General features: G+C 36.7%; 3 protein-coding genes across 4 annotated transcripts in view; 1 reads left to right on the top strand and 2 right to left on the bottom strand.

The window, feature by feature from the left end:
* LOC140768702 (uncharacterized) overlaps nt 1-6,011 on the top strand; it is a 16,943-nt gene extending 10,932 nt beyond the window's left edge. The window contains exons 4-6 of the mRNA XM_073109078.1: nt 4,726-4,811; nt 4,939-5,047; nt 5,722-6,011. Coding sequence (XP_072965179.1) covers nt 4,726-4,811; nt 4,939-5,047; nt 5,722-5,889 — 363 coding nt within the window. The 3' untranslated portion in view covers nt 5,890-6,011. The remainder of the gene's footprint in view (nt 1-4,725; nt 4,812-4,938; nt 5,048-5,721) is intronic.
* A 23,087-nt stretch (nt 6,012-29,098) lies between these two features.
* On the bottom strand, nt 29,099-32,898 carry LOC140768246 (fructose-bisphosphate aldolase 1, cytoplasmic-like). The gene is made up of 2 exons (XM_073108452.1): nt 32,744-32,898; nt 29,099-30,342 (listed from the first exon to the last, which is right to left on the bottom strand). Exons 1-2 carry the CDS (start codon nt 32,769-32,771, stop codon nt 29,294-29,296), a joined length of 1,077 nt encoding a protein of 358 aa, XP_072964553.1. The 5' UTR covers nt 32,772-32,898; the 3' UTR covers nt 29,099-29,293.
* Nucleotides 32,899-58,855: 25,957 nt separating this feature from the next.
* On the bottom strand, nt 58,856-60,808 carry LOC140768543 (E3 ubiquitin-protein ligase AIRP2-like). Of its 2 annotated transcripts, none has more exons than XM_073108857.1 (5): nt 60,495-60,808; nt 60,096-60,253; nt 59,864-59,930; nt 59,549-59,777; nt 58,856-59,440 (listed from the first exon to the last, which is right to left on the bottom strand). In XM_073108857.1, exons 1-5 carry the CDS (start codon nt 60,505-60,507, stop codon nt 59,230-59,232), a joined length of 678 nt encoding a protein of 225 aa, XP_072964958.1. In that variant the 5' UTR covers nt 60,508-60,808; the 3' UTR covers nt 58,856-59,229. The 2 variants fall into 2 exon arrangements, with proteins under 2 accessions (XP_072964958.1, XP_072964957.1); XM_073108856.1 differs by having other exon boundaries at nt 58,882-59,440; nt 60,096-60,258; nt 60,495-60,804.
* Between the last annotated feature and the right edge of the window lie 11,281 nt (nt 60,809-72,089).

The raw sequence follows: 72,089 nt of genomic DNA on the forward strand, positions 1-72,089 counted from the left end.
TCTATTGAGACCTAACACCGTTCTTTTATCTCTAGTGTGGTTGAGTTGTCCACAAAACCTTATTGGGATTAGGGTGGAGAACCGCTTTCATGTTTAATTTAAAACTAATAGTAGAAGACACGACATTTATATAGCTCTCACTATCTATAATCACTTTGCAATTTTTGTGAATGTGTGGAAGATAGAGTTACGCCTTCAATCATTGTTGACTTTAGGTTTTGAGAGAGCACATTTGACAACATGTAATCTTATGGAGTTTGTGTCTCAGGCATCTAACGTGATTTTTTCCCTTTCCTCTTCAAAATCCTCTTCTTCCCTATCTATATAGTGAACATATCCATCAAAGTCTTGTTCAATGTCTTTTTTAAAGGGTTTCTCAATTAAGATAATTTATAGTATTTGACTTGGGAATTAACCTTAGAAAAGTCCTCGTCTATCCTACCCTTGTATTTAACCTTTGGTTGTGAAGGCTACCAATTATAGGATTGATTGGCAGATTTTGGTTGATATAACATGTGGACGATTTATGAATCGGAAACCTAGTTTCGTGACTTCTTGAGATGTGGCTAGATCTGGACTCTTCTAAGTTTTGAACTAAACTATAAACTTTTTCCAAAGTATCAATGCTACTGGCAAAGAGCTCACTTCTCAGATCTTCATGCAAAGGGGTTTCCGATTCAATCATACTGCACCGAACCATCAGCTCATCAAAAGCCGCAACGTAATTCTTAGCTGACTTACTTCCTTACGTAAGTTGATTCACTTGTCTAATAATTTAGGGGAATAAGAGGTGGCAGATATTTATGTTTTTGCTCGTTTTTTATATTAACCCAAATTTCAATTGGTAGTTCACTGTTAATCACATTAAGAGTTTTAACATTGGTCCAGTATTGATTTACTTGCCCAGTTAATTTTATGGCAACAAACCTAACTTTTTAGATTTTGGAAATATCATACTATTTAAAATAATGATCTATGTCCTTAATCCAATCTAGGAAGTGTTGAGGGTCTAACCAACCATCAAAATTGGAGCATCAACTTTAATGCTTTGAAGTTACCATTCATCAGGATCTCACTCATTCCCTTTAAAGTATTGATGAGATAAAGGAGTGGGAGACTCATCGCATTCTAGATCGAAGCGATAAGCATTTTGAGGAGCGATTTGCTCATGGAATCTTTTGATCCTATGTAATCATTCATTAGTCACTCGTTGATACCCAAGTAGAGTGTCATGAGTATCTCTGACTTGTTGTTAAGGTACCTAGCTGACCTATAATATTGTCGAGTTTCTTAATGCGTTCAGGATCTATACTGCTATTCTTGGATTGACTAGATTCATTGAGGAGATACGCCTTACATCTACGTGTTGGCATACACTAATATGCAATGAATAAGTTAAGTTTTTATTTTTATTTTATTTTTTGTTTTCTTTTTATGCTTGCTAACTTAAATAAGTAAATAGAAATAAATAATTTTCTAACCTAAAGGAATGCAAATGTCCACTAAATTTGATATAAATGCAAGTGTCTTGATCTAATTGATATGATATGCTATGCAGATAAATAAAAAAAAAAAATCTTAGAATTGAATAATTAATAAAATTTAAAATTCTAATAAGAAGATTCGAAGACTAATGCCAAGATTTAAGGTTTTTAAATAAAGGTTGCATTTAGTCAATGGCAAACCTTTTAAACTTCTTTCCAAAAATTAACGTAATGCTAATATTGTATTTGATATAGTTTAGCTCTTAATATCAGACTAAAGCCTATAAAGTATTTATGTAATCTCTCCCTCATTATATATAGGTAGCAAGAACTAATAATAGTTTAGAGATGATACTACAAAAGAATGACCCAAAAGAATACCTATTATTGTGGAAAAGCGTACCTAACTATTTGAAAACAAAATTTTGATTCTCACTTTTCTTTTCTCTTCTCTGTCTTCTGATTATTTGTTATGTAGTTTTCTTCCTTCAAAACCGACGAGTGGCAGCAGCATACGTGTCGTGTCAACGGCGATGTTTGGGATAGTTGACGACAGTGGGGAGGCCGAAAGGGTTGACGACAGTGAGGAGGCTGAAAGGGTTGACAATAGTGATGGAGGTGTTTGTGTTTGTCGTCGAGGTAGGGAACGCGATGCGGCGGCGGTGTCGCCAGCGGTGAGTGCAGGTGTGGATGGTGGTAGCGTCGACGACAGTGAGGTTGAGCGGCTTGAAGAAGGAGGGTGGAGATTGAGGATTGGGTGGCTGTGTTGGTGGTGGAGCAATGACGTCGATGCATGGTCGAGGCAGCGTCGGTGGCACGTTGGCGTTGAGGCGGCATTGAGTAGAGCACTAGTGTGGAGGCAATTGTGTCGAGGCAGCGGTGTTGTCGGGGTAGCAACAACATGGAGGCAGCCGTAGTGGGGAGGTGGGCTAGGGCTCGTTGTGGAAAGGATTGAAGGTTAGGGAAGAAGATGGCAATGGGTCTGAGGGATTTGATTAATGAGTTTAGTCTAATGGGTTGGTGAGGTGGCTAATGGGTTTGAGTGAGTTTGGGTTGGGTTTGAGATATTTGGTTAATGTGTTTTGGGTTTAGGTCTAGTGGGTAAGGGTCTGGTTGGAATGAGAGGGCTTGGGTCTAGTGGGTAAGGGTTTGGTTGGATTTAGAGTGTTTGGGTGAGGGTTTGGTTCTGGTGGGTAAGGGTTTGGTTGGATTGAAAGTGTTTGCGTCTAGGTTTGGTTAAGTAAGAGGGTTTAGGTTTAGCTAGGGAAGAGGAAATTTTGAAAAATTGGGATGTGGAGAAAAAAGGGAAGTTTAGGAAAGTTTAGGAAATAGGGGATTTATTAGGATGTTGAGAAGAAAAAGGAAGTTTGATAGAAAGTTTAAAAAAGAGAGAATTTGTTAGGATTCTAACAGAAAGGTAAGAACCAAAAATTTGAAAATTTGAAATTCTAAATATTTTTTTCTTTTTTTGCAGCAAAAGAGACGTGCTCTTTGTTTTCTTAATCTATGACAAAAAATTAGAGGGATCTAAATAATAGATTATTGAATGATACATGAGCAATTAACTTTTGAAGATCGATGAATCTTACGTGGTGATCTCTTAACGGTGACAGATTCCTCTTGTTCCTCATTGATGGTTATCTCTTTATACATTTCAGAACTCAATGTGCTTGTTGTGTGTTGAGCTTTTTAGCATTCCGGTGTTTGTGGAGCAATCAATCGCGTGAAGAACAAATGTGGAGCGGTGTAGAATTCAAGAGGAGAGGCGTTCATAAACTGGGATCTTTTGCTCTGATATTAGAATGATGCAAAACGTCGTGGAGAGAAGGAGATGGAGGAGAAAACAAAGAGAGAAAAGGAATGAGGTTTTATACTTTCACCTTTAAAATGGTTTCATACCAATTTTTTCAAAGAAGAGTAAAATTAAATAATCTTTATTAACCTTTAAAGAAAATATAACGGGTCTATATATAGACCTTTTAATGGAAATAAGTAAAAGACATCCTAAATAGAAAATAAGCAAAAGATACTATAAATAAATAAAAATATAAAATTGATCATAACCAAATCCTTATAGGGGGATCATTAAATGTCAGCTCCTCCTATGCTGGTACACACGCTATTGTGTCCTATTAGAGATGTCCGCATCATATATCGTGTGTCTTCTCATAACTAATTCGTGGGATATCAAAGTTTCTTCCCCACGAACAACCTCCTGATCTTGATTTGTTTTTTCTTTTGCTACATGCAATTTAGTCATTGCTCTCAATTAATTTAGTTACTGGTTGTTCTGTGTTTTTTATGTTCCTACGTAGATCTAGCATTCTCTCCTCAACCACTTTTATCTCCATGCTTAAATTTTCTTTCTTTCCTGATATTCTGCTTTGATTAACATCACAGCTTTCTTAAGTCCTGTCAGTTGCCTGTGAAAAAATTACACATCATATCTTATCTTCATTGGGAACAGCAGTGCTTGTTTGCCCTAGATTGTTTAATGTCACGTTTTACCTTCACACCTATTCGTTATAGCACTGTAAGGACCTACCATCAAGTTTGGAGCACAAAAATAAAATACTTAGAATTCCCATATATATTACATAAGGTTCCTGTGATGAATAACAAACAAAACATTGGAGAATAGATTTCCTTTAATTGTATTTCTCAGGAAGCAGAAGTAAATGAGATAAAATCATGGATCACTGGTTTTACCCAGTTTACCTGGGAACTAACATCATTTTCTCAGGACAGTAAAGGATACACTTGAGAAATTGCAAGAAGCTTCTTATTTATGGATAGATAGCTCCACTGGGATGGTGGAATAAATTTATTTGTCCGTAAAGTAGCATGCATAAGTCTAATGATTATTGTTAGCTCTGTAGTCATTACACTATCCATATATTCTGCCACAAAGAAAAATTGAAATCTACCTCTAGCTATCCCAGGATGAGAAAATTTTGGGACAAAAGAAATTATCCTACCAAACTTTTTTTCCTTCTGTTTTGGCAATAGTCTGATATTTCATTGGTGACAACCACTGCTTTGTTTATTATTAATCTCGTCGTAAAAATTTATTATTTATGTTCATAAAGTATCTGATGGTTCTCCTAAGTAAATGCCATAATTGTGTTTCTTTACTGTTGAATGTGCCTAATAACTTTATTTACTTTCATTAGAGTCATACATCTCTTCTCTCTGGGCAGACAATTCTACAACACCCATATTGTGTTTTCCACATTTAAAGGTTACAGGTAATTTAGAAGACATTGCTTGGATGAAGATGGACGGACTGGGGATACAGAAGTACTTCACCATTCCATATTTTGGAGGGTGAGACAAATTGAACCATTTGTACCTGTATCTTATCCTTCTAAAATTCCGAATGTGCAGTCACATTTCATGCTATAATTTACATTCTTCTAATGTGGTAGTTTTTCCCACTTCTGCATTCATGCAGGTTTGGAAGTGATCATATTGATCGAGGGCATCTGGTGAAGATTGCTGCCACAAGAGCTGAACAGCTATTTCCTGGAGGATTTGACATGCGAGTGCATGTTGGTGATACAGTATGTGATATTATTTTTGATAATTTAGGGCAGATGTTGTAAAATTCATGTCTGCTATTTTTAGTTTTCTATTTTATTTAGACAAGAAAGGAACCCACGTGGTAAACATTTTTGACTTGTTTTTATTCTTTGTTTATGAGTTATCACTGTTCTATTTGCAAACTTTTGGTTGGGAAAGATAGAAGTTTCCTTCCCTTTATCAAACATTTATCTGATACTATAGATACAGTTCAATTATCACGTTACTCCTATTTGTGAGGAAAAAGCCGATAGTGATAGCAATCCATGTATAATGGAGAGTTGGGGGAAAACAATAATGAACAATAGATATGTAATGCAAAATGCCCCTAAGAAAAATTTCCTCTTGGAAGAGATTTTACTGCAGTACTGGGTCAGTTACCTCTTATTTCTCTTTCATTTTTACGTGAAATTTGATGCACCTGTCTAATATTTCTTTCAATCACTTAGAAACTCATTGGAAATGTCAAATATCAACATCTTTCTCTTTCATTTCATTATCTATTTGATTACTGGAAAATTATGTGACAATGATTTAATTTTGCTCCCTGCTACACTTATAAGTTAAAACGATAAAAGCAGTCTAAAAAGAAACTCATGACTTTCTAATTTGATTTTATCTGATCATAGTTTCTGTTATTTCCTTTAATTTGCAGCCAAATGATATTAGAGCTGCGGAGTTTGGAGGAGCTCTTGCAGTAGGGGTGTGTACTGGAATATTTAGGGAGGAAGAACTCAAGCAGGCAAGCTGTGGCAATGCAGTTATACTTCCAGATCTTACTGATTGCACAAGTTTCATGAAGTTGCTAGGCTTTGGAGACTAATGTATGTACTACTAATCTGTAGAGCAATGCTCATTTGTTATACCTGCATAAGAGAGGTTATGTCAGTATAAGTTATCTTTTAGTGGATGAAAAGAAGTACTAATACATAAATAATTTTTAAATTAATCTTCTTTGTATATATTTATGAGAAAAAATAACATAGATGGATCATAATCCTTACGTGGATATATACTTTGGAACTTATTATGGCCTTTGATATTTTTAAGCTTATTTTTGCTTAGGGCAGACTTAGGGGTGAAAACGGATTGGATAATACTCAATCCATATCCGGATCTATATTTTAAAAGATATATCTGGTAGAATCGTAACCATAGAATACGACCCTAATCGAAATGCATACGAGAAATGCGAAAGAACTCAACTACGGAACGAGGGCGACCCGTGGAAAGATCATGATGAGTTCACTTTTTCGTTTTTTTTTTAGAATGAGCTAGTCCGAATACAGATTCGGATACAGATATTGGACGGATAGTAAAATTTAAAACCATATCCTAACTAAACGGATACGGGTAATTTTTGGATAGAGGATCAGATTTTAAACGGATATTGATTGAATTTAAAAAAATTATAATATTTTATTTATATATAATTAACACAAACATATTAAGAGTTTTACAACAAATAAATTTTTTGTATGTCAAATATGTAAAATTAGAGAAATTAATCTCTATAAATAATATATAATGTATTATTAGTAACAATATTAATATTTATTATTTAAATAAGTAAATTAAAAACTGTAAATTATTTAAAAAAATATGCGGGTAAACGAATATCCGATATCTGTATCCGAATTCAAAAATATATCCAACCTATATTTGAATCTGTATCTGAATTTTTTTCAAAAACTTTATGTGTATCCGAATCGGATAGAAATTTTCTATCCTATTTCGATCCAAATTAGGTCGGATAACGAGTCGGATTAGAATTAATCGGACTCATTTTCACCCCTAGGCAGACTACATAAATAATATACTCGCACTACAAATTTTTCTCCACACTTGAAGAACCTGCATATCCTCACTAACACCTGCATTCATATCAACAAAAGAAGATCCCTACGCCACAAGATTCCTACATATTCTTATTAAGTAACATAATGCGGATTTAATAGACAGTGCAGACTTATTATCATGCAGTTCGAGCATATTTTCCTGCACTACATTCATATTCCTCTACATATTTATGCAGACATATTTTTCTATATGCTTTTGCGAACATATTTTCCTGCATATTTATGACGACATATTTCCTCCGTATAAGTGCTGGTATATTTCGTTTCATTCTTTTTCTACATGCTTATAACTGCACCCCATTATTCACAAAAAGATCTCCGCACCACAGGATCTGACAACTGTTTTGGTTCGATTTTATATTAAAAATTGTTTTACTCAGTTTCTGTAAATAGTCAATATACTGTGGACTTATATAGTTAGTGCATGTTTATTATGGTATTAGATGTCAACCATATTTCCCAGTCTATCAACCATATTTCCCAGTTTGTCAACTACAACATCGTTACTGCATATTTTTAACAAAATCAACACAGATCCTTTCACGCACCAACAAAAAAAAAAAAAAAAAAAAAAAAAAAAAAAAAAAAATATATATATATATATATATATATATATATATATATATATGCTTGCCTTTATAACAAAGATTCAAAGATTCAGTAGAATTTATTACGAACCAGCTTGATCTGATTCGAAATGGTTCTGAACTAGATTGAGGACGTGACTTTCGAAAGAAGTTGCGATGGATCTTTTTGAATTTTTGATATATTGTCGCCCTTGAAAAGAGCTTTCTAGTAGATGGTTGGATCTTAGGATATCGACCGAATAGTGATCGAAGGTCAGATAAACCCTAGCTTGATGGCTCTTTAATGACTAGATAGGTGCTAGGTTAATTTCTTTGTGTGAAAGAGGGAAAAGTTGTAGAAGAAGAAGATTAGGAGTCAGAGGAAGCCGATCAAGGACTTAGGCGAAGGAAGGAAGAAGGTGGGAGAGGGCACTAATGGCTAGAGCAAAAGAGAAGGAGATAAAGACACAGTGTCGTTTCAATTATCAGATCAACCCAATTAGGATTTTCTCTACATTTTTAGAGGCTCATCCTAGGGATCCATCACTAAGTTAAAAACCCTAACAAACAAACAATTTTTACCGCGGTGCGTTCGAATGTACCCGATCGCGTTCAAACATAGAATTACAGTTCTCTATCATTGCGAACGTGTGCAAGCGTTTGGACGATCGTGTTCGAACGGCCCGAGCATGTTTGAACACGCAAATTGCATTCTTTGTTTTTGTGAATGCGTGCAAGCGTTCGCATGGCCCGTTCGAACGCGGTCCTTGTGTTCAAATGCCCCCTCAGCAAGAATCTTTTTATTTCTTCAAACAAAAATCAATTAGACAAATAGACTCATTCCAAAGAACCCAATGTCTCGAGTGGAGCCAATACGGACTAAGTCGTATTACTCCACTACACTTCCGTTCATCTTGTCCTCAAGGTGTTGGCTCGGATAGCGATCCATTAAGTTAGATTTGGTCATCTAAGTCGCCTCGTCCACTGTGCGTCCTCGCCACTCCAAAATCTCAGTCACCCACTTATTCTAGACTCGAGTGCATTGTTTGGCTAGGATCCGAACTGGAATAGGAGTACTCGGTTCAGCTTCTAACTCGTCGGGATCAACCCTTATTGTATCGGATGGAACAGCTCCAATCGACTCGGTAAGGGGAACTCGAGTCTTAAGGCTTGAGACATGAAAAACTGAATGTATCCGCGCCTTCTTAGGTAAGTCTAGATGGTAAGCCACGGGTCCAATCCTCTCGGTCACCTAGTAAGGTCCATAAAATTTTGGAGCCAACTTTTGATTAGTAATGAGTCTAACCTAGCTTTGTCAATATGGTTAGAGCTTGATGTAGACCTAGTCCCCAATCGAGAAGCACCTCTCTTGGTGCCGTTGGTCATAGACTTGCTTCATTCGATTTTGGGCAGCTGATAGGTGCATCTTGAGTCTCCTCAACACCTCATCACGATCTCACAAAATCACATCCACCTTAATTTGGTCTGCTCGAGTTGATGGCAAGTATGTATGCAAGGTCGGAGGCGGCTGAGCAAAGACGGCCTTGAACGGGGTCATGTCAATGGCTGAGTGAAAGGCCGTGTTGTATGACCATTCTACCCATAGCAAATAAGATAGCTGTGGTCGCTCGCCGACAAAGCACCGCAAGTATTGCTCTAAGCATCGATTTAGTACCTCGGATTGGCTGTCCGTTTGAGGGTGATAGGCTAAACTCATACAAAAGATAGTCCCTTAGAAAGCAAAAAATTCATGCCAAAATTGACTTGCAAATATAGGAACATGATCTAAAATAATCGACTTTGGTATACCATGCATCTTGGCCACGTCGTGCATATAAACTTTCACGACCTTCCTTGTCATGTGGGGAAGCACTAAGGCTGAAAAATATGCATATTTGCTGAGGCGGTCTACCACCACCATGATCACGGAATGACCTCTGACATTGGGTAGACCGTCGATAAAATCCATGGCGGCATCCTCCTAAACCTTCATTGGAATCGAAAGCGGTTGTAGCAAGCTGGCAAGTTTTGCCGATTCCATCTTCGTTTTTTGACACACCTCGCAAGCCTTGACGTAGGCTTGTACATTCTTTTTCATTTCAACCCATGTGCAACTCTGGCTCAGCCGTTTATAGGTGTGCAACACCCCCTCATGTCCAGCCATAGGAGTGTCATGGAAGTGGCACAGTAACTCCAAGCACAAGTGACGGTCAGCTAGAACAATTAACTTGCCTTTGTCCACTAATAGTCCGTCCTTCACCACAACTCCTTGCATACAGCTGTGATTTGCAGCAAGGTCGTCCAACATCCTCATGGTGTCCAAATCCTTCTTGTAGGTCTCCTATAGCTCCTAGAAATCGTTGCCAATTCGACTGGATTTGAGCGTCTTGATAAGGCATCGGTGGTGCTATTTTCGGTCCCCTTCTTGTACACCAACTCATAGTCGTATCTAAGTAGCTTGGACACCCACTTTTGCTGGGCTAGTGTGTGTATGCGCTGCCCAAGGAAGTATGGCAAGATCCTTTGATCGGTGCGAATCGTGAAGCGTCGCCCGATGAGAGAAGACTTCTACTTGGTAATAGCATGGATGATGGCGAGCATCTCCCTCTCATAAGTGGATAGCAGCTGTTAACGCTTAGAAAGAGACTTGTTCATATAAGCCACGGGTTTGCCTTATTGCATCAAAATAGCCCCAACTTCGACTCTGAACGTGTCGCACTCAATGATGAACAATTTGGCGAAATATACTAAAGCAAGGATTAGAGTTGAGATCATTGCCTTCTTCAAGGCTTCAAATGTTTCCTTTGCTTTGTCTCCATGTGAATGCACCCTTCCACAGCAAGGTCGTAAGGGGAGTCGCAACCTTGCCATAGTTTACCACAAACTAACGATAGTAGCCAGTTAAGTCAAGGAAGCTGTGTAGCTCCTTAGTAGTCTTGGACAGCGACCATTCTACTATGCTTTGGATCTTCTTAGGGTCAACTTCTACGCTATCTTTAAATATAATGTGGCCCAGGTAGTCGACCCTTTGTTGCCCCCATGAACACTTGGAGTCCTTGGCCTTCAATTTGTGTTGCCGCAATAGGCCAAGTACCATCCAAAGATGTCGCAAGCGCTTCTCCCATATGCAGTTGTATACCAATATATCATCAAAAAATATCAGCACATATTGCCTCAAATGAGGCCTAAAGATATCATTCATTAAGCTCTAAAAGGTGGCGAGAGCATTGGTAAGACCAAAGGGCATAACAAGGAACTCGTAGTGCCTATCATAAGTTCTAAACGTCGTCTTGTGTACATCGGATGTTCTACTCTACTTTGATGGTACCCTGACCTCAAATCCAACTTTGAGAAGTAGCATGCACCTGCCAATTCATCTAGCAACTCTTCGATCACCAATATGAGATATCGGTCTTTGACGATGATGGAATTGAGAGCTCGATAATCCACACAAAACTGCCACAATCTATCCTTTCGCACGAGCAAGACCATTGAAGAGAGGCGCTTTGACTTGGTCTTATCACCCCGCTGGACAACATCTCTTAGATTATCTTTGTTATAGCCTCATTTTGGATAAAGGGATAACGGTATGGTCTCACATTTGCTAGACCTGCCCCAGGCATGATCTCGATGCGATGGTCTTGCGTACTAGGTGGAGGCAATCCATGTGGCTGCTAGAATATATTTTCAAATTCCTATAAAATAGCTTGTAAGTCAGCGGATAAGTGCGTTGGATCGTCCACATCCTTGGCCCCTTCGATGAGTTGCATGAGGAACCCATGACACTTGGATTTTAGCAACCCTTCTAGGGACTACAGTGCTCCCTTGGCTTCCTTGCTTGATGTGGCTAGTAGCTGGATCGGTTGGCCTTCATGACTGAGCTCCATCGCCATGGTGGTAAAGTTGAAGGTGATCGGTCCAAGATCTCGAAGCAATTGCACCCCAAGCATCAAGTCGGCTCCTAGTAGAGCCAATGGATATAGGTCAATTTGGAAGACATGACCCCTCCGTTCTCAATATGGTGCCATCACCGATAACCATAGCGAAGCCATTGGAAGGCTCCGATTCCAATCCTGAATATCTCACCATTCGAGAATCCATAAGATTGTGGGTACTTCCTGAATCAATAAGAATTAGGACTTTATTCTTCTTGATTGTACCTTCGACCCGAAAAGTTTTCAAAGTCGACTCACCGGCGAAAGAATGAAAGGAGAGCTCGGCTTAGACCTCAAGCGGGTTGTCCTCTTCGGTTTGGCCACGTTCCTCCTCTTGCCGCACCTTAAGATCTTCAATGAGATCATCCTCGATCATGTCCTCTATGAGCATGATGGTAGCAAGCTATTTGGGGCATTTATGGCCCGGTACAAAGTGCTCGTCACAATTTCTATCTCCGCTGGTGTGAGGCGTCAACCCTCATTTGTGGCTGTCCTCTAGGGTCAGGGGCTGTTCGTGGTGAAGGTGACCGATTGGGATTTCGCCGAACCCACCTCGAACGTGCCACACTCGAGACCGATGGTCTAGGGTTGGATCGTGAGTCGCTACTATTAATATGCTCAGGGATACGCCTTAGAAGATTTTGGTTCATGTCTCCCCAAAGACGGGGTGCGCTGGTGTGAGGCGTCAACCCTCATTTGTGGCTGTCCTCTAGGGTCAGGGGCTGTTCGTGGTGAAGGTGACCGATTGGGATTTCGCCGAACCCACCTCGAACGTGCCACACTCGAGACCGACCGTGAGTCGCTACTATTAATATGCTCAGGGATAGCCTTAGAAGATTTTGGTTCATGTCCACCAGAGTTTCCTTTATCTCTATCATTGCTTGTGCCATGAATGCCAGGGTTCGTGAGAGATCATAAAGGCCTTCCGTTCTTCCTCACAAACTCTGTGGGGATGGCGACCTTGATAGAGCCATGTGGTCCATCTCCAAGCCTTGGTTGCTTTTATTTTTTGCTGCCTTCGATCTTGTGGTAGCCATGACGGTCCGAGGAACGTTGGCTTCAATACCAGTTATTACGACCGGCTTGATCCGATCTAAAGCAGTTCTGGACTAGATTGGGGACGTGACTTTCGAAGGAAGCTGTGGATAATCTAATCAATGGATCTTCTTAAATTTTGGATATGTCGTCGCCCTTAAAAGAGTTTTCCAATGAATCCAAGATCACAAGGTTTGGATGGTTAGATCTTGAGATATCGACAATAGTAGCCGAAGGTCAGGTAAACCCTAGCTTGGTAGCCCTTCAATAGTTAGATAGATGCTAGGTTAATTTCGTGGTGTGAAGAGGGAGAAGTTGTAGAAGAAGGGGATTAGGAGTCAGAGGAAGCCGACCAAAGATTTGGGTGGAGGAAGAAAGGAGGTGGGAGAGGGCGCCAATGGCTAGAGCAAGAGAGAAGGAGATAAAGTTACAATGTTGTTTCAATTATCAGATCCACTCCAATTAAAGTTTCCTCTACATATTTATAGAGGCTCACCCTAGGGACACATCACTAAATTAAAAACCCTAACAAACCAATAATTTTTGCCATAGTGCATCCGAACGTGCCCGATCGCGTTTGAATGTGGAATTATAGTTCTCTATCGTTGTGAACATATGCAGGCATTCGAACGCACAAATCACGTTCTCTATTTTTGTGAACTCATGTAGACGTTCGAATGCCTCCGGCTAGAATCCTTTTATTTCTTCAAACAAAAATCAACTAGATAAATAGACTCATCCTAATATCGTGAGTGGAGCTAATATGGACTGAATTGTATCAGAATTTCACATCATTTCAAATTTTAGCAAATTTTGTTACCAGTAACCATAGTTATAATAATAGGATTGGACAAGACTGGACATTGACTCAGTTTGGAGTTGGATCATTGGATTATTGGTTCAACCGGTGATTCATCTAGTCAGATCACTAGTTTTTAAAAAATATTTAAATAATATATAAATAGATTTAAATAATTTTAAAAATAAGAAAATATCTATAATAGTAATATAATTGTATGCATACCCCTCGAAACATATATTTTATATAAATACATTCATAGTTATTTTCAAATTAAGTCATTTAATATGAAAAGATAAAAATACTATTAAGTATTAACAAAGAGAAATACTTGAAAATAAAACTATGGATATTTATATTACGAACTGGCTTGATCCGATCTGAAATAGTTTTGGACTCGATTAGGCTTATAACTTTCAAAGGAATCTGCGAACAATCTAACAATCGATCTTTTTGAATTTTGGATATGTTGTCGCTCTTGGAAAGAGCTTTCCAATGAATCTAAAATCGCAAGGTTTGGACTGTTAGATCTTAAGATATTGATCAAATAGTAGTTGAAGGTCAAATAAACCCTAGCTTGTTAGCCCTCCAATGCCTATATAAGTGCTAGGTTAATTCATTGGTGTGAAGGGGGAGAAGTTGTTGTAGAAGAGGAGATTAGAAGTTAGAGGAGGCCGATCAAAGACTTGAGCGGTGGAAGAAAAAAGGTGGGAGAGGGTGCCAATGGCTAGAGATAGTTAAGAAGAAGATAAAGGCATAATGTCGATTTCAATTATCAGATTAACTACAATTAGGGTTTTCTCTACATATTTTTAGAGGCTTAGCCTAAGAACCCATCAACTAAGTTAAAAAAATCCTAACAAACCAACAACTTTTTTCATGGTGTGCTTGATCGCGTTCGAACACGAAATTACAGTTCTTTGTCATCACGAACGTGTACAGGCGTTCGAATGATCGCATTCGAATGGCCCGATTATGTTCGAACGCACAATTTGCATTCTCTATTTTTGTAAACGCATGTAGGTGTTCGCATACCCATTTGAATGTGGTTCTTGCGTTCAAACGCCCCTCGGCAAAAATCTTTTTATTTCTTCTAACAAAAATACCTACATAAATAGGCTCATCCCAATGAACCGGCCGGATTACTACAGCCTCTACAGATATCGGGCCGTGTTTGGGAAGATATTTCTATAGATTTCATAGAGGGTCTTTCACTAGTACGTGGTTATTTTATTATTTTTATGGTGGTTGATAGGTTGAGCAAGTATGCGCACTTTTCTACATTGTCACATCCATTTTCAGCTAAGTCAGTGGCTAAAATTTTTGTTTGAGATGTTGCTCGATTGCATGGCATGCCACGCACGATTGTCTCAGATCGTGATCGTGTATTTATTAGTGACTTTTGGATGGAGTTTTTCAGATTTTAGAGGACTCGATTTACTTCAGTTTAGCCTACCATCCATAGACGAACGGCCAAACCGAGATGATTAGTCGAGGCATTGAGTAGTACTTGAGGTGTTTTGTTGGAGAGATATTGAGATGATGGTTGGAGTTCTTACCATGGGCGAAGTGGTCTTTTGCCTACCATAGCAGTATTGACATGACTCCATTCGAAGTAGTGTATGGGCGCACGACATTGACATTACACGCTTATGATCCAATAGCATCTATAGATATGATGGAGGTGGACTTAGCTTTGATGGATAGAGACGCCACATTGAGGAGGTTACGTGCCCATCTTAAACTTGCTCAAAACTTCATGAAGCAAGTTTATGATTGCAGTCATCAGGAGCAGGAGTTCGACATCGGCAGTTGGGTGTTCATGAGGGTGCAACCATATTGATAGGTGACCTTGCGTCCAATACGAAATCAGAAGTTAGCATATCGCTACTTCGGTCCGTTTCAGGTGTTAGAGCGTATCGATCCGATTGCGTGTCGTTTGGAGCTGCCTGAGGGGTCGAGAGTGTATCCTGTCTTCCATATTTTATTTTTGAGGGAGCGGATTAGAAATCATGAGATCGTTGGAATAGTTCTACCGGAGCCATTGGAGGAGATAGAGATTGTAAAGCTAATTCGTGTACTTGCTAGAAGTCGACAACATCATGGTACTATATTAGAGATGGAGATTCTAGTTGAGTGATTTGGCAAGCCATCTAATGAGGCGACATGGGAGTTGGAGACGAACATCTTAGAGCGTTTCCCCGACTTTGCACCTTAAGGACAAGGCGGGGGAAGCGTGGTGAGCTGATACACCTACTTAGAGTCTTTTCTTATTGCATTAGTTATTTGTTTTCATTAAAATAAATTTTTTGTAGGTCGAGTTCGAACGCGGTTAGGAGCGCGTTCGAATGCCTTTGCAAACGCCTACATCAAGTTTGTATAAATATCGAACGCGAAATGTGCATTCGAACGCAGTCGAGCGCGTTCGAACGTCTGTATCAGGTTCGCATTGACATAGAATGTCTTTTGTGCGTTCAAACACGATCGGCGGGAGTCCACTAAAATTAGGGTTGATAATTATTATTTTGGCTTGTTGGCTAGCCTTTATAAAGGAGTGGATGGTAGCCAAAATTATTATACTTATGAAATATTAGTTTCTTGCCTCTCTATCTTCTCTCTAGTCTCTCTACCATAATCTTCTTCCTCCCTCTTCACCAACCTACCACCTCTACCGTTGGCAAGGTTTCTCCTAACTTCTAATCTTCCTTGTCTGTCGAGTCCTCGCTCTTCCTTGGGATCTCGACCACTTCTTCCCATTCGTCTTTATCCCTTAAACAACATCAACCATCCACCCTCATCTCCATTATCATCCATAATCCTATCATCCACTCCACCTGTCACCACGACCATCATTCGCATTATATGATGTTTTTGTCTCAGTTTTAGTTCAAATTTGTGACGGGCGTAAATATGAAAAATGTAGATCATGGAGTTACGAATCGATCCCACTTAGTTGCGTAATTTTTTTATTACGAAAAAATATTTGATGAATATTTTTCCTCGGTTGCACGAACTACTTCCTACAATCAATCTAGATCTTGAAGGAATCGTTCCGTAGCCTATTAACCACTCTGCCCACGATAAAAACTCCAACCATCATCTAATCATCTCTCCCACAAAGCACTGCAAATAATGCTCAATGCCTTGATTGACCACCTCGGTTTAGCCGTCCGTCTGCAGATGGTAGGCCGAACTGAAGCTCAATTGAGTCCCCTACAATCTGAAAAACTTTATCTAAAAGTCGCTCACAAATACACGATCACGATCGGAGACAATCATGTGTGGCATGCCATGCAACCCAGCAATATCTCTCATAAAAATTTTAGCCACTGACTTGGTTGAGAATGGACGTGACAATGCTAAAAAGTACATATACTTGCTTAATCTGTCAACCACCACAAAAATAACAAAGTAGCCACATACCAGCGAAGACCTTCTATAAAATCCATAGAAATGTCTCCCCAAATACGATCTGGTATCGATAGAGATTGAAGTAATCCGGCTGATTTCAATGTGGTTGCCTTCACCCTTTGACAGACTTCGCAAGCATGGACAAAACTCCTCACATCTCGCCTCAGTCCTGACCATGTGCAGCTCTGTGATATCCTCCTATAAGTCTTTAAGATACCCTCATGACCAGCCTTCAAAGTTTGGTGGAAGTGATCCAACAATTTCTGTCGCAATCCGTCATTTGCGGGCGCCCAGATACACCCGCGGTCCAGCAGTAAACCGCCTCATCCAATACCTCCTATAATAACCTTATAACATCTGGGTCAGATGTCCATGCATACCTCAACTCATCAAGAAAAGAAAAAGTGGGAGAAGAAAACGCTACAAGCTTGACAGTATCAGGTTGGCGCGATAGTGTATCCGCCGATCTATTTTTCGTCCCCTTCTAATACTGAATTTCATAATCATACCCTAGTAATTTTATGACCCATCTTTGCTGTGTCGAAGTGTGAATTCGCTGTCTCATAAAGTATGGAAGACTCCTTTGATTGATTCAAATGATAAATCGCCTACCGATCAAATAAGGTCTCCACTTTGACACCGCATACAGGATTGCCAACTTCTCCCTCTCGTAGATTGATAATTCCTAGGATTTTTGTGATAAAGTCTTGCTGAGAATGGCTATGGGACGTCCTCCTTGCATTAGGTACAGCTCCTATGCCAACTCTCGACGCATTGCATTCCATAACGAACTCTATGGTGAAGTCCGGTAGAGCTAGAACGAGCGTCATTGTTATTGTTGTTTTTAATTTTTCAAAGGCTGTGGTGGCTTCCTCCATCTGTCTAAAAGAGTCATTCCTCAGTAAAGAAGTGAGAGGAGCAACGATCTTGCCATACCTGGCAATAAAGCGGCGATAATACCTAGTTAGCCCCAAGAGGCTGCGCAATCCTTGTGATGGAAGTAGGGATCAGCCAAGCTGTCATGCCTTCCACCTTTTGGTGATCCGCTGCCACTCCTTCCGTTGTTATGATGTGGCCTAAATACTCCACTTATGATATTCCCCATAGGCACTTGTACTTCTTAATATTCAGCTGGTTTTGCTTCAATAAATTCAACACATCCTCTAAATACCGCCAATGCTCCATTTTAGTCTTATTGTACACCAAAATGTCGTCAAAAAATACCAAAACATACCGTCGTAGTAGAGGCCCAAAAATATCATTCATGAGGCCTTGAAAAGTAGCTGGAGCATTGGTGAGACCAAAGGGAATCAACCGGAACTCGTAGTGCCCGTTCAGAATCCGAAATGCAGTTTTGTGCACATCCACCGGGTGAACTATAATTTGATGATACTCAGCCCTCAAGTCAAGTTTGCTGAATATGTTTGCCCCTGCAAGCTCCTCCAACAGCTTCTCTATGATCGGAATAGGATACCGGTCCTTGACAGTGATAGCGTTTAGTGCCCAGTAGTTGACACAAAAGCGCCACGACCCATCCTTCTTCTGCACCAATAATACGGGCGATGAGTAAGAACTATGACTTGGTTGTATGAGGCCTTGCTCCAACATCTCGGCCACTATTTTGGAGATAACTTTCTTCTGCACATGTGGATATCGATACAATCTCACGTTTGCCGGTGCAGCCCCGGGCACAATCTTTATATGATGGTCCGTTGTTCACCTCGACGGCAACTTCTTTGGCTTCTCAAATAGTCCAGCAAATTTATCCAATAAATTAGACAAATTAATTGTAGTACCTAGACTCATTTGAGGCTCATCTCCTACTGGTCCTAATTGAAAAAAATAGGCCCAATCACTCGCACAAGGCAGCCCCACCATCGGATGCATCGCTAGAATCAGCAGGGATCAAACGCCATTAAGTCACACCTCTTTGTTACCTTGCTTAAATTTCATCCACATACTCTGGAAATCAAACGTGATGGATCTCAAGCTCTGCAACCACTGAGTGTCAAGGACAATGTTCGCTTTTCGTAGCGCCAACGGATACAAGTCCATAATGATGTTGTGTCCTTGCACCATATACTGACTCGACGACACAAGCTCTCCGCCTAAAGCTTCACGCTGTCTCCAATAGCAACCTCAAACCCTGCGGTCGGTTCAGCGTCCAAGCCCATCTTCCTCACTAACCTCTCGTCTAGAAAGTTGTTTGTACTCCCAGAATCGATAAGGATGTACACACAATGCTTTCTAATGAGTTCGTCCACCCGCAATATCCTTAGCGCGGAAGTACCTGAATATGCATGTATCGATATCTCCGCTTGGATATCTTTCTCCACGCCCTCCTCCACATCCTCCTCATGGACCTCCTCTGTATACTGTCTCACTAACAACCTCATCGTCCCCCTTGAGACCGTCGATGAGCATCACACTCCCAATCGGCTTGGAACACTGATGATAAGGGGTGAAACGTTCATTGCATCGAAAGCAAAGCCCTTTCGCTCTTCGCTCCTCCACTGAGCAGGTGTGGGAGTTCAAACGGGGGATCTTGTGCCTCCTCTAACATCGAAAGAGGGTCTCAAGGGTGGTCATTCCCCAGTACTAGCAGCCGCTACCTTAGGACCTGCAGAATTTTCAACTAGCGTTCTCGGCGCAAACTACCCATCTCGGTTGCCCCAACTTGCCTTCGCTGCCATTTTAAGAGCCTCGCATTTTTGTTCCATCTTCACGGCTTTCTCAAAAGCCTCCTGAAGAGTGGTAAGACAAAGAGCATGAACATCCACCTGAATCTCCTCCTACAGCCCTGAAATAAATGTGCTCATCAATGTCGGTTCGAGCCAAGGTGGCTCGCAACGACTACTAATTATTTCAAATTCTGCTTGGTACTCTAACACGGTTGTCCTCTAAATCATCTTGCTTAATGTGGCAGCAAAATCTTCATACGTCGCTATCGCAACTCTGCGTGTAATCCTCCTACAAAATTCTACCCAACATGTAAATTCTCCGCCTCGAATGGCCGATCGATACTAATGCAATGCTGTTCCTTGGAGGTGAAAGCTTGCCATTATTACCTTTGCGTCCTCCACTGTCCCTTAACAATCAAAATACTACTCTACTTAAAACACCCAATCTGTCATATCATTGCCTTGAAATTTTGGAAAGTCCAAGCATATGATTCTCCCCCTTGGGTTAGGTCTGAACCGTTGTGCTTGTTGCTCTCCTTCTATGGATCCTTAAGCACGCCCATCACCATCTCCAAAGGGATCGACATCATTATCAAGGTGCCAATCTTCTTCATCGATGAAGCACACCGGTGCCGCACGCCTCCGGGTTCCACCACTGCCAACCTCGGGTTGTGTATCGGAGGTGGGGGATGATATATAAGAATAGGTAAAAGATGCTCATTGACATTAATGTGTCGTACCTAGATCTGTGGGGCATCAGTTCGGTGTAGTTCCACCGCTGGTCCTTCTTGAGGCACCGATCTTCGTCGAGGAGATGATAAAGTTGATCGGTTCATGACATATTCCTTCAAGGCATTATGATCATTCTGCATTGCGTCCACCCTATGCAGCAATATTTGAAACATGCCCCTAAGTTTATCCACCAAGCCCATGTTTACACACATGGACGTTGGTTGACTCGGTCCTATCGTAGCCGCCCCAAGGGAATCAACCTCTCGGTTAGGGTTTTCGTGGGTTCAGTCTTCCCTTGTCGGTGTGCTCTCCATTAATCTCCTTGATGATGACATCTTTCTTGTCTCCACCATTAATGGAGGTCCGAGGTTCGTCGGGCTCTAATACCAATGATAAGGACGGAACGTCCTCTTCAATAATTGGATCAGTTGTAGGCAGCAGTCCGCACAATCGAGGGAAAATATTCACTAAATATTCTTCCGTAGTCAGAAAATTATGAAACTAAGGGTGGTCGATTCGTAACATCCTGATCAATATTTTTGGTATTTATGCCCTTCGCATATTTAGACTACAACTGGGACAAAAATACACTAGAGTGGGGGGGATGGTGGTGGTGATGGGTGGAGAGGATCATAGGGTTATGGATGATAATGGATATGAGAGTGGATGGTTAATGTAGTTTAAGGAATAGAGATGAAGTGGGAGAAGTGGACGAGATCCCAAGGAGGAGGGAGGACTCGATAAACAAGGGAGATTAGAAGATAGATAAGACTTTGCCAATGGTAGAGGTATCTGGTTGGTGAAAAAAGCGGAGAGAGATTAGGGTAGAGAGACTAGAGAGATGATAGCGGAAGATAGAAACCAATATTCATTCATCATAATGATTTTGGCTGCCATCCACACCTTTATAGAGGCTAACCAATAAGCTAAAATAATAATTATTAACCCTAATTCTAGTGGACTCTCGCCGATCGCATTCGAACGGGGTCGACTGTGTTCGAACGCACAAAAGACGTTCTTTGTGGATGCAAACTAATGCAGGCATTTGCGTTATCTATTTTATGAACTGTTGTAGGCGTTCGCAAAGGCATTCAAACGCACCCCCTTCCGCGTTCGAACGTGACCTACAGAAATATACAATTAATGTAATAAGAAAAGACTTTAACAAGGTGTATCAATGTGAGACCATAGGTGCCCTCGAGTGCAAGGGTGGTAAGTCGGTGCGGCACCCATGCGGTTCGTCACGCTGTTGCCATGGTGCCTCCAAGATTGGTTCTCGTCGGTTCCCATCTCTTGGTAAGGGACAATCTTCTTGTCTGCGTTAATGCTCAGGGGTATGCCTCGGAGGATAATGGTTCCTATCAGCAAGAGTTGCCTTGATCTCCAACAACGTTTGCACCATGAGTGTCATGGTTTGCACGAGATCGGGAGGGCTCTCTATTCGTCCTCGTGAGCTCTATGGGGATGGAGATCTTGATAAAGCCATGTGGTCCATCTCCAAGCCTTGATCGCCAATTTGTTTTGCCGCCTTCAATCTAGTGGTGGCCATTACAATCCAAGGAACGTTGGCTCTAATACTAGTTGTTACGAACCGACTTGATTCGATTCGAAATAGTTTTAAACTCGATTATGCTCATAACTTAACTTTCAAAAGAATCTGCGAACAATCTAATCGATCGATCTTCCTAAATTTTGGATATGTTGTTTCTGTTGAAAAGACATTTTTAACAAATTAAAAACTGCTGGGTTTGGATAGGTAGATCTTGAGATATCAATCAATCAGTGGTCGAAGGTTAAATAAACCCTAGCTTGTTAGCCCTCCAATGGCTAGATAAGTGCTAGGTTAATTCCTTGGTGTGAAGGGGGAGAAGTTATTGTAAAAGAGGGGGATTAGAAATTAGAAGAAGCCAACCAAAGATTTGGGCGATGGAAAGAAGGAGGTGGGAGAGGGCACCAATAGCTAGAGACAAGTGAGAAGAAGATAAAGGCACAATGCTGGTTTCAATTGTCATATTAACTCCAATTAGAGTTTCCTCCACATATTTATAGAGGCTCACCCTAGGGACCCATCAACTAAGTTAAAAAATCGTAACAAACCAACAACTTTTGCCATGGTGCGTTCGAATACGCTTGATCGCATTCGAACGTAGAATTACAATTCTTTGTCATTGCGAGCATATGCAGGCATTCGAACATCGCATTCAAATGGCTCGATTTTGTTTGAATGCATAATTTGCGTTCTCTATTTTTGTGAATGTGTGCAAGTGTTCGCATTCTCGTTTGAACACGATCCCTGCATTCGAATGCCTCTCGGCAAAAATCATTTTTTTTCTAACAAAAATCAATTAAATAAATAGGCTTATCCCAATGAACCCAATGTCACGAGTGGAGCCAATATGGACCGAGTCGTATCAATTTATCTTATACATTTAAAGTATTCAAATTTTAATGATAATTTGTTCCAAGTGGTATTCATGCAAAAAATAAGGATTTTAAAATATATACGTGCAAATTTTTTATATTTTGAGAGAAATACATGTAAATATGAACTTTAGATAAACATACAAGCAAAATAAGGGATTTTTAAGGGTATATCTGTAAAAAAAACCTAATTTCAAAACAACAAATATGTTAGTCTAAACAATTTTAAAATTTTAGGACTAAAATATAATTACGATATAAAATTGAATAATTAAATATTAAGAATAATTATATAATTTTGTAAAAGTAGTTGACCGACTAGTTTGCCAAAAACTAATTAGGTTGCACAAATCACTGGTTTGACAGTTGAGTTAGTCAATTTTTATGAATCGATTATTTATCGAGTGTGATAACAAGTTTGATGGTCTGATTCACTGATTCACTGATTTGACTATTCGGTTCGGTCCGATTAATATGCCAATAACAACTTTCACCGAATTAGTTTATTACAGCTAACTTTGCCATTATTCGAAGTGTCACAAATTTTTCTTTGAAACAAGTACCATATTGAGAGAAGTAGGGGTGTCAAAATAAACAAGGGGCTCCACGTTGGCTTAAGTTGAGTGGTGCCTAAAACTTATTTTGAGGCTAGATTTGAATTTCAGACTGAGCTTTGAGCCAAAGATCTCGCTTACACACTAGATTTGGTGATGTAAACCGCGTTCAGTTCCACTAAATTCTATATCCATCGTCCATTTAAATATTTAAAGTAAATCGAACAGTAGATCTCAGTCGCATAGAACTAATTATTGGAATTATAATTACGGAGAGTAGCAGTAATAGAGTAGGTATGGATTGAGTGGCGGTAGTAGATTAGCTATGGCCTAGTGAGCTAGGGAGCTCTCTCTACAAAAGAGATCTCTCTCTTACTGAGTAGTGGGTCGCAGAGGACATTTGTGACATAATATCCATTGAGCTCATCGGCCGAAGGAGATATGTGCATGCATAGAAAATCGTGCAGATATTTATGGTGGAAGAGGAGATTTGTACATGCAATAGAAAATCGTGCAGATATTTATGGTGATCTACCCTTGGAATAAAATCTAGCTGCTCCAGATCTCAAATTTATCACGAGACTTGAAAACAGACTAAGGGTGTTCTCTGTCGTCTTCTCCGCCTCCTTTTCTTTTGCATCTTTCTCCAATTAGGCTCGACCTCAGGCTCCGGTTCAAGCTCTACTCGATTTGAAATGAGTTAAACCTAAGTATTAAATTAGATTTGAAATTAATTTTAAGCTGAGCCTGAGCTGACTAGCTCAAGCGCGGCTCATTTACACCCCCTTAAGAGAACCAATAAGAACACAAATGAGCAACTGAAAGCAGAAATGGCAGATGGGTCGAGGAAAAGTGATTGGGTGTTCACAGCTAGTTTGTTGCTCCGAATTATTACTTATCAACTCTTTCAAATCAAGTAAAGTACCTTTGGATTTCAAGGCTATCGATATTGCTTGCGCCTTGAGGTTCCATGATATATGTCATTTTAGTTGGATACGAGGCATAATGCTGTTTAAACTCATCTAAGTTGTAATAATGCCTCAATTCCGAAGATTGACAATGGAGACCATACAATTATTATTGAGATTGTTGCGGTACAACTTAATTTAGTTCTTCCAGTTGAGATTGCCCTCTGGAGTTTAATTCTCTCTCCATTGCTCAGGCTTGTGCTTATCAAGTCCATCCTAACCTCTATCCCCAACTTGTGGCTTAGAGTGGATTCTATGTTGGCGGTAACAATATGATTCCAAAGAGTTACAAAAAATCCGATCAAAATAAATTAAATAAACTTACAAATTACAGAATATAAAATTCTAAATAATCGAGTCTAGTGTTGGACACTATCTCCTTAAGACCAATTCATCCTCCAACGATTGCTTCTGGAACAGTGGACGTCGGTCTCCCAGAATACGACTACCTTATACTGGAAAGGAAGCAGCTTTCTAATGCCTTGATTGAACCTGAACCGTGTTGTACTCTCTCTTAAATGCAGACTCAAACTTAGAGACTCGACTCTAGAAGGAAAGTAATGAACCAAATTTCTATATAAATTATGACTGGCAACCTATTTATAGAATTAAACAGGCTCGACGAAAAGATGCAAAAGGTCACCGAATAGTTACACTATGAAGGGACTGACTGATTAACTGTTTATCGAAGGGACACACCACTTCGACCCCGAATCAAACTAGATTTGAACTCGTATCAGGCAAAAAATTAAAAAAATTAAAATTGGATTTGACCCGTGCGTGCGAACCGAGCCGAACGGCGCGCGCGTGTGTGAATTAAGTTGCATAATAACCTATACCCACAAAATAGGTACCCCTTTTGGGGCCCGAAGCCCATAAGAAATTTATTACTTATATATCATACTAACATTTCTCAAATATCCAATATAGTACTAAACTTAATTTTCTTTATTTTTCATTATCATAATACCCATTTTAGAGCCAATTTTCATTCATTTCTTTTCATAGATTTGACTAAGTGAATATTTGACAATAAAATACACTTTGAGCTAAATTAATTCTACCATTAAACCATCATTAATAATGTGTGGGCCTCACTTAAAACTTAGCTCAAAGCTAATAAAATATTCATGTCAAATACATGAAATTACCAACATTCTAGACTATACCCTCTTGATGTTGTTACCAAAATTGTTCCCAAAGTACCTCTAGAATAAGGGCACAATAGGAAAGGGATGCATCACCTCAACTGGGAAGTGTGTTTGACAAGCAGATAATGCTCCCGTTGAAATTGGAGATTCTTTGGGTAGTCCAAAGTCTCCTGGGTTTGCAAGGAGGGCTCTGCAAAGGTTGCTACTCTAGTTTAATTTATTCAAAGAAGAAAACTTTGCCTCTAATGTTTAGCTAATGTAATTTTGACATCAATTTTGAGCAACCAGTGAGGCAATAAACAGTACAATTCCAAGCCGTAGGAGCATAAATCCATAGTAATTTTTCTACTCGCTGCTTCAGCCCTAGCTTTGCTACGATTCCATTGACAACCTCATCCCCTCTTCAAGAGTGTTTTTCTTGTCGTTTTCCAATGTATTCCTCCCATCCCCTTTCCTAGCAAGAAGGCAGAGACCCTTTCCCTTTTCCTTCTCTTTTTGCACTCCCCTTTTCTTCTTTTCCCGTTTAAGAGCAACTCTAATCGGACTCTAAAATTTAAATTTGGAGCTCGGTACTCCCTCCAATCCAGCTCCATTATTATTTGGAGCTGGCAATAGTGGGGCTCCAAATTTGGAGCCCCACCAAAAAAAATAGAGCCCGGCTCCATTTTACTTTAATGTTTTTAAAATTCTAAATTTGCCCAGTAAGTACTGTAATCAACAATTTTAATTTTCTCTGTATTCTTTATTAAATAATATAGTTAATTAAACTGAGTATATAATTAGTTTTACTAATCAGTTTTTAATAAAAATAGTACCGTTGGAAATGTCTCATCGAGAACTTTAAAATGAGTCTAATATTTTATTTATTTAACAAATAGATATTTTTATTATTATTTAAAATTAATGTGTCCTAAATATAATTATTCAAAAAAAATATTTTAATGTAAATATTAAATATTAAAATACATCAGATATGAAATACATCAAACATAAAATACATCAAACATGAAATACATCAAATAAAAATTACATTAAAAATTATATTCTTTCATTCTCGTGCCTCTGTCATAAATATTCAATTAATGTATTTCGAAGCTCAAAATGAGCCTCTCTATCTTGGATCTTCCTATGTCGAGTAAGGGATCGTTGTTCAATCAGTACCATAAGTATTCATTTGCGAGATGCCATTACCTTCTTTAATATTTATTTATTATGTGTAGAATGAACTCATAACTAATATTTTATTCTCCGACTTCGGTTGAAAGCATATAAGTTGGCAATGAATACTAAGGTGTATGATATTATTTACAATTACAAAGGATAGAACAAGAATTGGAGAGCTTTTTTTTATGATTTTTGTTTATATGCAAACTACCTTCATTTTAATTTCTATATAGCCTACAAATATACTATGATTTCAACGTAAGGATGATTCATGGACAATTATAAGTTCAGTTAAATACATTTTACCCGCCTATATTTTAAAAAGTCTCAAAATAGTCTTCCAATACTTACGACTAAGTGAGACCATTAACTTTTTCATCCAAATTAACGGAGCTCGCCCTGAATTCTCTCCATTTTTAATTTTTATAGACAAAAATATCTCTCCTTATATATAAGTATTTCTTTCTATTCCAAAAATATCATATATTTTTTTCTCTTACTTTATAGATTGTGGCAAATATATAGTAAATTTAAATATTTAAAAATTTAAACATAGTCTTTTATGAAGTTTAATAGTTATATCATATCCAGGAAGAAAATAAATATTTAAAAAAAACTCATCTATTTTGACTAATAAACACGAGGGGGCATTTCAGTCATTTGGGAGCGCTCTATTAACTTTGACAAAAAAACTAGAGTTTTTGACCAAAATATTAATATAATATAAAATATTTACCGAGCTAGATCACTATTTAAACTATTTTCCAAACGAGTACTAAAGTAAAATCTCCGCCTCAAACAATGATTTTTAGTTGCTTCCAATACACTAGAAAAGTATTAGACAAATGTTATCTTAGATAACGATTTTTTTTCACGATTATTTCTATATAAACACTTTATATATAGTAAATAGGACAGCGATTTCACTACAGTACTAATTTAGGAAAGAGTTTCAACAATATTATATTTTGAAGAATATTATTACTATAGTAATATTTTGGTTAAAAACTTGAAACACTATCGATTTCACTTTCATTGTAAGTGCAAGACTGGTTTGAGATTTATTGAAATACAAAGTAAATTAATTTTGGACATAAGTACAGGAGGTAAAATATATTTAACGCTTATAACTTATATGCTCAAACTTTTGTGATTAATCATGCAATAAATTTCTGTTTCTATCATTATTGATTAATTATATTAGTAACTATAATTATTTGTATATATATATATATCGAAGTGTTTATTCCGCAACATTTAGAAGTACTAGAAACTTTGTGGGTGATCATAACAGAATTTTTTTCTATAGTCCAATTTGTATATAATAACTTTATTAATAAGTATATAGGTATGAGTTATTTGAAGTTATCCATAGTTTTAAAGTTCATAAACCTTTAAATCTTCTCCCTATCTCACGTTATTTCCTATCTCACGTTATTTTATAGTCACAATCTGTAGAAACAAGTGCATATCATATTTATTAGATCAACAAATTAGCAATGAATTAAAACTAGTAATCTTCAGAATAAACTACAGATGTATTTGCAAATAAGTGATAAGAAATTTCATGCTAGGAAATATGTCATGGTTCACGTCAAACCCGAGTGGTTTCCATCTAGAGTTTTCAAATATTGAAATGTATAGGATGTTATGTTATCGATATCTCTTCTTATTATGATATTAGTTCTTCTTTTAATATTATTAATTTAGTTGATTATAAACCTTCTATAACTGTCTCAGATGATTCTAATGATGTATCTGTTTACTAACCTTCTAGATATGTCTACTTTAAACCTCAGGACTTTTCCTTTATCATCTACACAAAAAGAAAATATAAATACTGATTATGACATTAGTTCCACTTTTAATATTATTGATTTAGTTTATTATAAACCTCGTAGGACCATCTTAAATGATTTTAATGATATATCTGTTTTCCAACCTTCTAGATATGTCTACTTTTAACCTCAAAACTTTTCCCTTATCATCTACACAAAAAGAAAATATAGGGTTTAATGTTATAGGTAATTTAATTTTTTCTGTTATGGATATTTTAATATATTTGTTATTTAGGGTTTGCCCATATCCGGATCCGTATTTTTAGTTCAGATACGGATATTTGATGGATAGCAAAATTTAAAACCATATCCTAACTAAACGGATACGAATAATTTTCAGATAAAGGATCGGATCTTAAACGGATATTGATTAAATTTAAAATAATTATAATATTTTATTTAAATATAATTAACACAAAATTATTAAGAGTTTTACAACAAATAATTTTTTTATGTCAAATATATAAAATTAGAGAAATTAATCTCTATAAATAATATATAATATATTATTAGTAATAATATTAATACTTACTATTTAAATAAGCAAACTAAAAATTGAAAATTATTTAAAAAAATGCAGGTAAATGCCTATTTGCACTTAATAAATATATCATCTATTGGTGAATTTCAATCTCTTTTTATATTACGTCCCCCACCATCGCACCAATGCATCTGTGCATTAACCATCTGGTAGAAACCCTTTCCCCCTCTCTGGCTTCCCGTTTAGTATAATGTATACTAGTCCTTTAAGTAGGTATAATGCACATAAAACCTCTAGTTAAACATGGCAAAAATGATTGGCTATTCCAAGTGCCTAAGACCAAAAAGAGCAAGCCATAAGCTTCACCCATCGCACAAATTTTACTGTGAACTTTGCTGCAGAAGAGAAGAAACTACTCTAAGCAACAAAACCACAAATAATACGAAGAAAAACTCATTGATAAGGATAAAGCATAAAAAAAACAGGATTCTGGAGGCACTACATGCACTCCAACTTATTAAAAACATCTTCCAGATGAGCAAAGAAGAAAACTTTCAAAAACTCGTACGTCCTCATCCTCCTAAAGGTCATGGAAACAAGAAGCTAATCAGAGTAGTAGCAAACCGGGGAAATCAATACTTGTAATCCTTAACGTGGAGGCTCTCAGAGACACCTTCACCGCCTGCAGCATCTCCCTTGTATGTTCCAAGGGTTGCCTCTGAGTTCGCCTTGCACCTTACAAGGAAAGCCGTTCTCGCCTTCTCAACATTCTCCACCTTACCAGCCCATGCCTTGAGTGTGCTCTGCTGCAGGGCACGGCCGAAGGAGAAGGACAATGACCATGGCTTCTTACCTGTGAGCTTGTTCATGGCATTCAGGTTCAACGTCGCTTGCTCCTCACTTTGGCCACCAGATAGGAAGACGATTGCAGGCACTGCAGCAGGGACAGTCCTCTGAAGAGCCCGCACAGTGTACTCAGCTATCACCTCAGGTGTCACCTTTGCAGAGTCTGACCCTGGAGTGACCATGTTTGGCTTAAGCAGAGTACCCTCCAGAAGAACATGGTGGTCATTGAGTGCCTTGTAGCACGCAGCAAGAACACGCTCCGTCACATCAGCACAACGGGCAATGTCGTGTGGTCCATCAACTAGGATTTCTGGTTCTACAATAGGAACCAGGCCATTCTCCTGGCAGATAATAGCATAGCGAGCCAATCCATCAGCATTTACATCAATTGCAAGCTGGGATGGCTCGGTTGGGCCTATCTTAAGGACGGCACGCCACTTAGCAAATCGGGCACCCGCTTCGTAGTACTTCTTGCAGCGTTTCCCAAGATCATCATGGCCCTGAGTTGTGGTCTCTCCGTTGGTGCCTGCAAGTTCAACGGTGCCCTTGTCCACTTTAATGCCAGGAAGGACTCCGCCCTCATTAAGAACTTCGACAAAAGGCTTTCCATCAGCAGTCTTCTGGTAAAGAGTCTCCTCGAAGAGGATTACACCGCTGAGGTATTGGAGAGCACCAGGAGTGCAAAAGAGGAGCTCACGGAGTGCACGGCGGTTCTCCTCAACATTCTCAACATTGATACTGGAAAGGCGCTTGCCAATAGTGCCAGTGGACTCATCAGCAGCAAGAATTCCCTTCCCAGGGGTACCAATGTAAGCAGCATTTTTTATGAGCTCATCTGAAAAGAGGAGCTAAATCAGAATTTTATCCCTATAGCAGAAAGGAATCCAAATTGCAGATACAACAGTATTATTGCTGGATTCAAGGTTTAAAGTTAATGTTTGCTTCGAGTAAAAATTTATTCTTTACTTATTACAGTTGAATCCAGCTCACACAACGCACTAGAAAATCTAATTAAATTCAACAATGGATGAAATATAAGAATGTAGATCTTCAAAAGAAAACAAAAACTTTTAAGTTATTAAAGAATTCATATGCTAAGAAATAAATCAAACAAAGTATGCAGATTCAACACAGTTAACAGTGGCTACACAAATCTCACATAAAAGACCATTTCTTTTCCATCAGGCAATATGCACGGTATATTCCAATTGCAGAAAAGAAACATCAAGATATCATGATTTAATTATCAGATCAAAAGAAGACATCTGAAAACAAAAGATCACAACAATCTGCCAAAAAAAAATTATAACTTAAGCTCAAGGATATACTAATATTTCATCCAACTGGACAAAAGATGAATAGCTTTCCGAACAAAAAAAAACTAATATAAATTAATCGAAATAAATAGAATCTAAGTGGGCAGAGAGAGAGAGAGAGAGATTGAATCAACTAGAACAATTACTACTCAATGATATAGATTGTTTACGAAATAACACAATACAGGTGAATATAGAAAAGCGACTACATAAAATCATCAGATAAAAGAAGAAATTAAGAAAATAGAAACCTCAGAAATCCTAGTTTGAGCAGAAAAAGAATTAGAAACAGAACAGGGATGAGATAGATAAAAAAACAAAAACATGAGAAATTAAGAGAACAAGAGATTGGAATGACCTAACAATATATACTTTTACAGAGGAAGCAAACAAATGGAATGAACATACAAGATGGAAACATTTTGTCAAACATGAATTCTGAAGGTAAATGGGAGATAACTCACAAATGCCTGACAATAACCAGGATATTTGGAATCAAGGACAGAAAAAATGAAAACAAGGGACAAAGATAATATGCATATGGTATCCAGACTCAAGTATACAAAATATACGATATCATAAGAGGTACATGTTAGAACAAGTTATGTTGCAATAGCAACCAATAAATATGGGAACATGCAACTGCAATTTCTAAAAGAAATTGGAAATAAAATCTCTACTCCCACTTTTATCCTCATAGTGGAAATGCAAGGCACAGTGACAAGAAGGTTGGCTGATTACTACTTCAAATTATGCAACTATATAGGCTAATTTAAGTTAGATATACAAATATAGAATAATACTGAACTATTCACAAAGGAAAGACTTCTTTTTGCCACATTTACGAAAACACTTAACCATTCTTGTTGCAGAAAAGATGGAACCGAAGAAACACAGGTATAATTATGTGTGAGAACTAGACTAGTAAGATGTGTAATCAAACTGTAATAGGCTAAGAAAGGGATGAACAAATTATCTTCATATTTCATATCAGTTTCATGCATTGCAGAGATGCAATATAAACATACACAGATGTATGCAAAGTTCATCTAAACCACACATAATTGAGAGAAAAGATAATAGAAATTTTCAATCTTTTAGACCCAGAGAAAGTCCATAATTATGGTACAGAGAAAACAACCGACTGAGACATGAGAAAAGAACAGTTGAAGTCAATAGATCCCCAATCGATAATTCAAGGAAAACTATTATACCTTAAACCCTATCTAAAATATAAAGAGATGAATGGCCATATAGATCCCATAGCAAATAACTAAATTTTTAACGGATCTCTATTAAAAGCAAAGGCAGTAAGAGTATTGCATCTATAGATGACCACTTGATCATATCCAAGAAAAACACGAAGATCAACAAATAAAAGATGACTCCTTTACGGGTAATCACAGATCCAAAACTCGAGAATTAAAACCCCAAAGGGAGAGATGAGAAAGAAGAAACCCAGATCTAGTCTTAGAACCAGTCTTAAAATGCAAGATACAAAAATAGACGCACAAATTTTAACAAATCCATCCGTAAAGATAGATCAGTTAATCTCTTGCGCATAATCTCACTGGAGATCAAATCTCAATAAACAGAAGGCAATCAAAAGGACCAGATAAGCAAGAAAAAAACCCAGATCTACACTTTCAGAGTCAAAACTTCATAATCCAAAACGCAGAAAAAGAAAATTCCTCATCAAATCCAACAACATTACAGCCATAAATGCACCACTTAATCTTACACAAACAAATAACAACAGGTAGAGGAGAATCCTTTATGCACAAACTCATCACAGATCCATAAACCAACAAGCAAAACTCCCGGAGAACAGACCCAGATCTACTCTCTGAACCAACCTTCGAAATCCAAAAGCCAAAACTCTTCAAATACACAAGAAATGCAAGGATCTACAGGTTATACCATGGTACTTTCCGCAGTAGGCAGACATCTTTGGCTAGAAAAGTTGTAGAAAAAAGGCGAGAGGAAGCGAGAAGAAGCGAGAAGAAGCGAGAGAAACGAGAGAAGGCTTCGGCGAATCGGAGAGGGTATGGTTAGGGTCATCTTATAGCTGGGAAGAGTAGGCCAACAGGGAGGAGGATCCGATCCTCTGCAAAAGCAGATGTACGAAATAATAAAAACAATACGTGGCAAGACCCAAATTGCTGCTTGCGATATGAAATCAATTCAAATACTGCCAAGTGTGTGAATGTCAAATTTCTACATCCGGGATATAGCGAATCGGATCTATTAAAAGGAGCGTAGTTTATTAAAAAATAAAAAGGAGCGTAGTCGTGCTTGGCTTCTCAGGATGGAGGGACCGAAATGGAAGTCGAAGGTGGACGGTCTCGCGGTTTTCTTCCCCAAGAAATAGTGGTTTTGAAGGCTTTCGGCCGGAAGAAGGATGGATTTGGTAGGTCAAACGCAGTATTTGAAACTTGCGGGTGGTTTTGTTTTTTAAGAAGTGCGGGATGAGGCCCAATTAAGATTTCTTTTCTTTTTTTTTTAAATGTCTATAGATAGAAGATTTATTAAGCTTCAAATAGTTATAGATAGAAAATTGTTTAAGCTTTAAATAGTGATCACAAATAAAGAAGGAGAGATAGGATAAAATGCTCTAACAAGCCCCACTTTAACTTGAAAAATAGACCGACCAACAATTAATTCACGATATCAATGTGTTACGATCCGGCTTAATGAAGTTGCGAATGAAACTCGAGATCAGTCCCAGTTCCAATCTAGGACGGGATTTTCGAGAAGAAATGCTGATGATCTAGCCGTTCAATAAATCTGAGACTTTGATAGATTGTTTCTCTTAAAGTAAGGGATCAAACGCAACTAAAATCACGTCGATCGGAGTTATATATTAGAAATTATAGAGGAAATACTGACCGTTAGTTAAATGGTGGCGAAATGGATGTGATTAATAGAAGATAGAATAATGGTTAGGTATTAGGGGTGACAATGGTAGCAATAGTAGGACAGAGCATTAAGCTAGATGAAGAGGGGTAGACGGTGAACCGATCCTTAAGAAGCAAGTGGTACAGTCAGATTGAATAAGGAAGGAGATGACATCCAATGATGTATGCCATTGGAAGAAAGAGATAGAGGTATAAGAGGGTAAAACTTCAATAATTTATCAATAGTTCAATCAGGTTGCCTTTCACATATTTAGAGGCTAACTTAATAAGCAAAACAATTAAAAGATAACCTTAGAACAATACAGTTTGCCAATCGCATTCAAACGTGCTAAATACATTCGAACAATGCATTCGAATGCGGGTTGAACATGCTAAATACGTTCACTATATTTGTGAATGTATGCAAGCGGTCGAAGTCACATTCGAATGCAACTTCTTGGTGTTCAAACGCAACTACTAAAAATCTTTATTCTTCCAAAGCAAAAGTTATTTCCTTCGAGGCAGGTTGGTTAAGTCCAAGCCTTATCTAGCTGAATCATAACAATATGTAATAAATAAGTACTAATATAGAAAAATATAATGGAGGGAATAGAGCATCAATCTTAGAACAAGCCGCCTTTTTAGCCTACCAAGATTGCGATGCAAAGAAAAATAGCTACATGAGAGTTGGCCTTAGAATGCTTCTCAATAAAAGAGCCGATAGCCAAAATATACCCAACACGTATAGAGATCGGCTAACCTAATGAAACTATCCAAACATAACACCAAAATAGATTTGGCCTAGCCACCAAGAAAAAAACATAATAGTACACCTACTCGACAACAACTAGCAAAGCAGTAGGATCACAATAAGACAAGAGACAGCCACCTAGCAATGGTCGTGGCAAATCCACCACTAGACAGTAGTTGCAATAGAGGAGGCCTAGCAAAGGAGCAGGGTAAGGGGATAGCGACAACAATAGAGGGAGACCGACTAGATCATAGCCTAGAGCTTTGACAAGCTAGAGGAGGCAACAACCACCATGGCATGGGATCAACAGTAGAGATGGAGCAAGAGCTAGAGAAACAACAATAGGAAAGGACAAAACTAGCATTAACGGTGACCAAAAGGGGCACGGCTAGGTTGGAGGCTGTGCCACTAAGAAAAAATGGGATTCTAATAAAAAGAGATGCAATAAGAAGGTGGAGCAAGATCCTAATAAAGATAGAGCGAGGAGAGGCAGAGTAAGAAACCAACAGAGTCAAAGGCAAAGGAGGTCCGAAGTTAGAGAAGGAGGAGGTGACAGGCCTAGCTTAGGCAGCTCAGCACCACCACCCACTCACCCAGCTAACTCCAAACCTAATGAGAAGGAAGAGAAAGAGGGAGAGAAGGTAAACAAACCCCAGGGGAGAAAGCCTCTCCCCTCTCCTAGCTCGTCAACTAGAGAAAGGGAGACAGGGAAAGGTCAATGAGAAAAGCCCCTCACAAGAGGGTAGAAGATGGCGACTGAGCCCTAGTAGAGTGCTTGGGTCAATGCCAAGAGAATGCTAGAGATCACTCCAATTAAAATTTATTAATTAGTAATTAATTATTACAAAAGACGACAATTAAAGTTTAAAGCAGATTTTTGCTTCGCAATTGAATAAACAATGTGAAAGAACACCTAGACACAGTATGTATCTAAACTCTAGGTAATGATATTACTCATTTGCTTAAGTAAAAAATTGAAAGAAATATTAAAAAGCAAAAGTAGAGATGAACACCAAGATTTTAACGTGAAAAAATCCAAACGGAAAAAAACCATTGATCCAAATTCGAATCAAAACCAATCACTAGAATAATGGTAGTTACAAGACTGACTCAAAACAACTCGTCAATCCTCACGGCTTTGTTCTTCTAAGTCTTGCTCGCTAAAACTCAAGATTCACTACTTCTCATGATTGATATCCAACCTCAGTAGCCCTCAAGAATGATCTTTCGTCTAGATAGCCCTTAAGACAAAAGTTTTAAACCTTGTAGAAAAGTCGAACCTTGTTCGTTGAAGAAGCAATATAGCCTTAAGAATTTTCCTTCAAATTGGTTCACTAACACTACCCTAGAGTTAGGGCATCACAATACTTATATAAGATCTCCAAGATAGAGTCAAATCCAAGTCTTATCCAAACTCACGAAAGTCTAAAAATTGCAAACTTCGTAGGTGTGTTTGAACGCGGCCCGGGTGCGTTCGAACAACCTAACTTGATCTCAGGCGTTCGAACGTGGTGGCTTAATTTTCATAGGTTACGTTCGAACGGGCAAGTACAGTCCTCTGGATGTGTGAATACACTGTGAACGTAGTAGGGTGCGTTTGAACGGCCCATGACTGTGTTCGAACGCACGTAGAAACAACACTCTTTGTCTGTGCGAATGCCTGCGCTTGCATTCGAATGCGCTTGTGAATGCTAGTTACTCTCTGTGCGAACGTGTGCGCTCGCGTTCGAACGCGCTTGTGAACGTTATTCTGTCTGTGTGAACGCCTACGCTCGCATTTGAACGCGGTGTGAACGCAATGTGCACTTGTAAACTTTTCTCCTTTGATCTTGCAATTTTTCAAAACAAATACTTTTTAGACTTATATAAATGCTCATATACATGTACAAAAATACTTAGAATATTTTGTACACAATTGCCAACACCAAAACCCTAACACAATGGATTTTATTTTTGAAAAGAGATCGGCTAATTGTTTTGCTTCCCAATATTCATGCACAAACAATTGCTAAAAGGAAATCCACCTTTTTTCAATTAGTGGATTTTATACATTTCCTCCATGAGATCCAGTAGAGGTGGATAGATTGGGGACCTGTTGAAGAGAGAATTGGCTAAGAAAATAATTGGTCACTTAGAATTTGGGCAAGTTGAAAGAATGTGGTTCACCAATTCCAAAACCTCATCACAAAGTGGAGAAAAAAGGAATTAGATTAATCCCAAACAGTTAAGAGAATCTACGGTGCGAAGCTTCCTATTGTAAGCTAGCCATAAGAAGAATTTTGACTTTTGAAGGAAGAGAGATCTCCCAAATGATGAGAGTGGAATCAAATTGAAGACAGACACAATTTAGGCATGCAAGGTAATGATATTTAGTAGTATAAGATCCATGCGAGGTAAATCTCTAGATGGCTCCATCTTGAACATCTATTAGTGAGATAAAGTTAGTAGCATCCATAATTTTAGAGATCTCTTGACTTGGGGGCTAAAGATCACGTCTTCTCTAAGCTGGGCAATGGATATTTGAAACGGTGATATCTTTGCTCATACAAGAATTTGAAGGTAGATAGAAACACCCTATATAGAGAGAAATTGGAGAACCATCTACCAAAACCTGAAATATATTCATTTGTCATTATTGGGGACATGTTACGATCCGATCACATGGGTTAAGTCGATAGTCAAGTCGAATCTAATTTAGTCATGTGAGTCATTATGGCAAGTCAAAATAAGTCATAACAATCCTTAAAACAAGTCTAGTTAAGGCAAGTCCAAATAAGTCATGACAGCCCTTAAGGCAAGTCTAATTAAGTCAAGTAAGCCTTTAAGACAAGTCCAATTTAGTAATGTAAGCTTTTAAGATAAGTCCTAATTCAAGTTGTATCAGCTTCTATGGCTAAGTCCAAGTAGGACTCATTATACCCTATCTCTATATATAGAGAAGCAAAGCTTCTTTGTTATTCATGTAAGAATTCAAGAATCTAAGCATTGAGAATTAATTGAGTTTAGTTATTTTCTTATTACTGTATTTATCATTTTATCATGGCCATTAGATCGTCTTTACTTTTTTAGGGGTAGATCATAGATGTAGATCCTCTAAAGCTTTCAAACCCTAGCCACCTCCTACCTCCAGCAGCCACGCTACTATATAGCCATCCACCACCGCCCTTGGCCGTCTGTCATTCTCTGACGATCGCCGCAACGTCGTATAATTACCATTTTACCCTCTCTGACCTATCTCCACCTTTTTATTTTATTTATTGTTATTTGCTTATTGCATTTTAGTCCCTATATTAGTAAGATTTGGCTTTAAGTACTTGTGATTCCAATTTGGATGAGCTAGCCAAACCGGTTCGACGATAACCACCTATATAACATTGTGGTGAGCATCGAATTAGATTATCAAATGAATTGTCTTGCCCTATCTCTCTTCCTCTCCTTCTCCTCTCTCATTCTCTCTATCAGTAGCAGCAATTAACCACTCTAATCCCGTAGGGGTCGCCCACTCCTCCATGTTCTTCTATTCTCTCTATCAATGCCCTAACCACCTCCACCCTTCCTATCATTCCACTATCACCATATCTACTGATGCGATCCCATCATCGTCGGCCCTCCACCTCCATCCAACACCTAGGGGTCTATGCCTCTACCCATGGACCCACAAAAGTAGTTCAAACCTTAACTTGCAAGTCTATCATTCCTGACCTTTGGCCAGTGATCTAATAATATCTCCATAGCTCGGCATCCAAATCTCTAGATATTAGATTCATTGAAAGGCTTGTTTGGTTCATTCATAAACCTCCATTATTTATAAATTTATCCATTTCTTTATAAATAACACTTAAATTGGGCAATTTGCAACTTAATTATAATCTTTTATGAATTTGCAATTTTGAGTCTAAAGTTATTAGATCGGCAAAATCAATCATTAAAATTTTACAATGCCAAAATTGCCCCTTAAACTGGACACCCAAAGCCTCTACAGTACTCTTCTCCTTCTCGTCCCCTCCTCTCTTCTTCTCATCTTCTCTCTAGATGTCCTCTCCACAAAGTTGTTGCGTTCGGCCACCGGAGTAGATAACCCACACGAGAAGACAATCGAAGCTCTAACATGCAATCAACTCGCACATCTTAAAGCTTAAACCTCACGGATACACCAATTGAACATGTAATGCCAATTAGTGTTAAAAACTTTAATAGGAGAATGACTTCTTTTAAATTATCTTTGATTTAGGAAAAAAAAAAAGTCTCCTCATCCTAATGGATTTGCAATGCTTTTTTACTAGCAATTTTGGTCTATTGTCAAACCCGATATTATAAGAATTTTTAATGATCTCCACCATTGTTGGGATCATCTTCATGATATTAATAAAGGTTTATTTACCTTTATCCGAAAGAAAAAAGATGTCAAGACAATAAAAGACTATCATCTAATCAGTATGATTAATTGCTCTTTCAAAATCATCTCTAAAGTCTTGGCCTCCAGACTCAATACTATCATGAATGATATTATTGTGGAGTATCAGTCTGCCTATACTAAAGGAAGAAGGATATCTGATCTTACTCAAAATTGGGATAATAAAAGGTTTTTGACTCAGTAAATTGGGATATCCTATTCAAAATTCTCCATCACCGAGGCTTCCATAAGCCTTGGATATAGTGAATCTCTTCTATTCTTCATTCACCCTTGTCTGCCATTTTGGTTACTGGTGATCCTAGTAACCATTTCAACATTCATAAAGACTTTCGGCAAGGAGATCCTCTTTCTCAGCTCCTTTTCATAATGGTAACTGATCTCCTCTCCCGGCTTATCAAGGTTGCTCTATCTAATGATTATATTAAAGACATTGGCCCTCCACCAACCAAAGTTACAATCCTTCAATTAGCGGATGATACAGTGCTTTTTCGTGATGCTTCAAGACTCTTCTGTCTTTCAGTTGAAGTGCATTATATACTTGTTTGAGCTTATCTCAAGCCTCATGAAGATAAATTTCTCTAAAACCAGCTTAATTGGTTTAAGAAGTCTGTCAAATGTTGATCGTTGTGCTTCTCTTCTAGGATGTAATGTTGAGTCCTTTCCAATCATATTCTTTGATCTTATTGTTTTTGGCGGTCGCCTAACTTGGATTAATGCAATCCTTTCTTCTACTCCTCTATTAATATGTCTCTTTTATGTTAATTTACATAATTGTGACAACCATGTTTGCTTTAGATCGGGTCAACTATAAGCCAAGATGAACATGATAGTAGAAATATTAATGTAAACATGATTCGTCTATTTGAATCATAGGCAAATTAGATTAAATTTCTTGGATCCCGAAATAGATTGTTTGAGTTATTAACAGATTATTAGATCATAAAATAGTTGACATAACCAAACATGTTTAATACAAGTAGATTACTTCTGCCATTTTAATAATTTAATAATTGAGCCAGACAGTTCAACTTGTTTACGACAAGAACCATTTATAATAAATCTAAACTCGTATAGAATTCATTTATTATTTAAGTAAATTATTCCAAAATTTAAAACTGACTTTTATATTGTTATATTCTCCATTCTAATTTGACTCCGAAGGATTAAAGTAAAGAAAAAAAAAAGATAAATATTTATCTCGATCTCTACATAATAATTTGATGGATTCCATTTTAGTTATTTTCTAACGAGTAGAATTCATTTCTAAACGAAATGAGTTGAACTCCATCTAGAATCAATTCCCAAACAGACAAACCAACAAATTAACTTGCAGTCCAAGTGATTAACTATTGTCCTTCTACCCTCAACCCATTAAATCTCGGCTTCTCTTTCCTTTGGAAAACGCAAGGAGTCAAAACCTTAACACGGATCGATTACTTCAAGGTGGAGAACTGGAAATGTGCCAAATAATAATAATAATAACAATAAATGAGCTGATCCCAAGGCCCAACTTGGCAAACGGAAGAAATATCTTTTCTTGCAAATGATGCGATTTTAAGATTTTATTAAAGGCTTAATATAATTTAATTTTTATTAGGAATTGGGTAGTTTAGATTGTCTCTAAGTTATCTTAGAGGCTTAATTTAGGTCTATAGTTAAATTAATTTAATAGTCAGATTAAATTATATTTATCTATTAAACGGGGTTAGGTGGGACTTGTTATTTTTTAGCAAATATATGGCTCTATTTAATAGGAATATGAAATAAAAACACACACCTTTGATGATGAGGGTTACTTTGGCATTTCTTCTTATTTATTCTTTATCTATTTGACTAAACAAACATTAAAAACAACGGTTTAAACTTTTTCCTAGCTATTTTTTTTATAAAAAAAAATAGATTATGAACTCCTAACTTAATTCAGAGGAAAAGGACAATTAGCCGACATCAAATCTAATTAATTACACCCAAGAAGATGGCTTTTTCCCTTTCCAAATTGGTGTGCCTTTCTTGGCCTAACTCCTTGTTCCTTTTTGTCCATCAATGTTGACCGTTAGTTCCTAGGTGACACTCATGTGACAAACGAGTTACCACTATAGAAGGCCAGGACTTTGAACTATATTTCATTTTGATGATGCCTAAAGAATATTAGAAATAGGACAACTAAAGCACCAGAGTAGGTGAGGGATGGAGATTTCTTTCTTTTTCTTTGTTTTCACGAAAAAAATTTAATTTTTTCTTTTAGTTTTGTAAGAATTCATATATATAAGTGTATATAATATAGCTAGGTTTGATTAAACAAGGAAGGTGAAATACAAATGGATGATGATTTGATTGAACTGAGAAGTAATGAAATTTTCACTGCTAATTTGGTTCAAGGGACTGATGTTGTTATATGAGTATTTTTGAGTTCATATTCGACATCAATTTAATTGAGACACGGTTTACTTCTTCTAATCTCTTTGAAACGGAAGAATGTTTAAGGAAATAATTACTCCACATTGAGATATAAAAAGCAAAAGAATTCATTATTATTTTTTGCATCCAGTGGAAGTCTATCATGCTTCATCATGCCCCAATTAGGCCATCTCTATATTATTGGTGCTGGAACTTAAATAATTTTAGTAGAATAATAGGAGCACTATAAAATATATAGGTAGATGAATGAGTTTATTATATATATATATATATATATATATCGATGATGATGGTGAGCCACATCAGGGAGGTTCCTCCTTTTGCAATCATTTGACGCAAAAAGTAGGTGGGAGGTCATAAGAAAGTATTAAGTAAAGAAAAAGCTTTTAGCTAAAAGATGTCTAATTTCATTGAATGCATAGAAGATCACAGCATAAACTAAAATGTTTTTTTAAGTCAAAAGTCTTTGCAAGTACAATTCAAAGTCTAATTCCTTTTTGGGTCTTTGATTTCCAAATATGCAAATAAAAACTAGTAGGAAAATATTTGATCCTTCTCTTATTGTTTAATATTATGATCATTATGATGTCTCGATTCCATTGATTGCTATTTAAAATTTCTGCAAGTAAAAGAGATTTTAATCAAATGCTCATTTTGAATTCGAGACAGTCTTTAGACACTTGTAGTTCTTTATTTCAATTTTCTCATTTAAATATATTGATAGGGAGTTTTTGTGTTTTTGTTTCTCAGAAAGGAGAAGGATGACTAGTTTTTCAGTTTTTTCAAACTCCGTAGACAAAATTTATTCACAATGAATTACAAATGGGTTCCAATGGTGGGCTAGTTCAAACTTTACAAATTCGATTATGTAAAACAAGTTTGGCTCAGAAGTGTGCATCAAAATTGTTGCATCTCCTTACATAGCAAACTCAAATATTGTTATGACCATTGTTGACCTTCAAGGATGAAGAAGTTGAAATTACAAAAAAGTCTTATATCGATCTATGAGGGATTGTTCTTTTGCAGTTGGGTCCTATATCAGTGGGTTCTTTCATCATTTGGGTCCTTTAGTTAGCATATGTAGATCGTGTGCTGACTGTTGAGTTATAGTATCGTTAGGAATCGGTTACTTAAGGGTTTTTAAGTTAGCATGCTTTCCTCACATGTTGACAATTGGGTCTGAAATCTAGTCCGATTTTAATTCATTGGAAGGAAATTAGGGATTGGGAGGAGATAAATCAGCTCTAATCCATAACTTAGGGAACAAGTTTCGTAAGTGCATCAATAGAATGGCCCTATCCTGAGATTGGGAAGGAAAATTTATGCAAATTAATGAGAGATTTAGTATTTTTCTGCTATTTTTAGGTTCAGATTGCGAGTTTGTAGTGACTCAGCTATAGTGGTGATTGGAGACTGTCACACTTGGTATTAGACCAGATTTTGGTTCGTGAATTGACTCGGGAAGAAGGGTTCGACATTAGTCATGGCTAAGTTTATAAGATTTGCGACTCTAGCAGAGATCTCACACAACAATGAGCAATAAATTCAGGAGCTGGCAGCTAAATTTTAGGTTCACTCAGAAACAATAAAGGACTTAATGAAGCAGTTTTAGTCCCAAATGTGTTGCCAGATTGAAGCACTATTTCGAGGGTAGCTTCATGTGAAGGAGAAGCAAGCTGAAACAGAAGACACTCCTAGGTGCCATATTTTAGTAATGCCGACGGGCCAAGGAGGACAATCAATGATAAGGGAGAAATTTTTAGATATGAAAATGAGGTTCTGTCTAGAAGGACTGTATGGTGGTACGGGTGCAGCTCTATAAATTCTTGGATTAAAATTACCCCATTTTGATAGAAATAACCCTCATGCGTTGTGTAGAAGATACCGACGGTTTTTTCCATTCACCACCATTTTGGAGGATTGAAAGGTAATTACTTCACTTCATTTAGAAGGCAAGGTTGAAGCATGGTTTCAGGATAACCAAGAGACCAAGCATAGGCTAAACTAGGCAGATTTCAAGGAAGATTTATGTTTTAGGTTTGATGATTTGGCATATGACAATGTAATTGGGGAGTTTAACAAACTTAAGCAAGAAGGCACTATCACAGCTTATCAGGAGAAATTTTAGAAATTAAAGGCATTGATGTTGATTAAAAATAAAATTTTCATTGAGGATTTCTTCATTTAGAGCTTCATTAGTAGGTTGGGGGATGACATTTGACCCATGGTGCACATGATCCACAAACCTCCACGAACTATATTGCTAGTAGACAACTAGTACACGTGCAACCCAAACAAATCATTCTCCCTTGCCCATCCACACGCTTTCTCCTACTGAAATGACATCTAGAATAGATAAAGGACTTTGCTACGAATGCAATGAGGTTAACAGGATAGGGCACTGCTGTGTTAGATAATATATACATGATTAATGTAGAAGATGAGGAGTTTGACGATGAAATTCAGGATAAAAGAATAAATTTTGGAATTAATGGATATACAATTTGATCTAGAAATGAAAATTTCCCTCAATGCACTTGGTCACTTATCCCCTAGCACCATTAGAATACGAGGTTACCTCAACACGAGAAGATAGTGGACAATGGCAATACTCGTAGATTTATTGATCCTCACGTTGTCCACATAGGGCATTGCATCTTGGAATATACAACTTCTCTCATTGTGACAAAAGCTAATAGGCAAAGGTTAGTAAGTTCATCGAAGTGTACAAACCTAACGTGGTTCATGCAAGGACACTCATTCTCAGTTGACATCAGAGTCATATAGCTAGGGGGATGGAATATGGTTTTGGAAGTTGATTGGATGAAGAAGTATAATCCTATTCTTTTTTATCTTGATAAACTTAAGCTCACATTCCATAAGGATGAGTAAAAATTTACCCTTGAGTGAAGTGTTACTAAACAATCTTGCAATCTCATTTCAGATTCCTCGATGCTAAAAACGATTAAGAAGAGATACTATGCTTACATAGTACAATTATTGTCCTTGGAACCTACAAGTGAAGCAGTGTATCCCAAACCTCCTCAACCCTTCAAGAGGCTACTAGCTCATTACTCAGATATATTCGGTGAGCCAAAACAGTTACCACTACAGAGGATCCAAGATCACCACATCCACCTAAAGGCGAAAGCAAATCCTCCAAATTTGAGGTCTTATCGAATTCTATTTGTATAAAATTCTGTGGTTGAAAGCATTGTATAGGAGATGTTGCAGAATGGTATAATTCAACCTAGTCATAATTTCTTTTTCTTCACCAATTTTACTTGTCAAAAAGAAGGATGAAAGTTGGCAAATGTCTGTGGACTATAGAAGGCTAAATAACATTACCATCAAGAATAATTGCCCAATATTAATAATCAACAAGCTATTGGAAGAGTTACATAGAGCCACATTCTTCTCTAAGTTTAACTTAAGGTTCAGATACCATCAAATTAGAATCCACCCGCTGATATTAAAAATATGGCATTCTGGACACATTTTCCACTTTGAATTCAAGTTCATGTCATTCGGATTATGCAATGCTTCGGCTATATTTTAATCATTGATAAATTTGTTATTTCAACCTCATCTACGAAGACTTGTCCTAGTAATTTTTTTATGACATCCTAATCTATAGCTCTTCTCTTGAGTCTCATCTACATCACTTAGAACAACTTCTAAAAATCTTAAAAGATAACTCTCTTTTTGCAAAGTTTTTGAAATGTGTGATAGTTGTAAGGAGATCGAGTACTTGGGCCATATAATATCTGAAAATGGAGTGGCTGCTGACCTTTTGAAGATTTGTCGTATAGTGGATTAGCCAGTTTCTACTACCTTGAAACAATTACGTGGATTTTCAGGGTTGACGGGTTACTATTGTAAGTTTATCATGAATTAAGGATTAATTACCAAACCATTTATTGAACTCCTTAGGAAGGTTGCTTTTCATTGGAATGCAGAGGCCGAGACGGCCTTATTAGCCCTCAAGAAGGCCATAAGACCACTCATATTTTGGCATTGCCAGACTTCTCCAAGCAATTTAAAATTGAGACAGATGCAAATAGAGTTGGTGTAGGAGCAGTTTTGCATCAGGCGGGACATCCAATTGTGTACTTCAGTGGTTGTTTGTAGTATAGAATAGGGCTATTGAATCAATAGGTACATGGTTGTAAAGAGTACACTGAAAGGATACAAAGAGGTACTAGGTAGATTACTATTCTTATAAAAAGTTAAATAAAAATAATAAGCAAGTAAGATAAATTGGGAAAAGAGAGTGACTAGGCATCAGGGCTATCTTAGAATATTTAGATTTGATCTATTTTTAAAATTTAATCTTAATAACTCAATTTAGAGGTTTCACATCCCAAATCCCCAAATCGGATGATTTAGCATTATAATATGGAAGACAATTTAAATAAATTTTATCGGTTTTCTTATCACTTACTAAACATGTAGCTAGTTCTATTTAGCCTAGTCCAAGGTCGACGATGTACCCGTAGGCAACAACGTAGTAGAAAATTACACTACTAAATAAAGACTAACTTACCTAGACATAATTATGTAAATGTCAATTATATAATTATTCAGAATATTTAAATCACAAGATAGAATAAATCAACCTTTAAAATTATATAAGCATTTCAGAATTATAATATTAAAATAAAATAGAAAATAACCTAAATAGGGGAGAGGCATCCCCTAGTCGCGCTAGTATGATTGGCTACTCTTAGCAGCTTTTTTATTTTCTTCCTTTTCTTTTTTCTTTTCTTTCTTTCCCTTCTATTCCTTTTTTTTCTCTTAATTTCTATGTTTCTTTTGGAATATTTTTTCATTGACTCTACCCCTCTATTTATAGAAAATTTTCAAAAATTACTATCATAAGATTTGTTGTTTGGCCAGTTGCATGAAATCGGTACAACCAGACTGGATGCATACAACCTCTGCGTGGGTTGGCGGGTCGGGCCACAGCAGACATGCGTGGGCATGGGCAAGTGGTCCGACAGGTCGGGTCGTTACGGGCACAGGGCAGGTGTGCGTGGTCTGACGGGTATTGGGCAGACGAGCTAGTGCATCCAACCTGTTTATGATATAAAAATTTTGATTTTTGCAACTTTGTCACATACAGGTTTGGCAAAATTTCTCTAAACTTCGTTTTGATATTTTTAATCAATATGTTAGCATTTCTACAATAAAGCATGAATTTTAGAGAAACCATTTTAAATAGTAGAAAATTTGTTAATTTTTTGACAATTAAGCTAGTATTATTGATATTATAAGAGCATTTTATGCACTTATTAGAGGACTAGAAACTCGTCTCTATTATTGCTTCAGCAAACCCGCAGCTAGTGGCCGTGAGTCCAGTGCTCCCATGACCACTAGCAACCATGACTGGCTTCCTTGGGCTGACTACTAGCTAGTGGTGGCCGCCGCAGTTGCCTGCGACCGTCGGGTGGCTAAACCCGAGAGCTACCACAACGAGGGGCTATCCCTTCATTGGGATGGCTTTGCCAAGGCTTCCTACCACCACTGCGACCCTGTAGTGGGGCCATGAGTCCCTCCCCTCTGCAGCAACTAGGGGCTGATGGACCTATCGGCAATACGCCATGGCTGCTATTGCACCAGCTCGAGCCTAATCTCTTATTCGGCCTTCCATCGTCGCTCATTGTTGCTCCACCACTGTGTGGACCTATCGAATGGTGACTATTGCTGGCCACCTACCCTGCCCAGCTGCCACAAAGGCTACAACAGCTTATGGTGATGCCCCTAGGCTAAAATCCAATTTCAATCCTATGGCTAGGGCTAGGGCAAATGCATGAAGGTGATAAAGTACATGATTTCTAAGGTAGGCTTGATTTTCGTGAACTAGTTTGACCACATTGTGCGAACAAGTTTAGAACCTATGAATATGACCTAGAGCATGAGTACAAGCCCGCAGATGACTAGTGGAATGACCTAATGGGACCGCACTATCGGACTGAGCCGAACCCGCATGCAGCTCAATCGCGACATGAGCTAAACTTGTGGGCCCATGTCTCATGTGACCAACCTCAACCACGAGGTCACTTGGCTCATGATGACAGCCCACATTTTAGGATCCAAGCTCGGACTGTTAAACTTGATGTCCCAAAATTCTCTAGAGACGACCCGCTAGATTGGACCTATATAGCGGAGCAATTTTTCACGTACCATGGCACGCCCGACCACTAAAAGGTCATGCTAGCTTTATTCCACTTAGAGGGCATGGCGATTAAGTGGTACCAGTCGGCTAAGTGGACTCAACCATTCGAATATTGGCAGGACTTTGTGGATGCAATTTGTGCTCAGTTCAGTTTGACCCAATACGAGAACTTTCAGGCCATGTTGACTAAGCTAACTTAGTCAACAACAGTTTGAGCTTATCGGGAGGAGCTCGAGCAGATCTACAACTAGGTCACTAATGGTCTGAATTGGCCTTGAAGAGTACCTTCTTTACTAGGCTCATGCCTAATATTCAAGCTGATGTTAAGGCTTTGATTCCCACTACTTCTGATAAAGCCTTCTTCTTAGTTATTCTGATAGAGTCTAAGTTGGATTAATTGGACCAAATCCGCAAGGAGGAGAGAAGAAAGACGACCCAAGCCCATGACTCATGAGAGACTACATTTATCCGGACTTAGCCTAACCTCTAGATGATCTTACACCGCTTTGCACCTAATGACTTAGAGGAGCGTAGAAGGAAAGGCTTGTGTTTTTTTACTGTGATGACTGATTTACCCTCGATTATAAATGCAAGCACTAGCCAGCCCACGTCATATTCTTAGGCGGACTCGAGGAGGATGAACTCGAGTCCACTAATTGGCACAACAAGTTGTACGAGTATAAGGAAATGAGAGATTAGTCACCTTGAGGACAAGGTGTCTAAAGTATGGTAGATTGTTATAATCCAATCACGTGGGTTTGGTTGAGTCAAGTCGAGTCAACCTGAGTAAGTTGTTGAGATGTGTGCTAAAGTTTCAGTTTGATCCTAAGGAATCACATCTTTTTATTATAAAACGTATTATTAAATATGTCATTGACATAGTTAATTTGGGATCTGATTTACTTTTGACATGAGTGCTATCATATCGAGCTATACAGATTCTAATTAGGTAGGTTTATATGATAATAGAAAAAGTACATCAGGTGATTGTTTTTATGTCGGAAACAATCTTATTGCCTAGCATAATAAAAAAACAAAATTCAAATTTTTTATCTACTGTAGAGATAAAGTACATTGCAGTGGATAATTATTGTGCGTAGTTGTTATGGATGAAATAGATGATTAGAGACTATAGACTAGAGTAGGACACATTGACACTTTACTATGATAATATGAGTGTTATCAATATCTCAAAAAATCTTGTTTAACACTTATGTATAAAATATATTGACATCTGACATCATTTTATATGTGAATTGATTAATGACAAGGTGATAATATTAAAATATATTGAGATTAAGAAACAGTTGGATGATTTGTTCACAAAATCCTTGGATGTCTAGAGATTTTATCTTAGGACACTCTTATGGAGTTGTGCGATAGACTGATTTTTTTTTTCTTTTTGTTAGTTTTCAAAGGTTAGATTTTATCATTTTGGGTAGTATTTTATTTTTCAATTAAGGATTTTTTTAGTTTGAATTGTTTGAATGTAATTTGTTTTTTATGTCTTAGTTTCAGTCTAGAGTCATGTAAAAACAAAAACTTGATGCATGTTTCTAATTCAAAATATTTGCATGATAGAAATGTGACCTTTTGAACATGAGTGTTATTAGTCAATCATGTCATCTTGATGTATATTATATCTTTGCTAATTTTTCACTCTTTAGAATATAATGTCAATTATGTCCAAATATTTAGTATAATGCTATCATAACTCTTATATATTCTTGTGAGAGCATGATTTAACAAAACTTTACTTAGGAAGCTCACTATTGATAATTATTTGTACAGTTTGAGTATTTACTTAGTCAATTGCTATATTAATAAAAATATCAATGAAAATAACTATAAGGAGTTTAGAGTGAAAGACGTCTTACTTAGAGTCTAATTTGATTTAGTACTTTAAACATATTGTTAATATAAAAAGAATTCATATTATCTTATATGTATTATAAGAAAAAGACTACTTAATTCATGTGTGAAAGTCATCATTGCACTTATATGTTTTGCTTGTAAAAAATAACACAAAAAAAATTTATGTAGAATTTTGGTTGAATAAGTTGAAAAATGCATTGTTTTGGATTTAAAGCTAAATGATAATCTAAATCAATTTGACTACTATGATGATTATGTTTTACAGTTGACTATATCTAAGAATTATTTTTTTGGTGTCTATGCTCAACTTTTATATGCTCTTTGTCATGATCAACTAAGTTTAATTTTTATTTTGTAACGATACATTAATGTTGATTTTAATTTGCACTTGATAACTTGTTTTGAAGCGAGAAGCCCCACATTGAATTAAAAGCAGTCATACTTATCATACTACATTCCAAGAGATCATAAAGGAGATGGAAGAGAAAAGATGCACACAACACTTTTTCTCGCTATCTTTCATCCTCTTCTTTACTCTTAGTTTAGAATTCTCCCCTTCCAGGAATAGTCGCTTTCACTCAAGCTTCTTCTCGTAATAGGTAGTCCTGTCATCAAGCGCCATCGTCGACGCTATCGAAATAGAAATAACTTTATCATCTTTTTCAATCTTTCGGATATGCTTATTTCCAACCTACAGGTTCAATTGATATTAAGCTTAATTGATTGCCCGAAAAGGATCTTTTTTTTTTTATCTAGATATATTTTATTTCAATTGATTGAAATATTTTTATCCTAAAATCAACACTTGAGCATTGAAACAGTATGGGTTTTTTATTTTTATATTGTGTTCCAACACTAGTTTCTTCATCTTCCCCACCTTCCTCTCATCCCCACGTTCTCCACCTTCTCAAACCACTCATAAACACAATTTCCACTAAACGTTTCTCTCTATTACTTTTAAAAGGTGATTTCTTCTTTGGATCTAGCATCTTTGACATTGTCTTTAAGTTTTCATCATCTTACTAAGGTATGATTTGAGAATAGTTTACTTTTTCTTCAAGTTAGCATTTTGATCTAGGCTAGATTTCATGCATTTTTTAGTTTTGATCACATTAGAGTTTCTACTTTTCTACCATTTGAGCTATTGAACGTGTGACAAACATGTTGATTGATTTCAATATGAGTTTTCATGGTTATCTAAATAAAAAAGATTTGGCATGAGGTTTTTCTTGAATATCTATGAGAGTTTACTATTGAAGCTTTTGGTTGGATTTTGTTCCTCTCTAGCATGCCAAAAAAGGGAGTGATTTCTAAGAGGCCACGAACCTCTCATCTTCTCCTCCCAAGAAGTTTGCCATCTCAACAGCCGTTGAGAAATACAAGCACAATTTTGGGTCAAGGCCAATCATTTATGAGTGATCCATTGTACTTTCAAATTTTGATTCTTTTGGTGTTGAGAGGATTTCACTAAGCATTTGCAACATGTCAAGGATGGCTTATGTGGAAGTGGTTAGAGAATTTTACAACAATGTATTTGTTTTGAACAAATACATGAGATCCAATGTCCATGGAGTTTTTGTTTATCTTGATGTTAACATCATCTGACCGGAGTTCCAACTTCCATCGGGCATGTTTGCTTATCCTCATCCTTTCGATCCTCTTCCTCCGATTACTGACATTATAAAAGTGCTTTTGATGAAAGAAGAATAGTGAGGAAAAATGGTTCTTTGTGCAAAATTGACTCCCATGGCACACATGTTGCACTTAACTTGTCTTCACAATGTTACTCCAAAGATAAGAAATTCCAACATTAATTTGGATCGTGTCTATCTTTTATATGCGATGCTTTTAGATTAGTTGATTGACCTTGCTTCTATTATGTACGACCGCATTGAGTCGGCTTCATCAAAAAGGCACCCCGTGAGGGTTTGCCATTTGAAATTTTATTAATAATCTTTGTGTGCAGAGTGGTGTCCAAGTTGATGCTTCATAAATGTTCATCAAGTTCTTGAATCCTATAGATGGAAGTACTGTGAAGTGGAGTCAGTGCACGAGTCTCCTTCCAAACCCATTCTTCATTAGAGACTACTAGTGTTAAACTTTCATCTGAGTCTAAAGATGAAGCTTATGAGCCGTAGGGGGAGTTCCAATTATGCACGAACGTGTTGATGTCATTCAAAATCAATTGGGATAACTTGAAATGGCAAGTTACTGGAGTGGCTATAAGGGCATATCGAGGAAGGATTCCAGCTAAGCAAGCTCGTCTCATGTAGACCTTTGTCAATTTGAGACAAACAGGGAGAGTAGTGGGTCTAGAGCTTGATTTTATGTGTGTGTGTGTGGGGTGGGGCGGTTTAGTGTGTGAGGTGGGGGTGGGGGGGGGGGGGGCGGGGCAGTTTAGTAAACTTTGTATCCTCACTTTTACTTTACTAGTCCTGAAACTTGATTACTTGCTTAGATCATTGTGTTATAGTTGCTTATCTCTTTATGATCTTCTTATATTTTTTTTCTACACATTGTTTGCTGTCATTTGTTTTTGAGTCGAACTTTTGTTAAATGCTAAAGGATTTATTGTAATTCTTGTAACTCTAGATATTTAGTCACAAATTGCTAAATGGTAAGATTTTTAATATTGACAAATGTGTATAAAATATTTTAAGATTTTTTATTCATTTATATGAGCATATCTACAAATTTTGGTAAGATTCAAATTGAAGAATTTTGAGATTTTAAGATTTTAACTTGCCATATTTGAAGATACAAAGATAGGTTTTTGGGTGTTCGAACATACAAAAGAAAATTTGATGTGCGTTTCAAGATACAGAGAGCTATTTTTTACCGCTTGAACGCTCTTGGAATTCAAGTTAGGCTGTTCGAAGGGGCACGACTTGCATTTGAACTGGCCATAGAATTTTTGTGAAATCTAAAATTCTGTGATTGACTTAGACTTAGCTTTATGTTTATAAGGTATACAAGGATTAGGATGCCTGAACTCTAGAGATGTTGGTTATTGCTTTTAAAAATAAGTTTTTAAAGAAACAACGTTTTTCACTAACAAAGGTTGTGCTCATCTTTTATATCTAACGAATTCGTCTTAAGGGTCACCAAGATGGAAGATCAATCTTAAGGGTTACTAAGATTGGAGATCAATCACAAAAAATAGAGAATCGCATGGTCTAGCGATCAAAACTGTGTCAAACAAAGTCGTGGGGATCGATGAATTATTTCGTAAATTAGTCTTGTAAACTGCTACATTTATTAATAATTGATCTGATTCAGATCTATGATTTTTTATTCATTTAAAAAATTTTCACATACAAAAAATCTTGTTGAATTTCGTTGTATCTTAGCCTGATGCTTGACTTGGGGAGTTTATTGAAGGAAACTTCTCGTGCTCTGCCATAACAATTTGTTCATCTTTGCTTTACTCGTTGACTTTTATTCTGCGTTTTTACTTAAGGGTTGGGAATCGTGTCTCAAGTTTAGATACATACGTGTGTCTAAATATTTTCATACTATTTTGTTCCACATAAAATGCTAACTGAATACAATAGAAAGTTAATTTACATGTAGATAATGTACTGTTTGATCTAAACATATACTATATTTCGTGATGTTTTCTACTTTTTTACTCCTATGTAAGAATGCATTGATAAACTATATGGGAGCGAGTAATTGGCCATGCTTTACATGACAGAAGAGGTATAATTGTATTGTTTATCTTAAATATTCCCACATATCACCAAGAAAAGTAACAAAGTTTATTGCTTGTAGTAGTCAATGGCCATGCTACCATAGGCGAGTATCTTTGTGAGGGTTCATAGTTTTTTTTTTATCATTCATGAGCTCGAACACTATATATGGGTTAGACAAAGAGCCAACTTTTCTTAGATACAGAGGCACTTAGGCCCCACCGAGCTTTTAGCTGTCTAGTCTAAGCTCCAAGCCATATTTGTTGCCGAACAATTACGTCGAATCAAATACCGTCGAGACTTACTCCAAGCCGTTGCGCTACCGAGCTATTCCTCCAAGTTAATCGCACTGCCGAGCCATCAACCGAATCGAGTCAAGCCACCAAACCACCAAATAATTTTTCCATAATATTATTTGTGGTTGGAAAGTTGAACCCATAACCTCTTTAGTCATGAAGAAAGTACCTACCAATTCTACTACAATTGGTTGGTCGTGAGGGTTTATAGTTGGTCAGACCAACTGGGGTCTAGAATTCTGGGGCTCCAAAAGAGCCCCGGCTTGACTTTATGCTAGCTAGCATGATGTTATTTGGATTATTTATTTGAATGTTTTTTGTTTCTTATTCACTAGTTCTCTAATATTAGATTATAATTTTTCACCTTTAAAATGTTTATGTTTGATAATGAGACTCACATCTGGGATCACCTCTTCAGACCTTCCGTCTTCCCTCTCTCTTTAGATCTGGGTTGTAACACGTATAATCTCTCATGTAACTTGTAACTGTACATTTTTATTTACTTTGTCCTCGAGAAAGGAAAAATAGTAGAATAAAGGTTAAATATATTTTATCTCTATATTTATGCTTAAAATCAGTTTACTTCTATGTACTTTAAAAAGTTTCAAATAAGTGAAACCGTTAATTTTTTTTATCAAAATTAATCGAGCGCGTATGGCCAAAATACCCTATCGTGTTTGTTAGGCAAAACACAGGTTTTTTTTATCTCGTTTTTGTTTAACATGTCTTTGTCTTCTTCTAAAATCTAACTACTAAAATTCATAAAAACTTAAGTTTAATAATACTTATTATATAATTGGCACAATTTAGAAACCTTCTCCCAATGTAACCATATGTCCGAACTGTTTTAATTGAAGCGCTTTGACCGTATAGCATGACCTTAAAACAATATCCATAGTTGATGGTTTAAAAAAGGCCATAAAAGAGGGCCATAAAAGAGGTTATGGGTGGGAAAGTAAGAGAAGAAAAATATGTGAGTATTATTTAAAAAAAAAAAAAAAGCTTATATAAGAGGCAAAATATATCTTTGTCTATAAAAAGTTATAATGGGAGAGAATTTAGCCCGCTATACAGTTTTTATTTGGAGCGTGCTGGGTTAACTTGAACAGAAAAATTAATGGTCTCACTTTAGTCATAAGAATAAAATTTGAGACTATTTGAAGTATAAGTGGGTAAAATAATTTTAAATATAAATACAGAATGGTAACATGTATTTAACCCTAAAATAAAACTAGTCTTTATTATCAAGGAGAAGTTATTTAGGTATTTTGGTTTCCATTTTTGAAATTAATAAAAATATTATCTATATGTTATGAACTGACTTGATCTCATCCGTAATGGTTCTGAACTAGATAGAGGACGTGACTTTCGAAGGAAGCTGCGAATAATCTAACTGTTGGATCTTCTTGAATTTTAGATACATTGTCACCCTTGCAAAGAGCTTTCCTACGAATCCAAGATCGTAGGGTTTGGATGGATAGATCTTGAGATATCAACTGAACAATGGTCGAAGGTCAAATAAACTCTAGCTTGATAGCCCTTCAATGGCTAGATAGGTGCTAGGTTAATTACTTGGTGTGAAGGGGGAGAAGTTACTATAGAAGAGTGGGATTAGGAGTTAGAGGAAGCTGACTAAAAACTTGGGCGGTGGAAGGAAGGAGGTGGGAGAGGGCGCCAATGGCTAGAGCAAGAAGGAGATAAAGACACAATGCCATTTTCAATTATCAGATTCCTCCAATTATGGTTTCCTCCACATATTTATAGAGGCTCACTTTAGAGACCCATCAACTAAGTTAAAAAAACCCTAACAAATTAACAATTTTCGCTGCGGTGCGTTCGAATGCGCCCGATCATGTTTAAAGGAAGAATTACAGTTCTCTGTCGTTGCGAACGCGTGCAGGTGTTCGAACGATTGCGTTTGAACGGCCTGAGTCCGTTCGAATGCACAATTTACGTTCTCTGATTTTGTGAACGCGTGCAAGCGTTCGCATGGCCTGTTCAAATGCAGTCCCTGTGTTCGAACGTCCCCCAACAAAAATCTTTTTATTTCTTTAAACAAAAGTCGACTAGATAAACAAGCTCATACCAGTAAACCCAATATCGCGAGTAGAGCCAATATGGACGGAGTCGTATCATTATTCTATCCAGGTACTGTACATTTAACTCAAAAGTGTTTTGAATGTTTTAATCAATTTTCCAAAGCAAAATGCTTGTTGATTTAGATCAATTTTCGTTTATTTTATCAAATAGATTTTGAACTATTTTAAGCAATTTATACTAAGGCATAATGATCTTTTCTTAGTTTAAGTTTAGTTTTAAATGAGATTAGTTATATTTAACTTTTTTTTTCTAACAATGAGATTAGTTTTAAATGGTCAGTTATATTTAAATGACCAATGGCATTTTAAAAGAGCTCAATAATTTTGGTGGCAATTATATATTTTTTTTTAATAGTAGTGGCAATTATGATATTTAAAAAATTTCCTATTACAAGTTATGTAAAAATCTCTAAAATATAATCAAGAGCTGGGCTTTATGCCATTGACCTGGAGATGATCACCGGTCACCAAATCCACCTAGTTTTTAAACGAGCCCGAGATATAAGATGGACTAAGCCTTTGCCCGCCCGACCCGTTATGCGCGTCCGTCCATGGCCTGGCTCCTTATGCACGTCTATTTCAATAATCTTTTAGTTCCCAAACATTTTATTTTATTTTTATTTTTTAGAAAAATATTAGATATTTTGTAAATTGGATATTAATATATAAGAATATGTTTTGAAAGACAACTAAAATATCTTCTAACACCTTAGCCCAACAAAATATAATATTTTTTAAATTCGGTCGGCTTGTTTCAGCCACACTCAGCCTAAACCTGATATCTTATGAGCTAATTGACGATAACGGGCTATAATATTTTAGCCCTACTCCATCTACCACCTTCAATTATGATCTACATACAGCTATAAAATACTTGCTCTCTTTTTTCTTTCAGACATTATTGTACTGTTGATTTGGAAGCTCCTGGACAATCTTCACCATAATCAACTTTAAGGACAATTATCTTGAAACATATTCATCATGCCAAAAATCGGACAAGTGACTTCCATTAACAAGTTGATAATAAGAGGAAAAGCAATCAACACAACTCGAGTAATGCACACACAATTATCTTGTCACAATACCTCCATGAGTAATGCATACACAAAAATTCTACAAACAATATGACATGTCAAAACATTATACTTTAATAGTTTCTCTATCCATCTCATAAACATATAGAACATCAAAAGTCTTTGTCAAATGTATGTAAAGTTTTTGTGGGCATAGCATTACTCTATCTCCACAATTAAGAGGATCAAGCATTGCAATTTGTTTATCTCAGCATTCATACCTTTTTTTGGATATTTATAACTATCACTAGGAATATTAGTCATTTAAAATCAAGTTCTATGTGATCATAACAACGTAGTGATTTCCCCCGAATTATGTACTGGAGGAATTCAAAGTAAGAACTTTGCTTGGTCCCAAATAAGTTTGCCATCAATTGCAGTTGGTGGACTTCCTACTTGCAGTCACAAGGATCAAGTTAAGCACTCTACACTGTCAATCTAAGGCTTTCTTCTTTACCATTTTTCATATTTATTCATGATTTCCGACAAACTATTACAATCAAAGTGCAGATATGACAAATTACTAAAAATACATGGTCAGCTGCAGCAATACTTAATTGCTAAAAGAATACAAACAATTTGATGACTTTCTGATCTTCTTTAGAGATTATGCTGGTGGACTGTCTTAAATCTCCTACTAAATCATTTTGACCAAACTGCTGTTTTCCTAAATTTCTCTTTCCTAATGTACCTAATCATCCGGGACCTTGGCCAGGATTAGGGGTACATCAAATAAAGGTTTCAGATTACTCTCAAAAACTCTATAGTTGTCAACTACAATCGCAATCTTTATATCAGACTTTCCAATTCACAAAAACATGATCATTGATAAAATGACCAAATATATATTTAACCACAGACTTCAAACACAGCCACAAAATTAGGTGCCAACCTTAATCTCCAAATTTTAACTCTATATCAACTAAACTACCATCAACACCTCAGAATAACGTCAAATTTTTTGAAAACGCAATATAACCTTCCTTTACATGATAAATAGCATATGCCTTTTTCCCTACAGCATTCAATCAAAACATACTTTAACTACATAGTTTAACCTATGGTTAATGTATTTAATCTATAAATTGCTAAACAGCCAAAGAAGTTATAAAACCTAAATGGAACTTCTGAAGGATTTATGAATTCCTATCTATAAGAGTGTAATATACACCGTAGGATAAATTTTCCTTCTACATCTGCAAATAAGCTGCACACAGTTTAGGTCTAATGTTTTGTTGAGAACCATTTATGCAAAAAGTAACTGAAAATGATGGCAGCTATTGAAACATTAAATGGTTTATTAGTGCCTAAACTTTGCAGAAAGAACTTTCTAGCTAATCCAAGAAGCTTAGATATGCATCATAAATATTCTAAACTTTCACATATTTAATTTTCGTGAAAAAAATTTAGCAGAGTACAGTAGCTCTAGCTTTCTATAACTACTTTTAGATTAATAATATTCTTATGCGCATAAAAGAATAGTATCATGGAACCACATGCATACGTGCAGATATATGCACTAAAAAGAAACATGACCATTTAAATGGCTGAAACATATACATACACCCAAAAAATAAAGAAAGAAGCATGATTATTCTACTGATCATCCAATAATTTGCATGCTAAAAAACTATGGAATTGCACAGAATGGGCTTCTGAATGAACAAGTTAATTGCAGCACTCAATGCATGCACTCATGAAGATTAATCCAGGGTAAAATGAAGAGAAAATCTACCTGCTGTGAAGATTCAAACAATAGTGTGAAGAGAAAGGGAGGTGAATTAATTGGAATTACTCAAGCTGGTCCATGATTAGCATCAATAGGGAGAAAAAAAAGAAGTGTATCACAAACCATATAGACGTTCAATGAATATTTTTAAGAAGATGCTAACAGAAACAAAAAAAATTTAGTAATATCTGAAGTGCCTTAAAACAATTGGTTTCTTTTGTTCTCTCCAACTTTTCTGAAATATGGTAATTTTAGGATGCAGTTTTGCCTATTAAATTGAACAATATGTAACACACACACACACATGCATAAGCACATGCATGCACGCACACGCGCGAGCGTGCACACACACACACACCTGTATGTGTGTGTGTGTTAATACATATTATTGTGCTCCAATATCTGGAGCAGAAATATACTAATCAATGGAATTATTATTTCCCTGTCAAAGCAGTTTAATTCTGTCAACTGGAATTGCAATCACATACTAATAAGTGGTCAGCATATATTACACACTTACACAGGAGAAAGTGGAAAGAAATTATTTTTCTGATTGCAGCAGGTAATACAGGATGGGTTAAAAAGGACGAAACACATCTGCTTCTACTTCATATGCATTAAGAGAAGCATTAACAAGCCTCCAATAGAGTTATGCGAAGAACCTATGTTCAGATCTTCAGAAATATCGTATCTATAACTGTATATTTCAGAAGGTGTAATTTATTAGAATAAGGAAGATGTTTATTTTCCTTCCTTTTTCTAAAAGTTTACCAAAGCATGGCAATAAGTGATGTTTGATAGATACTTTAAATTTTGAACTGCGAATTTCATGTACAATTATTTTTGAGAAGCATAACAATGTCATCCTACAGCATAGCAGGGAAGAATGGTGTGTGAAATAGGACCCTTTCCCTACCATACTTAATCTACAAAGGATGGTTGGCTTTTCCCAAATGTGTACAACACTCTGCTCATCTTTTAAGATTAGACTAGGTAATCATAATAGAACAAGAAGAGGTTGTCTGGAATAATTAGAGGCAAGCTATCTATGAAGCGATGAAAGTGCCTCACATTTTCCTTTTCTAAAGTGGCAGTGTCGATCACATCACCATCACTTGTAAGCACCCAAAGGTCTCTCGACCGAACTCTTTTTAGGCTTCCTCTGCAGAAAGGACAGGACTGCGACCTTATGTACCTGCATGTTGGAAGCACATCAGAGTTAGAAATTGTGAGAAGCTACTCATTCAGCAACCACCATATGGTGATGTACTGACATGCGGAACTAAATGTGAAATGCAGTTACCAGTCCCGATAGCAGTTTATGCACATAGCATGATTGCAATTAGGTAACACCATCTTGGTGCAGATCTCCATACAAATGCCGCATTCATCTTCTCTCTCCAAATCTTTGTCGGAGAGCTTACGCCAATCATCCATTCTCTTCCTACTACCATCCTTGCCTCGAGATTTCTCTTTAGATTCTTTTACCATCAAGTTACTTTCAAGTTGCCGGAGAGAAGGATATATAATTGCTGCAATATTTTAATTGTATCAGAATAAAGAAGGATGAAAGACCCAATTTTCCTAACTGAAGAATGGAGAACTGAACATCATATACCATAAAACTCCCTAAGGCTGGCCCTCCTCTCATACGTAGATATAGAGCTATCTCCATCGCTATAGACCTGCACAATCCAAGTAGGATCATATAAAAATTGCCCAAATGTTATGAAATTTAATCTGTCAATTCTAAAAGCATATTTGCAAAAACTAAAATGAACCTAAACCAATAATACAACCTCCAACTGTATATACATATAAGAAGAATCACCAAACTGGAGAACTAATACCTTGTACACAAGTATATGAAGAAGGCCTAAATAACTAGGAAGTGTACAAGAACAGCTGCAGTCCATCCACTGGATTAGGTAGAGGAGGATTGGCGCCAAGGGGCTGTATGACAATCTCATCTGTACACATGCCCCACCATAAGCTCTTTGAATACCATCTGCCCTGAAGAACTCACAACCCATCACATACAAACAACATCATAATCAAAAATATATTAACAGAAACAAAGAAATCACTTCAAAATAGTTGAAAAAGTACCATATTGGAAAAGTACAAGGATAAGCAAAACTCTCATCAAAATCGCAATCAAAACTTAGCCAAAGCAACAAAAAAGAGGAAAGAAAATATCAACTAAATAAAGAAGACCCAGAAGAGAAACAAAGGAGAAGAGGGATTACAGGGTGTTGGCATGATGTATGTCAGCTTCAAGAGCTTTGAGAGAACCTCTGAAGGATAAGGGCCTCCCAAGCTGGCTCTGAAACATGGCCTTATCTTCTCTCTGGGCTTTCTTTCCTTTTTCCACCTCCCTTTTCTCTGAGAAGAAGAGATACAGAAGAAAGAAAGAAAGAAAGACTAGATGAACTAGAGCTTTGGAAGGGACAAGGCAGAAAGGTTCGCAACCCTTTGCCTACTATCCTATGCCTAGATTATATACACAAAGATGATGATTGAGAGGAGTTAATTAGCAGTCAAGAAAGGGGGAGAGGGGGGTCTGCATATATAAAAAAAAAAAATCTCCTTGATCACAGTTTGAATGGTCCCAAATTGGATGCAGGTGTGGGACCCTCCATTGGTGTAACTGGGGCAGGTGATCATCCCTATCTATTATTCCTCCCTCCACCTAGAAAAACCAGGGAGCTTAATTGTTTACCACCTTTTTGTGCAGCCTTTTCTATCTCTAATTGGCGTCCTTGCCTTTTCTTGGGGGTAGGATACAGATGGGTCCCACTGTGGCTTGGGTGGGTTCTGTTAAGCAATCGCTGAATTGAGCCAATCCAATCCTGGTGAGGGTTACCACTAATAGCATCCTCTCCTACTCAACCCTTATGGCCTTATCCATCCCTCTGGGCAAAAGCAAACCAACATCAACATGGGGTTTTGCTGTTGCTGGGCTCTCAAGTTTGGTGAAGATTTTTTTTTGTTTTCCTGGGTTTTGGTGGATGGTGTTTAGACTGTTTACAGATATCATGATGTTATCAGTTTGGAATTCTATGCATCACTTATTGCCCTTTTCAATTGGGGGGAAAGTACAAATACTTTGATATAATGAGGGAAAAAAAAAATATTTGACAGATAAAATAAAATAATTATTGTTGGTTGCTTGAGGAGGAGGAAGTTGTTAAATATTGTTGAGAGGGTTTGGAACTCTTCTTTGGAAGGTTCAGGTTCCACATCTCTAATAAAAGAGTCTTTTTATTTTTCATTTCAGGCCCTACATATATATATATTTATTTTGATTTACACTCTGTCTTTTTTACTATTTTTCTCATTCTGCAATAGGCACCTTTCCCTTTTCCAAATTTAATAAATAATAACTATGGTTCTTTTATTATGAAACATTGGAGGCTAGATATCATTCATATACATCAGAGAGTTACAAGAGAAATATTGAGAGGCCTAGACTTGTCTAAAAGGATTTTAGTAACTCAAAAATATTAAAATTATAAGCACAATCCAATAACAATCGGAAAAGATATTTAAAATAATGACCCTTTGAATAAATCTCCGTATCTCAAAATAAAATATACAAAACGATCACTAATATATGACATTAAGCTTGATGGGCAAAAAAGTATCAAACAACTCAAGTAAAAATATAGACGTAAAAGGGTTCGATGTGTGACCGCTTCATAATTTTTTCCGTTTACCCTAGCACTCACAATTCTAAGTAATAACGGATAAAATAATACACATGTAGGGGAAAAAAAATAAGTAACCTCTGCCACCGAGGAGGAATGATGGAGAGGAGAAATGCTAATTAATCTTGATTCTGTCCAATGTAATTTAAATATTAGAATTAGTGTGTGATTCTGGCCAATGTATTTTAAATATGTTAGATTTGTTCTTTGACAATTTGGGCTAGTTAGGTTTGATTACGTCTTGGCTCGTACTCTAATTATTTCTAATTCCCTAAAGATGAAACTACGACTGCATCCCGATTCATAACTTCTTGTTGTCAACCTGACATATACAAACCTTAACTAAATGCCAAGCAAACTTAGGGGATTGCTCAAGAGAAAATAAAAAATAAAAGAGTTTAAATACATTTGTTTAAAGAGAGAGCCTTTTGTACTAGATGACAGTACATTAATGTTCTCTGGATTTACTAAAGAGAGTATAATTAGCTATTTTTTAGGTGAGACTGAGCTGCTCGTGAACGTATTGGAGTCTTCTTTTCAGCACTGAGAATAACTTCTTTGACGCAAGAGGCTTTGAATTCCACCAGGATCAGATACTGAAAAGCAATCAAGAAAGCAACTATGCCATCTTCATCTTTTTCTTTTCTTTTATTCTAGAAATTTTTTGTGGGACAATTGATGAAGTTATCATCCAATTCAGATGTCTGTGATGTTATTAGAGTTTTTGACCAATTCGCTTGCCCAACCAAAAATTATTACCATTCTTGAAGCCTATTCTTAAAGTAATTTAATTTTGTCGATTAAGCACCGTTGTTAGTGTTTTATATCCTGGTAAGTGAATTATTTTCAGAAAAAAAATAGTTTATAAAATCACTCTTTTTATCAACCGAATTACTGTAATTCAGAACTTATTTGAATCATTTGCAGATTAAAATTATATTTTATTAGGACGATAAAAACTATGTTATTAGGTAAAGTTAACATAAATCATTGTATGAAGAAGTGACTTAATAATGAACAATTTCCCTATACTCCCACATTCGTTGATGCGTTTACATGATAGCAATTATATTATTTTGGTATAAAAGAAAAATTGGTGAACTATTGTAATAAGTAAGTTTTGTCTGAGACAAGAGTTGGATTATGTACCAACGAGATCATGCCTGATTTTATATATATATATATATATTTTAAATGTTCGTAGACAGATAATTCATTAAACTTCAAATATAGGTCACAACATCATACATAAGGGGAGATAGGATAACATCCTGAAACAAGATCTGTTCTTGACTGAATTACAGACTGATTTACACCTTACATTTTTACTATTTATAAATCAAGACTTATAATTTAGCAAATATGTGTAGAAAATACCTTAGGTTAGATTTGAACTAATACTGTGAAAATATTGCGTTAAGTGAAGATTTTTTTTCTAAAATAACTAGAACTAATACCATGGAAATATTGCGTTAAGTAGAGATTTTTTTTTCTAAAATAACTAGAATGCTCTTATTTCTAGAATGATTAAAATGCTCTTAATATAACTTAGTTAAGGGTATTTTCGTAATTTAAAGTATAGTTAACTTAACTTAGAGATTTGATTAACTTTAACTAACTATCGAACGGTAAGGTATTTTCTGTACATATTAACTAAATTATAGGACTCCATTTATAAATACTAAAAATATAGTGTGTAAATAATAATTTTATTAAAATAATGGAAGTTATATATGCAAATTTCCCTTTAAAAAAAGTCTAATAACACAACTGTAGATTGGTAATCGAATATCACATTTTTCATACTCCGGGATGTTATTGATGGGTCCTGGTCACCTAAACGGGGCCTTTGTGACCATTAAACCTTGGACTAGTGGATGCTTTTTAATGGATTAGGTGAATATTTGGTCACCATAAGGACCGGACCACTGTTTAACTAATTTCTCTGCCGTTGTTTATCACCTTGCCATTTATTGTTAGATGTCATCTTTCATTCTATAGAGATTAGATAAAGAGATAAAGAGAGAGAGAGAGAGGTTCACTATTCTATCGTTGAATGTATTCTTTTCTTTTTCTTTCATTAGAATGCAATTTTGTTCCCTTTTTCCAAAGTGAAAGGGTGGGGAATTATAATTGAGCTCTACTGGTTTGACCCGATTTCAGTTTACCCTTTAATATTTTAAACTTAAGTGATTAATTTACTTTTGGTCTTAGTCCAGATTGCAACTATTATCAATAGTTTGATTAGCAGATGGTAGAAATAATTTAGTTAGTATATAACTTATTTATGATAAATAAAAATTATGGTTGTAAATTTGGACAGTAAATATAAGGAGGTTAAATGCTTAAGTGTAAAATATAATACATTTTGTAGACATTTATGTGATTATAAAGATGATTTTGGTTTTCAAACTTCTAAGATTATTTCTTATGGCATTAATTTTAGCATGTTTTGAATAATTGGATTTATTCGATAACATTTAAAAAATCACATGAATCTCAAAGAGAAATTGAATCACAATTCATGACTAGTAATTCTAAAAGAGTTGTAAAAGTTGGACCTCTATCATTAAAAAATAATTATTAAGGAACAAAATATCTTACCTCCCTATTGTTTGGCCAAAATTAGGAGTGGATTCCTATTTAACTTTCATTTTTGACACTTCACCTCTTTAATTGCTATGTTGATTCATCTGCATCCCTTAGAAGATATATCACATAATTATCAAACTGTTATCTATTTTGCCATCATCTTCTCTATAATTGGATGTTTGCATTTCTCAGTTATTAGGAATAGGAAAGATTTTAGATAGAAAAAGAGATCAATTTTCAAAAGAAAGAAAGAAAGAAAGAAAAATATATGTCCCCAACTAATTATAATAAATTAAAGAGGAGTACATTGCTAATCTTCACCTTTTCTTAAACACCATTAGCCAAGTGTAAGAATCCATCAGCCATTAATCATATTAGGCTACATTGCAGAAGAATGGGGCAAAATTTGCATGAAAAAGTCCTCTAGTTATGATATTAGTAGTTTCGGACTCCTTAATTTTCGAATAATAAATTTAGATTATTTTACTTATTTAGCACTTATTGAGAGCATAAATTTACATATGAACCTTGACAAAATGAAATTTATAATTTATATGAATCTGGATGTGTATTTTGGCAAAAGTTAAAACATATTTTTTAAATAGATTTTACATTTAGTTTTAAAATGCAATAATCTTTTCTTGTTTTGTTAGGGCTAAATGGATAAGAGAGGTTAAAAAGTGTAGTTCTAAAATTCAGCAGCTCATAACTGCAATACCATAATTAAATGACTTTCATGCAATTTGTTAGCCGATAATGTAGATCAAACTCATCCATGCATCTCGCACTATGTCTAGTGACACTTTGGAACCACATGAAAACCATGCGTAACTACTTTATGGCTAACTACATTTAAAGCTAAACCATTGTAGGTTAAATTAATCCAACTATTCAACCTAACACAACCACCAAGCGAGTAATTGCTAATAATTTAGCCTTCCAGACCAAACCAAAAATAAACTTACTCCTCAATAAAACGTCCGTGCCGAATTTGCTGCATTCGCACGGAGGGATGTGATAGGTTCCATCCATCTTCTATTGAAAATTATGAAAATTAGAAAAGTTGGCATGGGAGAGATGATATAATTTGATTGCTTCCAATAAGATCATGGACATGAAGGTTGTAGTCCACTTCTTATTATGACTTGCTTGAGAATGAAGACATCAAAGATGTGGAAGATAGGCTTTTATTATTATTATTATTATTATTATTATTATTATTATTATTATTATTATTATTATTTTATTATTATTATTATTATTATTATTATTATTATTATTATTATTATTATTATTATTATTATTATTATTATTATTATTATTATTACCTAACAAGGAAGGGGAGAGATTTTTCTTTTTCTCCTCGTCAAAGAGGTCATCGTAACTTTGTTTTTCCTCTTCCTCTTCCTTTTTTTTTCTCTTTACTTTCCAATACTTTCCATCCTATCACTTTGACCTTCTCTTTCTTTGCCAATGTTCTATGTCGGCGAAAACAATTTGATTTTAAAAGTTATAAAAATTTAATTTAAAATTAATTAATTAATTAATTAAATTTATTAATTATAGAATATAAAATTCTGTATAGTCGAATCTAGTGTTGGACGTAATCTCATTAAGACTAATTCGTCATTCACTAATTGCTTTTGAAATAGTAGACGTTGGTTTCTCAAGATACAATGATTATCTTGCACTTGAAAGGAAGTTGTTATTTTAATGTCTTGTTAAACCAAAAATTATGTTGTACTATCTTGCGAATGTAGACAGAAGACTCAAAATACAAATGGAATAAACACAACTTTGTGAAAAAACAATGCAGACTAACATTGTAATATCCAACAAAAAAAAAAAAAATTGGCGCGCACGTGCCCGACACATGCACGCCTCTCTTCTTCTTTTTCTTTTATTCTTTTCTTTTTTCTTCTTTCTTCTTTCTTCTCCCCACTAGTAGTTGTTCCCCCTCTTCTTCTTCCCGCTGTGTCGGAGCGCCACTAGAACCGCCAACCATCCTGGATTGAAGTGCCAGAGCTCCCTCTTTCGTCAAGTAAATTTAACTTAAAATTGTGTTAGAGTTGTAGGTTTTTTCCTCCAGTTTTCTCCCCCTCTCGGTCTCGCCATGATTCGGTCAATCAGTGGGCTCATTCCTTGCCGCATTGATCTGGTGAGCTTCCCCTCTTCGCAAGGATGCCCTTGACAGTTTTCTTCGACGCCCTCATGGCCAAAGCTGCTAGGCGGTTGAGGCGAGGTGGATTCTCACCTCCGGCCACCTCTAGTAGCTGGGCTTCCCCTCCTTGTCTAGGGGAGTGTGTCGGTGGGGTCGACAGGCTTACTAGTAGTTGGGTTCTTTGGTAGCTCTTCCCCTCCCCCACCCCACTATGGGTTCTTACCGTCGGTGGGTGGTCATTGCTTTCCCCCACCTTCCGAGTAGGCACCATGGGTGCATTCCTATACCGGTGGGGTGTCGGTTGGCCTAGTGGCCTCAGCTATCAGTGGCGAGGGCCTCTGGCAACCACCCATCTTTCCTCCCTCCCTCCCTCCTTCTTAGGTAGGGTGCAGCCTTGCCTGAGTTTTAGGTCAAGCTGGGCGCGACCCAACCCGTATGCTGGGTCGGGTTGGGAGCGGCCCAGCCCGAGTTCGGAGTCGGGCTAGGTGTGGCCGAACTGAAGGCCCCTATGCCGGGCTAGGCTAGGTGCAACCTAGCTTGAGGTCCATGTATCGGGTTAGGTTGGATGTAGCCTAGCCCGTGTTCTAGGGTGTAGCTGGTCTGTATGTAGCCTTAGCCCAAGTTTTCGGTGGGTGGGCTATAGGCAGCCCATCCCAAATTGAGGTTGGATTGGGTTATAACCCAACCCATGTGTTTTTCTAGTTAATGTGGGCTTGGGGCCAATTTTTAGTGGGTTTATTTTTGGCTTTGTGCTGGCCAAATAGAGTAATTACCCTCTAATTATCTCTTTAAACTATTTAAGCGCCGGCAACCATGAGCATTAATTAATCATGTATTTTTTAGTTGATAGCAGTGTTCGCTATATTAATTATTTTATAAATTAATTTTAATGAATTAAATCATGGATTGAGAGTGCCATTGCAAATAACATATAACATGAATTAACTCATAATTGGGATTTAGCATGGTCGATTACTTTTTTTGGTTAATACTAATTTTAGCAAATGAGACGTTGATCTAGGTGTATCTGTATTAATTTCTCTTATCGTAGAATTAATACAAATTAATGTAGGAAAATGATATTAAGCAAGTTGCATTATTTAATGAAGCTTATTAGTTAAATGTTATCTATGTGATCTTTTGTAATTTTAATAATAGCAATTTGAGCGATAATTTGAGGATAATACTTTTATTACGTTTAATAACACGTCAAGCCTTGATATAGATATGCTAGCTTTACTTGATTAATAAAGGTAGGAATTATGAGATGGACCTACCCTAGCCTGTAGTGCATGTTAGTAAGATTATTTAACTAATTAGTGATAGGAATATTGTGCTTATGCTTTTTATTTATTTTTCTAATTGAGGTGGACTTTGTACCGTATGAGGATGATCTCGACGTAGTTGCAACTAGTATTAGGAAAGCAGTTCAAGTAAATAAAATTTCTATAATCTAGGAGTAGTGTAGAGAATAAAATAGCTTACCTTAAGACATCATCACATTCATAACATGCATGTGCATACATTTTTCTTACCGTTATTATTGCACGTTATGCACGATAATCTTATTTTGTTGTTCGATAAGATTTCGTATATCATGATTTCTATGTATATTTAGTAGGCATGAACATGTGTTTTAGCATACAAAATATGATAATGATGTGTGTAGCATTATACTTGTTGTATTGTATAATATCATACTACTTACACATGTGTATGACCATAAAGTAAGTGACTGCTGCATTTTGATAGTACTCGACACCTCCCCAACCACGATTAGAGGTGGGGGATACTATTATACTTATATATATATATTAGGGCCCACGCCTAAGGTCTCAGTCTATTGATTACAAGCAATTAGATAGCCGTTTCACCGAGGGATGGGCAATTTACTATCGATCAACGAGAGTCATACTTTTTAGGGTGTTTAAGATAGAGCGAGAATGATAGGATGACATAGACCTAGCTATACCCGATGATGTAGGGTGAGGGCATCCGTGAACGATAACTTATGATTTCCACATAGTGGTGCAATAATATGGAGCCGATGGCTTGCATGGTAGTATAAATATACGATACTGACTATGTGATGGGCTAACAATTCTACTGCTAGGATTTACCCTTTCTTGGGAGTATACGTGTGGTCAAGTGTGAGATGATGATGTGGCCTATGAGCGTAACTTTGCAAGAACTTAAGTTACAGACTTGTTAGTCTAAGAGGATGCATGTTATGTGGTGTAGCATTGACATGATCTCTAGGCGGAGCTCGGTGTGAGCTCGAGTTTGAGGACTAGATAGTCCGAATTGATGCATAGTAGGTTATCGATTGCTAATGCATGTGCACATTTGATGAGTATGACAAGTATGTGATACTAATGCATTCCATTTTATCATGATGCACATATTCATATTTATTTATTATTGCATCTTATATTGTACTACTTTTAGACTATAGCAATGGATACTTGCTAGGCTTTATGCTCACTATCATTTGGTGGAATTATTTTTAGATTAGTAGATGACCCCCGGGCCCGTGGAGGATTTGGGGAAGACCGACTTTTAGTCTTCTAATTCTTATTTTTATTCTATTCATGTAAATTAAGCTAGATGGCTTGTAACTCCTACGTGGGCTTTGACTTGTATTCTTATAGATATGTCTTTTGGGCTTGTTGTGGCCTTAGTGTTATGAGCTTCTTTGTTTATTTTATTTTTGAAAATGTAGACTTGATTGAGAGTACAATAAAAATGTACCAGATTAGGATAGATAACTTTTGGCTTTGAATCTTCCCTAGTGAAGTATTATCGGATTTATTCACTGACCGGTGAACATGATGTCTTAAACTGTTCAGTTTTTATATAAATTAAGACAATAATACTCACATGACTTGTTTTCAATATAGTTGGTTTTATATATTGTGTCCATTTAGCCATGGATGCGTCTAATAGTTCTTTGAGTGCTCTAAAGATTTAACCTAGTCATCCCATATAAGTGACTTACTTTACACTCATATATGCTACATCTTATTAAGAGTATTATATTATACTCCATTTAGATTTCCAAGATATAAAAGTCATTAAAAGCATTGCTTATAGTAACACACAGTACAACTTTATCACTATGTCATCATAGGAAAGACATAAAAAATAATTCCTTAGTAATTTTAGAGAATGCCCGCACAACTCGGTTGTCCATTTGAATCTAGACCTTGGAATCTCCTGTCAACTATGTTGAGTTGCCGTTGTGTTGTTATTCTAGGTGATTGGCTTTAAACCTATTTCCCTCGTTGAACAATATACTCGATATCTTGTTAAGCTCTTTGTTTAATGAATCTATAATGTATCCTTTGATTTCACATAATCAATTGATATTATACCATTTGAGATTAATTGTCACATAGTATTGTATCTACGACATATATGTCATGACTTGTCATTATACATTTGATTTTGTACCATTCATATAGCCGATTGACTATCGTGTTATATGCAAATTATTGACACAGGTTTCAACCACATAAGAATACTTTCCAAAAAATTTCAAAACCACTTTATTTTTTCTCTAGTCTTATTTAATGCTATGAATTCATATTTCGTAGTAGATCTGGCTATACATATTTGTTTAAAAAAATTTCATGAAATAGATGCATTCATAAGTGTAAAGATATATCTACTCATGAATTTGGTAACTTTTATATCAAAAATCTAGTTTATATCACTGTACTCTTCAATTACTACTGGATGGATATCTTGAGTAGTGCAATCCATAGTGGTATATTTTAAATACCTGAGTACCCTATCTATCGCCTTCTAGTGGTCATTCCCTAGATTACTTATATATCTACTCAGTTTACTCATAGAGTACATAATATCCGGATGAATGCAATTGGTTTGTGGCTTCTTCTCAATGGTCTCTTTCTTGGAGTTCTTTTTGCATCAATGATAGTCCTAAGCATGATGCCCTTATTTGTCATAGACATAACATTTACCCTTGATATTCTTTGCACCACCACCTTTAGAGCTTTTGCCGGTGCACTTCCTTTTTTTTAATCTTTTTGTGGACTCCATAATATTTACTTTAACATGTACTGGCTTTCAATTTTTTTTTTCAGCAGTACGATTGTCTTCTTCTATTCTCAACTTGACATAGGTTCATGTCAAATACATAATATTTCCAACATTGTATTCTCCCACTACCCCCTTCCTTTATCACTTCCACTCCCCTACCATTGTAGCTATCTGTGTTAATCAATTGTCTTAGATTTGACATCCTCATTGATTGCTATCACTATCTTTCCTGTTGACATCCTCGTAGGGGGTCGTCGGCTCTAGTCCCTCATTTTCCTCATAGTGTTGATAATATTAAATCGCTTGCCTCTAATGGATCTTCCAAGATTGGAGGAGATGAGCATATTAGTGTGCATCTTCCTTGTCCAGGCTATGATCTTGGCCGCAGTCTTGGTTCTGGCAAGGTTGTGTATTAATTTTGAAAGTTTATTTTAGCTTAAAATTATTACTTAAAGGAATTAAAAACTCAAATGTTACAAAATTTTTATAGTTTTGTAACAGCCATAACAACTACTTTAAATGGTTGATGGCTAGATTTATTTAGGGGTAACAAATTTAAAAAAAAATTAAAAAGCCTCTGAAACCTATAAATTCCCTCTTTGCCCATAAAAAGTATACTACGAAATTTGAGTCAAATACAAAAGCATTAGCTACTTCTCTCTAATTTTTTTTATGTATTATTTTGATCAAATTGGATGAGTGTTGTTCTTGAAAAGAAGTATCGAAGGTCTATGCTATTTGGCGATGCAATAATGAGGTTTCGATGAAACACTTAGTTAAGATATTTTCTTATTGCATTAGGTGTTTATTTTCATTAAAATAAAATTCCTGTAGGTCGTATTCGAACGCAAGGGGAGTCACGTTCGAACGCCTGTGTCGCGTTCGCAAATCTAGAGAATGGGCTTTTTGAGTGCGTTCGAACGTGATCGACGGAAATCCTCTAAAATTAGGGTTTCATATTGTTTTAGGACTTGTTGGCTAGTCTCTATAAATATGTGGATGACAACCAACTTTATTATGCTATTGGATTCTTGATTTCTTGCCTCCTATCTTCTCTCTAGACTTCTCCCTCCTTCCTCTTCACCATCCTTCCACCTCTACCGTTGGCAAGGTTTCTTCTCGCTTCTAATCTCCCTCGACTGTTGAGTCACCCCTCTTTTTTGGGATCTCGACCACTTCATTCCCTTCGTCTACTTCCCCTAAATCATTTCCACAATCCACCATCATCTTCATACCCATCCATAACCCTAACATCCACTCCACCCATCACCACTACTATCACCCAAGTTATTCCGTATTTTCGTCCCTGCTACAGT

The sequence above is a fragment of the Typha angustifolia genome, chromosome 10 (genome assembly GCF_048772165.1).
Source record: "Typha angustifolia cultivar Huaian chromosome 10, ASM4877216v1, whole genome shotgun sequence".
Lineage (NCBI taxonomy): Eukaryota > Viridiplantae > Streptophyta > Magnoliopsida > Poales > Typhaceae > Typha > Typha angustifolia.

Bases quoted from the DNA above. Each gene is read 5' to 3' on its own strand.
- LOC140768246 (XM_073108452.1), bottom strand. From the start codon at position 32,771: ATGTCTGCCTACTGCGGAAAGTACCATG. The intron at 30,343-32,743 runs GTATAACCTGTA...TCCTCTTTTCAG, and splicing joins CTACTGCGGAAAGTACCATG to ATGAGCTCATAAAAAATGCT.
- LOC140768543 (XM_073108856.1), bottom strand. From the start codon at position 60,580: ATGTTTCAGAGCCAGCTTGGGAGGCCCTTATCCTTCAGAGGTTCTCTC. The intron at 59,931-60,095 runs GTATTAGTTCTC...TGGATTGTGCAG, and splicing joins TTCATATACTTGTGTACAAG to GTCTATAGCGATGGAGATAG. The intron at 59,778-59,863 runs GTATATGATGTT...AAAATATTGCAG, and splicing joins CAGCCTTAGGGAGTTTTATG to CAATTATATATCCTTCTCTC.